Here is a 72,089-nt window from a genome sequence, read left to right as displayed (position 1 = left end):
TCTTTCATTCACTTTCATTACCACACATGCTCTCCATGATCCCATCCATATACCATATTTATCATGTATCTTCTCAACATACCTCACTTTTTATGTTAGGTACATAATTCTCCAACCTTTTCTCTATCTTCTGCATCTCAGGTATGTCTGTGTACATTCAAATAATTATTCTTCTTTATCTTGTCTTTTCTCCTGTAATAAAAAATATCCCCTTCAGTTCTTCTCTCACCTACTGCTGCACACATCTTCCAAAAATCCTCATAAACGTCTCGGCTCTGATATGAAATTTCCCAAGATTTCCAGTTAGGAAAGGTGACCAGGCTACTCAAGTGTTCCAATTTAACATTGAAAATTTCAAACACGATTTTTTTCCTATAAATTCGTATCTATTCAGTCTGACTTCTGTGTTCCCCTGTTACTACTGCTCTTATTCTCAAGCATAGATTACCTGCTGCTCTTTCTCACTTCCTTCCATCTATTTTCTCCTTTCAGGTCTGATTTATTCTTCCCACTAGTCTTACTCTTCCCTTCAATCACTGTTTCATTTCCTCATTTCTCCCTCATGACCTCCTCTCTTCCTCTCCTCCTGTTTTTCCTGCTGACTGGACTCTTCCCTCCTTGCTTTCTTCAGTAAAGCCTCCTCCAACACTGCTGATCCCACCACAGCTTTCTTTCCTACCTTCTGTCATCCCTTCATCCCTGCCTTTGTCCCAGACTTTGGATGTTTAGGGATCTACACATTGTCACAACCCAAGGGTGTGATTTTTGTTTGTGAGAGCTTTGGCACTGCTAAATTATTTCCCGCCACTCGTAGCTTTCTTTGCAGGGTGCATTTCTTCGTTGCAACAGAGAAATGCACGTTGCAAGGAGTTCCCGCCATTTGTATTCAGATTCGTGCCCCACTATTGGCCAGTTCTAAATTATTCCTACGTGGCGGCTAGCGATTGGCTTGCTAGCCGTATAAGAGGCTTGAGCGGTTTCCACCCAAGTTGGAGGACTCCACGACTATCAGGAGGAGGAGACTTCACGTCTCGTGAAGAACTCTAAGCGCTGCGGAGCCTATCGGACCCAGCGTGTATTTCAAGAAGGCTATAGGGGTCTGATCAGCCTCTCACCTCTCCCCGTTGCCGCCTGATCCCTCGACGTACCCTTCCCTGCGCGCAAGTTCCACGGAGCCTAGCAAACTTCGTGTGAGTGAATCCAGAGCTCTACCCGGGGTTCGAGTCCTGCGGTTTTTTTCTTCCCGTCGCTGAAACCTCATTGCGACGTACTCTAGAGGTTTTTGTTCATCTCCCGTTGCCGAAACCCCGTTGCGACGTACCCTTATGTTCTGCAGGTTCGAGTTTTTTGTTTTGTTTTGTAACCGCAACTCAAGCAAGTTTTCCTGCCTGCACCGCGACCAACTTCGGTGTAAGTAAAATAATCTTAAATCAACCACTAAGTGTCCATGCCTAATTCTAGTGTGCCTGTCTTCCCCGACCCAGCGTGTCCGGGCTGCTGGCCACAGCCCGCTGCGTGAAAAACTCCCTGAGGGCCTTGGACCGCTCCCGGCCCGCACACACGTGTTTCTGAATGGAGGGGGGAGGGAGGGGGGTACGCTTTAATTAAAGTGACTCTGAGATCTGCTCTAATTAAAGCACCCACAGTGTCACATATATTCAGCATCCTGAACTTCAACATGGTGGTGGAGGCACTTTATCTAAAGCTCATTCAATAAGCTTTAGTTAAAGTGCCCCCTCTGCCATTTCAAAATGTGGGGACACTGAATACTGATGTGGACACTATTGGAGTGCGCTAATTAGCATGCTCCAGCAGACTCACAGCAGACTCCAAGTGATCGAGTCTGCTCCAACGCATGTTAATTAGCACATGTCAGAGCAGAGGTCCATTAGATGTATAGGTACCCTTTGCTTCTGCTCTCTGATTCACTTTTCACCTCTTAGTCTGCTTTCCCTTCTATAACTATCACTCTCCTCCCTAAGACCACTACCAATGCTGTTCCAAGCTCTGAAAACTCCTCCTGCCCCTTCCTCCCAGTGCTCTGTCAGTATTCCCTTAGTGCTTCTGGCATCAATCAAGGCAGTATACCAGGCCTCCAAAAATACCACTACACTTGAGCTTAGCCAAAGGCAGCCAAGAACCTATGCTGCTGATTGGAACCTATCCCAAAGATAGGTTAGTGCAGCCCATCTGAATAAGACATATAGTGCCCATTAAGTGCAGTTCCCCTCACTGCCAACTCTTTTTCAAGAGTTTCATGGTGAGCCACTGCACTGAGTATGTTTTGACTTCCTCTTTACTCCCACAGCTTCACTGTGCCTCTTTTCCCTCTTTCCCATTTCCAGTGAGTCCTCTTTCTTCACCAGCCTTAAGTGCCTGGCAAAGATCATGAAACGGGACCCTAAATGGTTCACCCAGGACCCCTCTGTCACCCCCTCTCTCAGTTGGACACATATGATTAGTGTGACCCTGCCCTCCATGAGGTGAAGCTGGACCAGGTTGCCCCACACCACATCTGCACATACATTTCTGGAGGATCCCAGGACACATGACACAAACACCCAGTTCCAATCATGAGTGCAGGGGTAAGGGGGCGCTAATTAGTACCTGGATACTTTGTGGTGGGTACTTGGAGTACACACACATACTGAGCAGTGCTGAGCTGTGGGGTCACTATGGCTTGCAATGCTGTTGTCTCTGGTGGGGCCCAGCCCAACAAATTATGAAGTAAATCACAAGCTTTTGTCTTTGGATTAATATCATACATGGTTTTTGCTACATATACATATGTACCAAACTGCTCAAAAGTGTGTTTATGGAGTACCCATGATACAACTTGCAGCAATTTCCAAAAAAAGGTAACATGCACCAATTCTGAATGAGCTAAATGTATGGGTACTATATGCAAGTTGCTACAGCCATGTTTAATTTCAAGGTTTTTGTTTTCAAATTTGTTCCTCACTTCCATGTGCTTAGGAACAGCAGGGTCTGACAGTAAGGAGAGGGAAAGTGGCTGCCAAGGGAAAAAGTTAGGGGGAAGTATAAAGCAAAGGGGCTAGTTGACCCACAGTTTTATTTTCCTTGCTGTAGTAATGGGAAAGGGGTAGGGGGCCATCTTATAATCAGGATTGTCTTCTATTTGAGTAAATATGGTATTTTAGCTGAAGTGCTTTGCCTGTCTCTGGTGAGATTGAGTAGTAAAAAGGAAAATGCAGTGCACTAGAAATTAATAATAAAAGTGCTTTGAAACAAGCTGAGCTTTTACTCCAAAGTATAACCACCTTTAAAGTGTATTAGGGAACAGTAAGTCTTGTAAAAACAATGTTACAGACTTTCCCCTCTCATAAAAGTAGCTTAGGTCACTGAAATAAGAGTAAGTTAACCAAAGAGAAACTAATTTGAAAAATAACAAAAATTAGTATGAAGTCTCCATATTACTTTCTGTTTTTAAAGGTATGCTTTCAGTTGCATTGTAACATCAGAATAGCTATTTCTACCTATGACAAATATAACCATGATATAGTGATAAGTATGACCAGAGTTGATTTCAGGGGGCATCTCTAATGGGTATTAATCTGCTTTACCCATATGCTCTAATTTACATACTAACTCAGAAGTTGTACAAGGGCATTAAAAAACCTACTACCAGCAACTTACCAGAAACTGGTTGTAGCTACTCCTTTTTCTAATTTGGCATTCAAAATAGAACCAACTAGGACTCTGTTATAACAAATAAGTGGAGTACGGGTATGAAGAACTACGAGGAGTCTAACATCACATGCATCAGTTCTAAATTTCCCCAGAGCCCTACATGTAGACAGCTGTGCTACAATTATATAATGGATAGAGTGAGAGAGAAGCGTTCATGTCATTTCAGGAGTGTACTCATTTCAGGATACAAGGGATCACCTGAGGTGGCACTTATTAACAGCATGGAATATGTAATGAAATGAAACAGTTGATCAATTATCAGTATATCTATGTATACTTTTATTTCATATAAGGAAACGTTATAGCTATAGGATGTTGTATGTAGAGATGAGTCCAGCTATTTTGGAACAGCTTCAAGGAATAGTCACATGGCTGATACACCTGGGCACCTATTCATATCAGAATATTTTCTGGTATAACAATCTCACACACTCATGCTGACAACCAAAATATGTGAGTGAGTGGATGGCATTCAAATTCATAATTCAAAACTTATGGCTCAGGGCCAGGCCAGTTCAGGCAGGTCTCATCACCATTCAGCATAAAGGATAAACAAACCACAAACACCTGAAAGTTCGAAGAACTAAAATGAGCACAACACTGCTTTCTTGTTCTGGTTCTGCTGGGTAAGTTCCCAAGCCATTCTAAATCAGACAACTAGCATATGGCATGTCTAGCAGATCTGTGGTAATTTACACAGAGCTAAACATACCTGATTGTTACGCACACCGATTGGTATTTGTTGGGTAGACAGATTCTAGCCACAGTTGTAGAGTTCTCAGCTAGAGTGATATAATGGAGAGCAAAAGAGGACTGATCATGTCAGCTAGCACCAAGGTACAGGAACCATGATCTCTACCCTGAGGATTTTACTAAGGGAAAACCACACCGAATTCAACCAACTGCTTGTATGGATAAAACCCAATTTAGGCCCTTGGATATGTCGTTCAGTAAGAATATTTTAGGGAGTGATGAAGAAGAAAAGAATGACAGCAAAAAGGGAATTTAAAAAAATACAAAGATGCTGCAGTGAATTTAAAGAAAATGCAATACTAAGGTATTCTACCTGCATGATTTGCTAATATAATTTATAGGAATGAACTTGCTTTTTGGATATTGAACCTGAGCCTTCTCTCACTGAAAAAAAAAGTAGATGCTTGCCAAAGACATCAATAAAAGCAAGCCTTTTACAAATAGGACAGTTAACTACCTACAGAAGCTGATGTCTATTTTTAACCCAGTTATTTTTCCCAATAGATCATCATCCTTATTTGTCATCATTTCATCCCATTTGACTTTGTGCCCTAGGCTAGGTACAGATGTTATACTTAATGTGCTTTAAGAATGCTGAAAACAGTTTACAGCCATAAAAGTAAAGATGTTCATGGCAGATCCCATTTTAACTTAACCCTGGATGGACATGTACTAACCTAAAACACTTTCTGTTAGAGCACTTTATTGAATGCCTGTGCCAGATCCCATTGAGGATTAATTTAGAGTGTGATTGCTGTCATCCCAGGTGGTGTTGCATAGGGCTGCTGTAGCCTCAGGCAGGACAATCTGCCCGAGTGCCAGGTTGGCCCCACTCCCTCAGGTCAGTGACAGCCTCTGTTCCCAGCCCCCTGAATAACCTGGCAGGAAAGGTGGGAGAAGTGGGGTTTCTGCCCTCCATCTTGGGAGGGGGAAAGACATCTGCTGGTCGCTAAATCAAGCTGAGCACCTCCAGAATCCTCTGGATGTTGCTGTGAGTAATTTATCTGAAAGGTAGCCAGTAACTTCAACCTAAGTGTTCTGGGCATGTACCGAAAGGGCCAAGAAGCCCCTTATACTGTTTTGCTCAAGGCAAAACTTTCAAACTTGCTTTTGGTTTGTATTCCTTCCCTATGCCCTCCCTCTCTCAATCAACAAAGCTATCTATCATAGCAAGCCTGGCAGTAAATGTTTGAGAGGGACTGGGCAAGCCTTTTTACTCCCTTTGCTTGGCTGACTAAGACAGGCTACTTTCTATGCTTCAGGCTAAAGGAAGCACGCCAAGATCTCACGGTTGGTTAAGTACCCGCAAGGTCTACAAGGCCTGTGTACCCCAGGGATCACAGAGCCCAGATAAAGACCAGACCCTGGGTGATGGCAGTGGTCACCCCAGGCTTGTGGGTGTGCTCCAGGAAGGGGGTTGGCCAGATGTAGGTGCCCCAGGGGAGGCACTCAAGGCTTGGTTTTTTGATCAGGTGCAGTGAAGCAGGTGGCTCAGAGCAGGAGAGCCCCCTACTGGCCTGCCACAGAGCCCCCCCCCCACATTGTGATGACCCACCCTGCCCCCACAAAGACCCCAGCTAGAAAACTGAGGGGGGGGCTTATAGTGGGGGGATCCCTTTCCCCCTACCCCAGCCTCTTGAAAGCAGCAGCCAGTAGCTGCAGGAGGGGCAGCCCAGCCTGGCATTTCCCTGCACCAAGGGAGCCCCCTTGCCTCAGGGGCCCAGACTGGCCCCCTCAATGACCCCATTTAGAAAGCTGTGGGGGCCCCTTGCAGTTGCCAGCTGGAAGAGAGTGGGGTTGGAAGATCTGCTCTGGCAGCCTCCTGGGAGGTATGTGGGAGTGCCTCCCTGATGGGCACCAAGAAACAAGCCCCATCCCACCAAACAGTGCACATTGTTTGATTAGAATGCACTCTAACTTATAGCACTTTAAGTTGAGTGCAACAGTTAGAGCATTTTCCTCCAGGGGCTTTGTGAACATCTGTACTTAGTCCTAGTACCTAAATTTAAGAGATGGAGGTAGTTAGCCATGTTAGTCTGAAGCCAGTCAGAAGGCAAGGTGCATATTTATGTTGCCTTCTAAATTGTATAGGTTATTTGAAAATTTAAGTTTTCCCTCTGGTCTTGGTGACTGTAGCTAATTTTGTGTTATATACAAATTTCAACTTACAGCTGTTCTCCATCATTTCCAGAATCTATTAAATAACTGATCCTATTATGGACACTCTGCAGTTATATCTTTTCATGTTGGAAATTTCCAATTTTTTAGCCTTCTTTTCTAAAGCAATTTCTAATTTATGACAGATTATTACTGCTCATCCTTTACCTATATAGTTTTCTTACTCAACTCTTTGGAGATAGCTTAAAAAGCATTTAAAAATCCAAATAAATTAAATCTATCAATTCTTTAATTCTTTACTGTGTTGATTGAAACAATAAATTCTAGTAAATTCAAGAAACAAATATTTCCATTATGGCAGCTGTTCTGGTGTGTCCCTTTTACATCATATTTCTCAAGGTATTTTTTAAATGTATCTCTAATTGTTTCTGCCGATTTGCCTGCCACTGAAGTAAAGCTCATTGATCTTCAATTCCTAAAACAAACTCTTGTGGCTTTTTCAGCAAAAATGTGTAATGTACATTAGCTAAATTGGGATAAATTCAGATGACAGAGCAGTTTATTTAACAACAGAAAACAATCTGTGTTAAACTAGTCCTAATGTAAATCAGATGCAACTATGAATATTGATTGCATAATGCAGGGACAACAGATTGGGGAGGGGACAGGCAGCACAAATAACCAAGACCTGTGATTAAAGCAGCAGAACAAAGCAGCAAGCAAAGAGGAGGAAGCAGAAACCAGAACAACAGATTGGGCAGAAAATAGGATTGGAGTGGCGACAGGGGCAAGCATGGCACTAATCTGTGACACACTTACCAAAAAGACTGACTCTCACTGGTACAATGGTAGGGCAGATGCTAGACTAAAACAGTTATAATGTTGGCATGTAAGAACGATAATGATAACTTTATACTAATCTAGATTTATTTTTAAGATTAAAACAAAGGAGCACAAACTACTCTGAATTATGTCCCCCATGGACTAATGTACTTGATAATCAAAGGATTTGTCATTTATATTAAGACCTGTTTAGACCAGTCTGCATGTATTTCAATATAATTTTTAATTGGGATTTATGAAATAGATACATAATTTACAAGTGCTTAAAGGAATATCACAGACTGAGACATTTTATCTCAGGGTGTAGCAAAATGCTGGTTCCTACTGGATGGAGCACTGGACCAGGATTCACAAAACCCAGGTTGTCTTCTTGACTCTGCAGATAACCTACTGGATGATCTACTGCAAGACACTTTATCTGCTTATGCCCAAACTTACCCACATCTAAAATGGGAATAATGGTTAATAATTAAGAAGTTTCATCTGAGTATTATTGGCCTATGTAAACAATGATCTATTAAGGAACAGCAGCCTTTGATAGAAAATATGCATCTGAAGGATACTTTCAAAGCATCTAAAATGCATGAAAAAAATCTATTGACATAATTCAACATAGAAGACATTTATGTCTGTGTCAAGTGAGATTTTTCTCTGACATATATTAAACTAAATCATTACTCTAGTCAGGGGGACTTAGGTCTATGGCACAAATCCCAAAATGAATGTAGAGGCCTGCCATACAGATTCCTATGATTATGGTAGAATTAAAAACACAAGACAGTAAGAACAATGTATAGACTGAAAGTTACTGTAAATGTCAGAAATACAAATCAATAGAGGTCATTGTCAGATTTGAGTCTAGACTCTGATTAACACTACTGTATTTATTTGAATCCAAGATGAGGTTTTTCCCCTCAGTCTTGTCTTGGATTTGAGTATAAACTTGAGGCAGTTGGCTGCTCAGGTTGGAAGGTGGAAGCTGGAACTGAACCACTGCCTGCCCTCGGCTGGAATAGCTTGTTTGGCAGGGGAGGGGGCATACAGCTGTGCAGAATGCAAGGGAGCCTCTGGCAGGGTGGGGTGGAAAAACCTGCAGTCTGTCCCCCTACCTCCCATCCCCTCTCCTGTGCCTGTGCCAGTGCCAGCTCTCCCCCCAGCTATCGCCCCCTCCTTATTTTCTGCTCCAGCCCTGGTCCCTCAAGTCCTGAACCTGCTCTGCCAGGACCTGCAGCTGCTTCTCCTTGGCTGGGCGAGGCTGGAGCCATGCTGTTGTTGAGTGTCCCAGAGAAGCAGAGCTGCAGCAGGAGGCAAAAGCAGGGAGTGGTGTGGCAGAATGCAGTGAGGAGGAGGGGTTGGAGATACCAGGCCAGGTTGGGTTGGTGCTGGGTTGGGGCCACACTGCTGCTGACTGCCCTGGAGGAGCAGAGTGGCAGCAGAAGGTAAAGGGAGGTGGGCAGAGAGTGGTGGGGCAAGCATAGGCATACAGTGCAAGAACTGGGGGGCAAAATGCAGGGGGGAGTAGGGAGTGGAGGAGAATGGGAATGGGGTGGAGGCATAGGTACAAGGAGCAAGAGGCAGGTGCTGGCACCAAGAAGCAGGTCCCAGGGTAATATATGAGGGGACAGGCAGAAGAGGGGCAGGCATGGGGGTTGGGACAAGAGGCAAGGGAGGGAGGTCTGGCTCCTCATCCCCTGCTGCTGCTTTCCCCACTACAGTAGTGGAGGGGACACATTTAAAGATGACCTTCCACTAATTAGATTATCTACATGGAAAATTATTTTAAAAACTATAATTTTCCATGTATAGAATCTAATTATTGGGGGTGTCATCTTAAAATTTGAAGTTGTTTTGGATTTGGATAAATACAAGTTTGCAAAATCAGAAAACAGGGCTGTCATAATGGATGCATCTATGAACTTAAAGAAGTAGGCATCTACTTTTTATTTAAAAGAAAAAAAAAAGAAAAAGAAAACCCAATTACTGTTACCACTCCAGTAGATAACAAAAATACTCTTGTGATACTTAAGGATGAAAGCAAGAGCCCATGTAGGTTGGCAATATAACAACAAAAAAAAAAAAATGTAGTACATTTAGCAAACGGAAATTGTACCTTCTATTGTGCCTAATGTGTCTTTTGACACATGGCCAAGTTTATTGTATCTGAATGGGGAAAAAATTAAAGAATTTGCTCAAGAAGCTGAAATATACATTAAAAGAAATAGAAAGGCTGCAGTGTCACCCTAACATATATTATGCTTCTTCCAGAATAAGACCAACAACTTTTTCCAGCATAACTGTCAGCAAGGAAGAAATAGGAATAGTACTAGATTAAATACAGAGTGCAAAAGAGCAAATTGGAGTATGTGCAAAAAGAAATATGAAACCCTAAATGATGAACACACTGAATTGCAATCCATTCCACATAGTGAAGTTATAAGTTCTCACATGGAAGAGAACTTTTGTGAGGAAGTTCCATGAGTTGTGTTGGCATCAGCATGATTCAGAGTTGACAAAGAATAGTTTACTGAATTATTTGAACATGACATCAGCACACTTTTTTTTTTTCTTCAAATAATGTAGAAAATAGCAGCATCTGTTTTTGCTGGAAGCTTCAACACACTTAGGTTTGTTTCCTTTTGTGTGTGCTCTTCTCACAGACTAACTTAATTCAGACTTTTTAGAACTCCTCTCAGGTCTGGTCTGGCACTAGTATCAGTGCAGAAGTCACAGTGCTAGAACTGCAGTATAGCTGTTTAGGTGAATCCTGAGGAGGAGGAGTGGGAACAGTTCGGCTTATGGGCCCTGTAACCATGATCTAATTTGAAGTTCAATAGTTGAGTCTCCTATTTGTTACTTTGGAAAGGAGCTTTGTAAAAAAACCAGAAGTTTGCTGAAAATGAATGGTGGCTTCAGAACAGATTCTTGAGATGGTCTTTCAGGATAAAGGAAGATACAATGACCAGGACCAGCCTTCCAAAACCCAAGACAGAAAGCCCAATTCTTGCACTGTGGATATGAGAAATAATAAATTTTGTAAGTATATTGTATACACATAAAAGTAGCATAGCAAATCTTGGAGCCAGGAAGACAGGATCATGAATTTAGAAGGCTGCCTTTCCTGGGCTAGTTAACCCATTCTCTGTGCTCCAGCACCCCTATGCTCAAGTAAAGAGGCATAACTGGCCAATACTTCACCCTGGGTGGCAGTGACATGTAGTGCAGGGGCAGTGGCTAGAGGTTCAATGCTGCCATAGAAGATGTCACTATCTCCTGTACTGTGCACTACCACCTCTGTCCTCTCCCCACTGCTGGAGCTGGAGCTGGAACCAGACCAGGGAAGGTGCAAGGGGAGTAAGAACAGGAGATAAGAGAGATCCTGTTCTTGATGTGTTCCCCTATCAGGGCTTTTATCCTGTTTGCTCACTTGTTATTATGCTAGTGCTCAAGTATTCCATTTCCCATCTGGGCATACCACAAAAGAGGGGGGTTAAGGGCTGTTTCCTTGGCATCCTTCAGATACAGCATACTAGTTCCCACTGAACATTTAGGGGTTCCAAAGATGCTTTGATTAGATGTTGCAGTCTATTTCTAAGGATGCAAGAGAGCAAGACCTGAAAGCCAGCCAGCTAGTGTGGTGGGTGCCAATGAACAATGTGGCAGGGCATTTAGTACCTCTGGGAGGAAGCCTTTGAAGCATCCCAGCACCTTTGGGTTCTGACTGCTTATAGACTCTTGCTCCTTATGAATATGTTGAAACCTCATACATAGTTGGTGCAAGCAGTCACATTTGGATTATCTATGACTACTGCAAAATGCTTCCAAATATGGCAGTGGCAGATGTGCTTTTAGTAGCAAAGGGCTGCCTCCTCCAATATGTTCTTCTTTCCCTTTAATGATCTTTTGTCTTTCTCAATCCTTCCCTCCCCTGCCTATGCTCTCACCCCACATCCCTGGGAAGTTTATTTTTAAATCAGTCTGTGGTCAGTCAGTCCAACTTTTCTCCTACATCCTTTCCAACTCTCCCCTTCTCTTTCCCTGTCCTTTCTTAATAGTGCATTAAAAAGTGCCCAAGAAATGGCCATCTGTTAACTTCCTGTTCTTGGTTGAAAAACAATTTTTTTTAATGATACAGAAGATTCCAAAATTAGAGAATGGAATTGTTTCATCAAATCCATGATGATTTTCCCTTAAATTTTTGTTTCAAAGAAAATTTTGAAATGTTGTTTTAATTTCAAGTCACATTGAAAACAAATGTCAGAATATCAAGAACCTCTGCAGAATGGAATTACTGAATAGAATTATTAATCCCACAAAGTACGATTTACTAGCCTGGGCAGATGCTTCTGACAGAGTGGACCTGGGCAGAGAGGGGTCTCCAGTCTACTCTTTCTTATTCAAAATGAGGGTAATTAAATCCCTACAACTTGTCTCCTCCCTTGTAACACCTGAATGGAATTCAAGAACATCAGAGAATGGGAATGGTGCATAAGAAATGCCACCCTCTTTAGGTTCATTACCTCATTGTTACATGAAAGCCTGATCAGCATTACATTTCTTTACTGCTGTATGTTTATCCTATTTACGGAGTGTTTATCTTACTGTACCAACACTAGCAGGGCCAGGAGCTATCCCTCCAGAGAAGCTCCTTTCTATAGTCATTCTGGTTTTCTAGGATCTGCAGAGCTTAGAGTCCTGCCCCACTAAAGAAGAGAGCTAAATAAAAATCTCTGAAAATGCATCTGAACTTTCTGCCCAAGGTTTTCTGTAAAAGAGGATGACGTGGACTGTGGTAAAATGTCAGCCCATTTCTTTCTGTACAATATATAGAACAACAATTTTCTTATCAGCCTATAGCTGAGAAACAGTGAAGAGCTCAGGGCACAGCCTGAAATCAGAGCACATGACACAGATAAACTTTGCACAACACAGTGCCAAGGTAAGTGCAGAAATAAGTGCCTTAAGTGAGAAAATGTTAATGCAGTATATTACTCCATTATTTGAATAAGGAAAAAGTAATCATTACATTATTTTAGATGCTATACTTTGAAATAAATGATTAAAGTTTTCTTATTCAGAAAGGGTGTGGAAAATTATGCATTTGAATATCAAAATAAGCCACTTTTTAAAATAAGCGGTTTAAATATTTAGAAATAGGAAATACTGAGTTATACTCAGAAACATAAATATGTTTTTAAATAAATGGTAATTGCAAATATTAAAAGTTCAACCAATTATAAGTAAAATCATTTGACATCAGAAAGTCATATTGCACCACTATGACAGCAGAACAATGAAAAAATTGTTTTTAGGACATTCAGAAGTTTAATTATAGAGTTGCTGCAACTGTAATATAGTCTGACCATCTCCACATATGAAAGTAATAGAGAAGACAAAAAGTACAAGAAAGGAGCCCAAAGACAATTTGATAACAGTATGAAAATAAACAACAAAAACCATATAAATGCTTCCACCTTAGGTTATCAAGGTATCTTCTTGTGGCTTGTTACATCACTAGGAATCCTGGGTAGAAACTCTCTTAAATATATAATATACCCTCAGCATACACATTTATTTAGATCTATGCAATAAACAGTCAGAAATTCATTCTCGTTTCTGTATTTCAAACTCATCTACTTCTGTAAAGGGTCCTGGGAGCAGAAGGATTATTCACTTGACAGAAGAATAAAGAGGCTATACTAGAAATGAGAATCAGGCCTTCACACTACACTGGAATTTTTTTTTTACTCTTCCAGATGCAAAAGTCAGTAGGAGTGGGAAACTGCAAACCAAGAGGCAACCAGTGTGCCACTACTACTCCTCAGAGTATTAGGGATGTTTTGAATAAAGATCATTACAGTATGAGCTATTGTTTTCCCTGAAATCCATGAATGCTATTTAGCATGGTGTGGGAGGAGAAGCATATTGAAATGAGGAGGGGAAATGAAGGGCATGAGAAAAGGATAAGATCTTTATGTGTGTGGATTTTTTTTAAACTGTGAGGAACTATATATCCCTGAGCTTCTAAATAACACACTAAGGCTGGGATTTTCCAAAAAGCCCACTGAATTTAGTTGTCCTGCCCTTATTGCATTTTCAATTCCCTTCAATGACTTAAAATATCAGTTTACATCTACCTTTACATTCAGAGTAAGTTGTAGGAGCAAGACTTTAAAAATAATATTGCAAATAATCCTAATATATTTATGTCATTTCCTTTTGGGTAAGGGTCTTAGTTTTAAAATCATGCTTCATTTTCAAATCATACTAGGCTTGCTTAATATTCACCCCAGTCCAATGCTTTATGGTATCCAATGTAGCTAAACTTCTATTGTGTTACACCACATGGTTATGAGGTTTATGACCTGATATACTTTATATATCTTCTCTCCAAATGGCACTTGTTTTCAGGTTGAAAAAGAAAATAGAATAACATGAAAAGGAAGTTTTAGTAGGGTCACGCATAATTTTGTTTCTGAAAGCAGATTCTCGCATTCAGTCTAGAATCTGGTTTCCTCTGGCTGTCTGGCTACGGGTTTTAAACTATATTTTAAATGTTATTTAACTGAATGATATTTGAAGGCTGTGATATGCCAGCTGTTGGACTCTGTTCTAAAAACAGCCATGTAAATCCCCAGGTCAACCCTTTACGTGAAAACAGTAAGGCAATACATCTCATGGACAGTTTTCACAGACATTTAGCTGAAAACATTGAAGAAAAAAAGAGGGGCATGAACATATTAGGATCTATCCCTGGGCCTGGAATGTAAAGTATTTATGCAGGTATTTAATTTAAGCTTAATATAATTTAATTCAGAATGAAATAAAAAAATATTCAGAGCATACAGTTAGGTATCTGTATAACACTTTGCTGGATGGGGCCCTTAGTTTGGACCTAATTACATCTCAAAGATGTACAAACCTACAAAATTCTATCATTCTTAAACAACTGGCTAGACATTACACATAAACTGGTTCAAGTGATCAGAAACTAATTTAAACCTGCAACAGAACAGATGTTCAATGCACATAAACCAGTTTGAAAGTGGCTGAAACTACTTTGAGAAAAACCTGGTTGAATGTACTATCAGACTTAAATGATTTTGGTTAAACTGGTTTATGCAATGTCTGTCCCAGACCAATGAGGGTAGCTCTACACTGTACGATACAAAAGAAGTTAGCTTTAAATAAGCCAGCTCAGGTAACCAGCAGCAGTTAAGCCATGGCAGCACTAAGTTCTGCTTAGGCTAATTTACAAGTTTGCCAATTCTGCAGGCCCAGAACCTGGCACAAGAAGTAAGGGAGAGTTTTCACTTTATATGGAAAACCATTGGGGTTAAGGCCAATGTGGTGCCTATCTTCAAGAAAGGGAGGAAAGTGGATCAAGCAAACTATAGGCCCATCAGCCTGACTTCTATCCTGGGGAAGATCTTAGAAAAGTTTATTACAGAGGCCATCCTTAATGGACTGGCTGATGCCAGCATCCTGAGGGATAGCCAGCACGGGTTTGTTGCGAGTAGGTCTTGCTTGACCAATCTCATTTCCTTTTATGACCAGGTGACCTATCACCTGGACAAGGGAGAAGAGATTGATGTCATATATCTTGACTTCAAAAAAGCCTTCGATCTGTTATCCCATGATCACCTCTTGGCAAAACTGGCCAATTGTGGCCTTGGGTCCACCACGATCCACTGGCTGGGAAATTGGCTCCGTGGTCGGACCCAGAGGGTGGTAATTGACGGAAGTCAATCATCGTGGTGTCCTGTGACCAGTGGGGTCCCCCAAGTCTCTGTCCATGGACCCATATTGTTCAACATCTTCATTAACAATGTGGACATTGGAGTCAGAAGTGGACTGGCCAAGTTCGCCGATGCCATCAAACTTTGGGGCAAAGCATCCACACCTGAAGACAGGAGGGAGAGCCACGCTGACCTGGAGAGGCTCAGTAAATGGGCAGATGAGAACATGATGGTGTTAACACTGAAAAATGCAAGGTTCTCTACCTTGGGAGGAAAACCCTGCAGCATCTTTATAGGCTTGGCAGTGCTACGCTGACTAGTACTAAGGCAGAAAGAGACTTGGGGGTCATCATTGACTACAAGATGAACATGAGCCTTCAATGCAATGCTGCAGCTAGTAAAATGACCAAAACACTGGCTTGCATTCATAGATGCTTCTCAAGCAAATCCCGGGACGTCATTCTCCCCTAGTACTCGGCCTTGGTGAGGCCGCAGCTGGAGTACTGCATCCAGTTTTGGGCCCCACAATTCAAAAAGGATGTGGAGAAGCTTGAAAGAGTCCAGAGAAAAGCCACGCACATGATCAAGGGTCAGGAAAACAGACCTGACGATGACAGGCTGAGAGCTATGGGGCTCTTCAGCCTGGAAAGGTGCAGGCTCAGGGGTGATCTGATGGCCACCTATAAGTTTATCAGGGGTGACCACCAGTATCTGGGGGAACGTTTGTTCACCAGAGCACCCCAAAGGATGACGAGGTCGAATGGTTGTAAACTACTGCATGACCGTTTCAAGCTGGACATAAGGAAGAATTTTTTTACTGTCTGAGCCCCCAAGGTCTGGAATAGCCTGCCATCGGAGGTGGTTCAAGCATCTACATTGAACACCTTCAAGAAAAAACTGGATGCTTATCTTGCCGGGATACTGTGACCCTAGCTGACTTTCTGCCCTTCGGGCGGGGGGCTGGACTCAATGATTTTCTGAGGTCCCTTCCAGCCCTAATGTCTATGAAATCTATTAAATCTATGAAGGTGACAAGTCAACAGGCCACAGGGAGGGAACAGATAAAAGGTAAAGAAACTTCAACAGTGTGGTAACATACAGTGTGGTAACATACAACTTAATTCTCCCCCCCCCCCAGTCCTCTGGAGGTGTCTCCAAACAAGCCTTTAGTCCCTAAAGCACTCAAACAGCAGCCTGCAGCTGCCTTGAAGCCTGAGTCCAGCTTGTTCAGTCCACACTCCTGGCTGACCGAGACAGTGAGATCTCTAGCTCCACTGCGCACTCCTCTTCTCAGTGCCAGATTTAAGCTTAAGATACTTAAGCTACAGTTTAGGGCCTCACAATATGAGGGGCCTCTAAATAAGAAAAAAAAACCTGACTCAATATCAAGCTTTATGATAATCATTTGGTAAATAAAGGAGATGTGGGAAAATGACTCTCTAAATATAGTTTTCGTTCTACTATGACAAAAATATATAAATTGAATTATGAGTATGGGGCCTCTTAAAATGGATATTGCTTAGGGCCTCAGCATGTCATAATCCGGCACTGCCTCTGCTTAGGGCTGACCAAGTTCCATGTGCATGCTGCTCTCTCTTCCCCTTACTCCAGTCTCCAGCTTCCTCTTCCTTTTCCCCTTACCCCCAGTGTCTGGAGGTCTCTCAGAGATGAGAGCTCTGCAGACTGCCGTCTGGTTCCTCCTGCTGTTACACATATTGCATTCACATTACACATTGTACGTCGAACTCCATGGTGCTGTGACTAGACTGCTTCCAGTATTCAAACTAGCTCAAGCACCTCTACATTACACTGAAACCTGCAGTGCAGAGCACCCTGAGTACTACTTTTCTCCAGGAGTGAATATAGATCCACATGAAAATCTGAACACATTAATACTTCTTTAGGGAATAAGATAGGGAAAAATAAAGAACCCCTGGTCATAAAATCAGAAACGACAACCTCCCCTTCCCCCCCCCCGCCCCGCAAACTGTAAAGAAGCCTTTTTTAACAAAATGAAGTGTTTGGATTATAGGCACTTAAGCCACATCAACCCATCAGATACAGATTTAAGGAGCCTCAAAGTTAGAAAACTTTGACCTTTGCCTCTAAATTTTTATGGAAATCCACTGAGTTTACAAACCTGTATGGATTTTATACCCTCCCATCTATTTTGAAGGCATTACAACGATTTGCTTTAAGATTATAGTCCTGCAGAACACCAAGAGACATTATACCCCATCATAATATAACGCAGGAATAAAGTTACAGGAAAATAGAATAAGTTTCAATGTTTCACTCCCGCATTGCATTGAAAGCTTTCTATAAAGATATGAATTCAATTATTAGCTTTTAGTACATTTAAACAGAGGTCTGAGACCTTGGAAAAGCTTGTCTAGAAAACAAGGTCTCTTTAGTAGACAAGCATTGTTCAGTCTCTCAGTGTCTGCAAGCCTATGAAAAGAATTATTAAAATAAAAATCAATGGTACATTTAAGAGAAGCAAAGGAAGTAGCTAAACTGTGGCATTTGCTCACAGAGTTCACTGGTAGGAAGGGAAGGGAGAAGATATAGAACTGCACTGACTAAAGGAAAACAACATGACAAACTATCTCTCTGCATACTTTTCTACTCCCTTGCAATTCTAGGGCCAGGGACAATCTGGTCCTTTGGTATCAGGAACAGAGAAATGTAACAGACCTTGATGCAGGGGCTCTCTTTTTCAAATAAATATTGCATACTTTGCTCTTTTTTGCTTGCTTCTCAGCTGTTTGCATTTTCACTTGCATACCAGAAATCTCTCTATTTATTATTACTTTAAATATTTCCCTCCTTATACTTTAAGCCACAGGTCTATGCCTTGGTTTTCATTCATATTTTCTCATTTTACTCCTTAATCATCCAGTTTGGTCAGCTGGTTTTTCAATTCTCATTTAGGGTCTGACTTGCCCAGCCTCTACAAAGCAAATTCTTGTTGGCTTGAATAAGAGTCTGTATGCAGGAACTTTTAAAGAAATGGTCCTGAGTAGTACTTCAAAACCTATCCATTCTGTTGACCCTATAAAATATAGATCAATGGGTTACGTCGTATCATGCTTTCTTCTTTGGAAGAACTAATAGTATGTGGCTCATGGAAGGGTACTTTTAATTATACATTTTAGCCCTGGAGATGATTTTACCTATTGGGTAATAGAGCCTTACTCTGATAGAATTTGAGCATGTTAAAGGGCTTATCTCTAAGTGGGTGACTACTTGAGGGTATGTTGAATGGAAGCCTTATGTTCTCTAAATTGATAACAGTTTTCAAATACCTGAAGGGTGATGATGAAAAGGATGGAGATAGCATTTTTGTGGCTGGAGAGGACAAAAGAAGGAGCAAATCAGCTTAAATTTCAGGAAAGCAAATTTAGGTTAGATATTAGGAATAACTTTCTCACTTTGGAGGTGGTTAAGCATTAGAACAGGCTACCTAGAGAGGTTGTAGAATCTCCGTCCTTCAAAGTTTCGAAGACCAGGTTAGACACATTTGACTGAGATGGTTTGGTAAGGAATGATCCTGTCCTGAGCAGAAGTTGGATTACATGTTCTCATGGGGACTATTCCAGACTTAGTTTTCTACAGTTCTATTATTCTATGTACCCTACAACTTTCTTTGGAAGTCACTCTCCTCATCTGTCTTAGAGAAGCTGACTCTTTATTTTTAACAATTAGATCTCATACCTACATAGTATAGATTACCTTAACAATGTGGTACAAACATTACATCCTCTCACTTTCAGGTACTAAGTGACTTCCCTAAGACCATAAAGCAACTGAGTGATACAGCAATAATTAGAACTCAAGAGTTTCTTTTTCTCAGATATATTCACTGTCAAGCCTGCTGGTTATGTTGTCTATTTCCAAGAATGCCAATGAAGTTTCAGCATTACATTTCCCCTTCAAGTTTTCAGTGACTGCTGTCTGAATTCTCTTGTAATTTATGTATAGCACCATTTCCCATCTGTTTTATTTGGGGGTTTTATTTTTGTTCTTTGCCAGCATTTCAAAATAATCTATTATCCTTACCCAGTTAATTTTGTCACAAAAGTGATAGTTTCATTTGATTTTATCCCCAGCTCTGCAGGATGCTGCTCCATGTACTCCTCCTTAAGCATATGCCTATAGACCAGGCTTGTCCAACATGCGGCCCGCGGACCACCATGTGGCCCTCCAAGCTGTTTTCTGAGGCCTGAGGTGCTGCAACAGGAAACAAAAGTAAACACTGTACTTTCATTTCGGGGGGGTGATGTGATACTGCTTCCTGTGAGGTCTTTGAATATGGCTCGCCGGCCCACTGGGTGATAAAAAGTTCATGATCAGGCCCCACATTCAAAAAGGTTGGACACCCCCGCTATAAACTAAAGTGGACATTCACTTGAGACCAAAGTGGTCAACATTTGGTAAGACTAGTTTTTCTCAGCTCTTGCTCTTCTCCCAGTTTGACCAATTCACTGAATTTCCTGCCTCATAGTACTATAGATAGTTATTCCCTCCAAATAAAATGCACTTAATCCAAAGGAACAAAACCTGCTACTATACATTTTAGAGAGTTTTCTTTTACTACTTAATCAACAATTTAATTGTTACTGTGCCTGTGTGTCAAATAAGTTGAAGTCTGGACTACCTTATGGTGCTATAATTCCAGAGAATTTATTTATACAGTAATTCCCATCATGCTGACTTAATCTCTATTTTTTAAAGAGGTTCCTTCTCTCATCACTAATTCACACTTTGTATTGCAAGCTACATCAACATTTGCATCTTCTGGGTGGAAAATTTCCATATCCCCTTTAAGAATATCTGTCATTCAATAGTCAGCTCTTAACAAGTTTCCCAGCTGTACTGAAAATGCATTTTCAATAAACATCGGAAGGAAGAAAGTTGGAGTATCTGACAGCATTTATAGTAAAGGCAAGATATTACATACTGTGCATTTCAGGAGAACATACAAGGCTATCTTTCAGTGAAGTAGTACAAGGAAGTTTACAACCTTTTTGTTATCCAAATAAGTTTAAAATAAGGAAGAGAACCATTAATAACTGGAAGTGAGAAAAAGTCAGATTTTTTATTGGTATAATCTTTGGCTTTTTGGGTTTTTTTCATTTTGACTGTTACTGCATATTTCATATGACCAAATTTTTGCTACTGTGGAATTCTGAGATTTTCCAAAATGGACATATGAATGCAAATTATACAGTGAGATGAGTGATTACCTCCACTTGAATTAGCAAATGCTTATCCCAAAGCACCTTATTTTAACTGAATTATTTATATGAATTTTAACTGAGTTTTATTATTCAGCATATGGTGGAGTTTTACTATTATGATACAGTAATTAGGAACTGTATAAGGGGAAGTAGCCAAAGAAAGAGTTGGTTCTTGTTTCTTCAATAATACTCATTAGAACCATAGTCATGTTTATATGTAACTCTGCATAGAAACTTCAGATAGGCATCAATAGAACATGAAGCCAGATGTAACCTAAAAATATGATGGGAAGGGTGTTTTAGGAATTTTGTATGCTTCTCAGTCCATTAAAAACAACAGCTACCATTTTCTCAGAAATGGCAACTTTTTTCTTTCTAACATCCTTTTAAAGTTTGTAGTCCTTCTCAGAAGGCTGACTAATTAGAATTGTTTGACTTCTACCAACTTAATTTATATTAACTTCAAGTGTGGTCTTTCCAACTTATTAAACTAACAGTATACTCATGATTAATTCATCTGGTATTTATTGTATTAACATTGCCAGAATAAACTATTTTGCAAACCTATTTTACATATAATATGCATATTATAAATTTCCTTTTATGGTTTCTTTTAGAAGGTAGCAGTATTTAACTGGTATTTTATTATAAAAACTGTCATTGAGCACCTCCTGAAACATGCAAAGTCTAATATGAGTACTCTGTATTTTGCACTGTTTAAAATACTGGATCCCTATTTTTGGACCACCCTTGATTCAAATTCACCCTAGGGTCACAGACCAGCAGTGAGCTTTTTATAGAAGAAATCAATCTATAAAATTACTTCTATTCTTGCCAGGAATTAGAACATAAGCAGCGAAACTATCTAGGTGAAAGTATCCTTTGGCAAAATCAAAGTTCATTGCAAGTTCACTTGAGACAAGGTCACATGGTGTTACCTACCAAAGGCACTAATCCCTTAGGCTGTGGACACTGTGCTGAACAACAGCTGCCATTGCATTGCTGGGTATCTACAACTAACAAACATGAACAGTCTGTAGACATGCTTGGTGGAATCATTCCACTAGACTTCAGAAGAGCAGTCACAAGCAAAAAGGAGAAATCAAAGACACCGGATATCCACTACCTGGTCAAATTACCTGGTTTAAAGCTTTTTCAAACAAGAAATGGCAAATCCAAAACCAAAATGCTAACTTGGGGTTACTCTCACAATCCAGATAGACGTGACTGTAGTGAAACACAGACAATGGAACAGTTGATGGTCTGCTGACTTCCAGAGGAATTGAGAGGCATGAGACACTTGCCAGGGCTACAGATCAGGCCATATTATGTGCCCAATACTGGAAAAAAGCTTTAATTGTCTTGGAAGAACATCAAGAGGAGGAGGAGTTCTGGACTGGGTTCTCTGGTTTGGTTGAACTTGGCTTGATGCAGGATAGGAGCAGGGGAAAGTTAAAAATGGTAAACCAGACATCATTCCACTCCCTCTTCCTCAACCTAAGGCATGGGCAACTGGTGACCCCTGAGTCAGGGGGGCACTTGTGCCCCCAGTGGCCAATCAGTGACCGGGGGGGCAGTCCCCCTGCAGCCGATTGTGCTGCACGGAAGTGCCAGCATGATTGGCCATGGGCGAACTGTGGGGATCACTTCTTCTGGCGCCCCCCACTTCCTGGCTAGGCCTCTCAGGGGGGGCACCAGCACTCTTGCCTGCCCCCCCTGCCTGTTGCCTAAGCAGGGAACGCTGCTGTCAAGGGGTGCACCAGTGTTCTCAGGGGGTGCGCATGCACCCCCTATGCATCACCATTGACCTAAGGTCAGCTAGGGTTTCTTTAATCCAGGGATGTCAAACATATGGCTTGTATGATGGCAGGCAGCTAGTGTATACAGTGATCATTAGCAGGAGGTCAAGAAAAGGTGGATACAGCCCCAATTACTGTATGGCTGCTTGGTCTATTGCTGTTACCAGTGCCACTGATATGGCAAGTAGCCACCTGGCCTACCTGATCTCCTACTATCTCTGTGACAATCAGAAACTGTGATATATATATATATTCCAATATAATAAAGAGCTTAGTCTGTCTGTGTGTCTGTCTGTCCATAGCAGTTTTGGACAACTGCGCATGCACCACCAAGAGGGCCGGTAGCAATTAGTTGCAAGGGCTTCACTTCCTCAGGCAGGGAGAGAGTTGTCGCCACCTCAGGCAGGGAAATGAGAGCCCTGCTGCTCTGTAGGAGGAGGCAGAGGTGGGCAGGCAGGCTTGGGGGAGGGAGGAGCTGCCACTGTCACAGCCACCACCTCCTCAGGCAGAGGGAAGTCCCGCAGCTCCATAGGAGGAGGTGGAGGTGAGTGAGCAGATGGGGGGAGGAAGCTGCCGCTGCCGCCACCTTCTCAGGTGGAAGGAAGCCCTGCTGTAATCTATTTTGCTGTGCAATACTGTAATCACACTTTTTTTACCTGATGCTTTAATACGCAGTAAAATAGGCTACTGCACATTAAAGTACACATATAGACATGCCCAATGGGCGCATCTACACATGCAATTAATGTGAAGCAATAAACTCTGGAGCAGTTTGAGCCAGAGTAAACTACTCCCAGGTGCAGCATCTATATATGCACCCAGGACAGCAGTAATTTGAGCCAGGGTAGAGTAGGTCTTGGTGGCAGGGAGTACAGGAGGTCTACCCTGGGCTCTGGGTGGCAGTGTCAGGAGTGCCTGGGGCACGAGGGTACTGAAAGTGTGTATCTGTGTGGCTAGGCAACAGGCAGGAGTCTGCCCCACGACTGGCTGGGCTGACCAGACATAACTTATGCCCATGGTCAGCCTCTACAGCCTCTACTTTCTACTGCTCCTGAAAATACTATCTTGCATCAGCATAAATTTCTTTACTGAGGCCTAACATCTTTTGGCACTAGCATTTAAATTCAAACTCTTGACATTTTGTGAGACAAAATACAATATGAACCACCTCTTGGAAAATAGCTTATCTAGCTTGGGGAAAAAGAGTTAAATCAGTGCAAACAATGACAGATATGATTTATGGTACATCAGTATTGAATAAATGCAACTATTGTACAGTCAGCCAAATTCTGTGTTAATTTACCTTGTGTTCAAGCCTACAAAATGGCTTTACAAGCAGTGCTCATCAGTACAAAATTTAACTAACCATGTTAAAAATAAAAGAATAGATTGTAGGTTTTGGAAATTGGTTTCAAACTTCTTAGGCATTTTTAAATGTTTGCAGATGAAACGGTGCATCTCACCTTAAACAAATGTTTTTTAACTTGCAATTAGTCTTAAGTTTCTAGAAAATAGGTACATTTTTAATCCTTTTTAGCCTGAAATTTTTATAAGCATTTTGATCCATTTCATCTTAATCTTTTGAAAGCAGTACTGAAACAAGATCGCACATGTCATATAAATACAGCATCTTCATTTCAATGAGCTAACAAGTACAGTGAAGTAAATTGCATTTTCCTGCTTGGAAACTAAGAACATTATTTTCTCTAATCCTCTATTTTATAATTTATACCAAATCCTTTTCTGAGAGACTTTAACAATTCAGAGCAGAGAGGGACATAATTTCATACTTTCAGATAGGTTTCAAATGGGGGTATATAAACTGAGTACACCTTTTACTCTCAAATACTGGATAGGGGCAGCTAATGTAGACACAGCCATTAATAACACAGAATACACTTGACATGTCTCTAGTCCTCCTTGCATGTCACATGAGTCATTATGACCAAATTATTAATATATCTGAATCATATATCCAGATATATCCAAACAGACATGTAAAAGCAATATACTTGGGGATGATCTTGACTGGAGGAAATCCTGGCCCCACTGAAGTTATAAGCCATTTTGCCATTGACTTCATTCTGGCCAGGATTCTACTTGTAAAATATTGGCTATAAGCTGTAATAAACATACTGTGCCAAAAGGCGGTGCTTCCTTCTCCTGGCCAGTTGTAGAGGGTACTGCATATTACACCTTCTAAACCAAGGACGGCCATGTTCCTCTTCTGCTCAAATAAAGGCTATGTCTAACTCCATGCTGCAACTGGGAGTTCTGACTGTAGTACAGGCAGTCCTCGACTTACAATGTTTCGAGTTACAACATTTCACACTTACAACGTATATAAATTGACACCCTGTTTCAAATTTATGATGTCAGTTTTGACTTTACAACACTTGATCTGATGCGATGCCATGCCAGTGAACGAGTTCGCTGCATCGCTCATCTCTCTGGAGAACATCTGTTCAAACTTCCTTGGACACTTTCTTTAGGAAAGCAGACAAGACTCCAGAAAAAAACTGCAGCCAAGACTCCTGAGAAGACTCCAGACAAGAACCCTTCAAAAAGTCCAACCAAGAGCCTTTCAAAAAGTCCAGCAAAGTCACCTCAAACAAGTCCATCCAAATCAATATGAGTGCTATTTACAATATAAATATATTAATGTAGCTATATTACTCATCTATGATTGATCAAGTACAAAATTCTGGGGTATTTTTGGTGAAAATAGAGTATCGGGTCTTGGTTTAGGAACCAATCCCCCATTTATAACATTGTTTCATATGAGAAAATTGGTTCTGAGTTACAATGTTTCGACTTAAGACGCGGTTTTCAGGAACCAATTGTGTCATAAGTCTGAGGACTGCCTGTACTCTTAAGCATAGTTTGATTGAGGTAATTTAGGTAACAATGCAGTAAAGCTGTGATGGTGTGGGTTTGCTTATATGTGCTGCAATCACATCTCCTGACTATAGCCCAAGAGACACATCTGTATATGGCATACGAACTTGCTTCTACAGACCCAAATGGTAAAAAACATATTCTTTGATATTAATTAATGGTGAGACTCATAATTCCTGTTAAAAATAATGGATGCAATATGGACATAACTTTTTGACAATGTTCACAGAAATATTAGAGAACTCACAAAGGCTCTTAGTTCTGGGCTCTAATATTTTGTTTAGCATTTGCCACTGTGCACTGTATAATTCCCAGGGCTAATAATAAGCAATGTTGGATTGTTGCCACTAGGTGGGGCATTGTAATACAGTAGAAGCTTCTGTTGGCACTGGCAAGATTTCTTTGTTTTAAAGTCTCATCTGCAACGTTTTCATTTTCAGAAAAAGTACCCAGAGGAAATGTTTTAAAGAACCTAAAGCATTTTCAAAATATATTTTTAATTTGAAGTAAACAGAATAACACTAAGTCAATCCAAAAAAATTCATATTTTTTCTTACTCAAAAGTCCATGCTAATTATAGTTTAGAAAACACACACCCACAAACAAACAGTGTTTATGATGTATTGCAAACTAAAGCTGGGAAAGACTAAACAGAAGTTGTTAAGTGACCTCTGGATGTTGATTTGTTGGGTCATTATTCCACAGTGAAACATCTGTCTGAAGGAAAATGTGTAGGGTTTTCCAAATTTGCTTTATATAAGGCATGTTATAAAATGGATGGATGCTTCCATTCAAAGAAGCTTTCTATTAAATATTTCAGAAAGAATCAGAGAAAGCTACACTAGAAACCAAAATCAGAAAATAAGATCTGTTGGTCCTTAAATTTGTAAGCAAAGAAGTAGACAGGGTGGACTTTTAAGGCAAATAAATTCTAAGAAAACAAACTGCTTCTGAGATGGTTATACCTTAGTCCCTTCTCCACACAAATGATAAACTTAGCTGATGACTTTGGATAGGTGTGGTTAAGAGTTATGCTCTTCGTACACAGAGAGGAGAAATTAGATTTAAGCTGGCCAGCTTTTTATTTTAGGCTAATAGAAAACACTGAGAAAAAAGAAGAAGTGCTACCTTGTGAGAAAGAACATTGTCTTTCACTCTGTAAAATATAAAACAATTCCTGCAGAAGACAGGGGAAAACTAATAAAGACTAAAAGATGCCTTACACAGAAAATAGAATCACATTTAACATTTATAGCTTGATAAACAGCTTTATACATTGTAACATTGATCTCATCTCTGTTTAGTCTTTTGGGAAGTCTATTGCTCCATAGCATTTGGAAAGAAGGGGAGCAATTTCTTCACTTGCCTCAACTATTGAGATTTACTTTTTTGGTAACTTTTCTGTTTACTTCTGTAGGATATTGAAATGCATCCCTTTTTCTCTCTTTAGTAAGGAATGTACAGCTTCAGTTTCTTTTAACCCCGTCTCAATTTTTAACTTTTAATAGCCTATCATCATCCCTCCTGTTTTATCACTGTCATGTACATTGCTTGTCCAAATACACTTTCTGCTCTCTGTCTTTTCCCTTGATAATTTGCTATCAACATTTCTTATTGTAGACATAGAACAAGTGATGCATATGTTGTATATTCTTTACCCTGGGCTGTTTTTCATTCTTTCCATTTGTTAAATCAGATCTCCTTAAATCACATTTCCTGATCATTAAGACATAGCTCTGCTAGAATCTGAGTAGTGGTATAGATCTATGTAACAGAAAACAAAAATGTTATACAAATGTTTCATGTTTGTGCCTTTTCCCCCCAGCGCACTTGATGTGCATGAGCAACATGTCTGCCAATTAATTGGATATTGAATAGGCTACAGTTTTATCTGAATTTCTCCCAATGAATATTTACAAGCACTCACCACATTTAATTGTCACCAGACCATGCTTCCCCCCTGCCCGTCTCCATTTAATGGTTTGGTATCAGTTTAGAGAAAGAATACAACTTACCTTAGCTGGTTCTTAGTCTTTGATTACTTGTATCACCCCACTGCTTCCCAGAGGGTCATCAAACCCTAAAAGCCCAGAGAATTTTGGATTACAATGCTTCAGTACATTGTGACTACTGAGTTTTGCTTCTTCAGAATGGCATTTTCCTCTCTGGTCTAAACCCATTTCACATTCCTTCTAAAAAATGCAAGCAGATGGCTTATTAATGTTGATGCATTTGAAATTAATCTTCCAAAATAACTTAAAATATTGAAAGATTTCAAGCTCAGAAACATTTGGGACTATAGCTCGAACCTCATTGGTGCATGTTTTCATTCCTTTGTATGACTTTGAACAATGTGGGTGTCTGAAATAAGTAGCTTGATTCTGAAAGAAGTCCGATTTTAAACTCTAAGTTATATTTTTGCAATTTGTTCTTAAACTGATCTCTGTTTTTCAAATATTCTTCTGTATCTTCCCCCAGTTATTGATACAACAGATGGTATTTATCTTTTAGAGCACCTGAACCATCATTCTCTGAAACACTGTAAGTGTGCTGGCTGTGTGATATGGTAACCCTTCATATTCTTGGTCTGTGTTCATACAGCAAGGAAAATTTTTTTTGTTCATTTGTTTGTTTTTCAATACAGCTCTAAAGCTACCTGCTCAAATATCGGTATACGGTAAGTTTTGTTGCAAACATAATCCCATTTATTCCAACAGTTCGGAAATTAAGGCCTGCATTCTCTGCTGCACGCATTCTCTCCTGAGTATGATGTGGGGTAGGTGCTTGGGGGGGGAGCAAAGTGGAGGAAAAAAGAGCCATTTTACACTCTGACAATGCAAAGGTACATTTAAACTGGGTACAGAATGCAATCAAATGTTAGTATTTATCCATAGTTCTCCTCTGCTATCCACAGCGCCACACAGAGTGCATCTACATAAGCTATTAGCATGGAGCAATAAACTCAGGTGCATATCATGTTGGACTTTATTGCTCCCAGGTGCTGTGTTTGCATGTGCACCCAGGACTACAGCATGTGGAGCTGGGTTGGAGCAGCTCCAGCTGGCAGAAAGCCCAGGGGAACAGCCTGCCAACTCAGGGATCATCCTGCCTGGCTCAATGTGCTATGGAGGGGTTGCCTAAGGCATGAGGGTGCTCCATAGTGGGGCTAACTAGCAGGCAGTCCCCACATTGAAGCACCTTTGTGCCCCAGACAGCCCCATCAGGGTCTACACATGCATTGCTGTGGAATAAATAACTCTGCCATGGGATAGTACTTGTGTTGACAAGTACTAACCTACAGCAGAGTTAATGAGTTTACTCCATCCTAATAGTTCTGCACATGTAGATGCTGAAACTTTACTGTGGAGCAAATTAATCAGGTCCTCAGTAAACATCTCACTTCCCATCTTTAAAAAAGGGAGGAGGGAGGACCCGGGCAACTATAGGCCCATCAGTCCTACCTCAATCCTGGGGAAACTCTTTGAGAAGATCATCAAGGAGCACATCTGTGATGGGCCGGCATCAGGGATGATGCTCAAGGGCAACCAGCACGGTTTCATTAGGGGCAGGTCATGTCAGAACAACCTGATTGCCTTTTATGATCAGGTCACAAAAGCATTGGATGCAGGTGTCGCTGTGGATGGAGTCTTTCTGGACTTCAGCAAGGCCTTTGACACTGTCGACCACCCCATCCTCATTAAAAAACTAGGCGACTGTGGCATCAATGCCTACACAGTCAGATGGACTGCAAACTGGCTGAAGGGTCGCACTCAGAGGGTGGTCGTGGATGGGTCATATTTGACCTGGGGGGAAGTGGGCAGCGGAGTCCCCCAGGGCTCGGTGCTTGGATCCACACTGTTCAATTTTTTTATCAGCGATTTGGACAACAGGGTGAAAAGCAACCTGTTCAAATTTGCTGATGATACCAAAATTTGGGGTGAGGTGGGCACACTAGCAGGGAGGGAAAGACTGCAGAAAGACCTGGATAGGTTTCAAGGGTGGACTAACAAAAACAGGATGCGTTTCAATATGGACAAGTGCAGGGTGCTGCACTTGGGCTGTAGTAACCAGCAGCACACTTATAAGATGGGAAACTCCCTTCTTGAGAGCACAGAGGCAGAAAGGGATCTTGTAGTCATCATTGACTCCAAGATGAACATGGGCCAACAATGTGAGGTCACGGTCGGCAGGGCTAACCGGACCCTATCGTGTATTCACAGGTGCATCTCAAGTAGGGCCAAGGAGGTGATCCTCCCCCTCTACGTAACACTGGTCAGGCCACAGCTGGAGTACTGTGTCCAGTTCTGGGCACCCCACTTCAAGAGGGATGTGGACAACATTGAGAGGTCCAGAGGAGGGCCACCCACATGATCCGGGGACAGCAGGGCAGACCCTACAATGAGAGGCTACGGGACCTGAACCTGTTCAGCCTTCACAAGAGAAGGCTGAGGGGGGACCTGGTGACTGTCTATAAACTCACTAGGGGGGACCAGAAGGGTTTGGGGGAGACCTTGTTTTCCCCAGCACCCCCCGGGATAACAAGGAATAACGGCCACAAGTTGTTGGAGAGTAGGTTCAGATTAGACATCCGTAGGAACTACTTCACAGTTAGGGCAGCTAGGATCTGGAACCAATTTCCAAGGGAAGTGGTGCTGGCTCCTACCCTGGGGGTCTTTAAGAAGCGGCTTGATGCCTATCTGAAGCCCAATTTTCTTCCTGCCCAGGCAAGGGGTCGGACCTGAAGATCTACAAGGTCCCTTTTGACCCTACTTCTATGATTCTATGATCTCATGTAGATGCACCTACTATATCTTAAATCAAAGTTCCTTGTTACCTAGGCCTTTCCTCACCCTCCCAAATTGCTCTAAGGAAGTTTGATAAAGAACTGAGGAAACACAGAGCCTGGAGAAATCATGCTAATGGTCTAATTTATCAGAGATTAGGAATATTCCTTGGTCTGAGGTTTAGGTCAGTCACCCATCAGGCAGTTGTCTGAACAGCAAAGAGTTACAAAAATGTAAAAGCACTGAAATGGATTGAATAAGGATTTACAGTTTTGGATTGCTTATTCACACTCTACTTTTAAACCCTATAAAATTTCCCTGTGACTGATTTTCATAACTCCTTGATTTGACTACTGTTCTGTAGAAGGCAGCATGAGCAAAAGAAAACTTAAAAAGCACTTATAGCCCCAAGCAGCCAAAAATAGCATTCAGACACATATATGCATAGAGAAAGGAATGGGTGGGGGAAACTAGACCTTTCCATGCTTACTACATATTAAGACAGTTCTAAGAGTGTTTATGTAAAGGGGTATTCTTGTTCATTTTTTTTTCTAGAAAAGCTTTAATTTTTCATAGGTAGCACAAAAGGAAGTTCTCAGGGGAAATATTTTTTTGTTCAGTTGTTTTTTATTTGTTTGTTTATTTTAAAATCTGTCCAGCTAAAGGGGTAAAAAAACGGAAATAGCTGTTTCACAAGAGATAATCCCTATGTCCAAAGCACTTTGTGATGTTCTTCAGCTTTAACCGTTCGTATCTGGAAGATGTAATAAAATACACACTAAGACAAAAGAGGCCAGAAGAAAGGTATATTACCCGTTGACACATGGGTGCTGTAACCGGGACACTGCGATTTTACACATTCTGAAAAACCTCTTTTCACAAACTCACAAATATAAACAAATTAGAAAAGCTCTTCTATCCTGACAATTGAATTTTCAAACCAAGGGGCAGATCCTGGCTCATATTAGATTTTTAACTTTACAAGGCTGTAAGTTAGCCTAACACCAGATGGTGTTAGAGTCAGGTTGACAGGGACTTGGCCAGTGGGAAAGGGTACAATTATGCTGCCTTGCTGGTGTAATACTTCTGGTAACCCTACCTAAATAAATAAAAATGGCTGTGCATAAATGAAAATGGGTCTGAGACCAAACTAGGTCAGGGCATGCAAAGAGGGCACATCATCACTTTTCTTGTTACCATACCTCATGCTGCAAAGATTTTGGAAACAGAAAAACAAGACCAAAAGTTCTGGATACTCTTATCTGAAGGTGCTTTTAGCATGTCTTCTCATTCCATTCATGTGCAAAATATTTGTTTCAAAGGTAAATGAAAATCTCATCCTATAGATGCCTGCAGTGTAGTGACATACAGAAAGGATATGGTGTAGTCCTTAGCAGTATAGGCCTGAAATTCAGATCTGAATTTAATTCTTGGTTGTCCTATATTATATGGCCCCAAGCAAATAACTCACTAAGAGTTTTGTTTTGCACTCCTACATGAACCCATTGCCAAATTAAAAGATAATTCTTCAAAATTAATGGGCGGGGGTGTAGCTCTAGGGCGGGGGTGTAGCTCTCTATGTTAAGGAAAGCTATGCGTCCCTGCAAGCCGATATTGGCGACCGGGGTGGACGGCTGGAGACCCTCTGGGTTAAAATCCGTGGGGAACACGGCACAGGGGACACAATGGTGGGAGTCTATTACAGACCTCCCACCCAAAGTCCTGAGCTTGACCAGGAGTTTGCCCAGGAACTGGCTGAGGCAGCTTGCTCCAGGACCATGGTTGTCATGGGTGACTTCAATTACCCAGACATCTCGTGGGAGGATCGCTCAGCAAAATCTGAGCGGTCGCAGAGCTTCCTCTCGTGCGTGGATGACCTCTACCTGACTCAAGAAGTCTATGGGCCAACGAGAGGCAAAGCACTGCTTGACCTGGAACTGGCTACTGGGGATGACCTAGTCAGCGACCTAGTGATTGATGGGAAGCTGGGTGACAGCGACCACGAGCTGATCACCTTCACCATCCGCCGAAAAGCTGGCAAGTCAGTCAGCAACACGCAAGTCCTTGACTTCAGGAAAGCCGACTTTGACAAGCTCAGGAGGCTTGTCAGTGAGGCCCTAAGGGACTGCGACCACAGGGAGAGGGGAGTTCAAGAAGAGTGGTTGCTCCTCAAGGGAGCGATCCTCAATGCACAAACTAAGTTTATTCCATCTCGGAGGAAAGGCAGCAAGAGGGCACAGCAGCCCCCCTGGTTCTCCAGGGACCTAGCAGACCTCCTGAGGCTAAAAAGAAAGGCCTACAAAGGATGGAGGATGGGAGTCACCTCCAAGGAGGATTATTCTGCACTGGTCCGGTCCTGTAGGGAGCTGACCAGGAAAGCCAAGGCTGCAACTGAACTCCAGCTAGCTTTGAGCATCAAGGACAATAAAAAGTCCTTTTTCAGATACGTGGGGAGCCGGAGGAAAAGCAGGGACAACGTTGGACCCCTGCTGAACCAGATGGGGCAACTGACAACTGACGCCCAGGAAAAAGCCAACCTATTAAATAGGTACTTTGCGTCGGTCTTTCATCAGCTCCATGGGACGCCCATGCCCGCTACAGGGCCAGGAAGTCTGGGTGAGGGTGATCCCCTGCCCTCCATTAATGCTGACTTCGTGAAGGAACATCTTGAGAAGCTGGATACCTTCAAGTCAGCCGGCCCTGACAATCTTCACCCCAGGGTACTCAAGGAGCTGGCGAGCATCATAGCCCAGCCTCTAGCGCGGATCTTTGAAAACTCTTGGCGCTCTGGTGTAGTGCTCAAAGACTGGAAGAAGGCCAATGTGGTGCCTATCTTCAAGAAAGGGAGGAAAGTGGATCTGGCTAACTATAGGCCCATCAGCCTGACTTCTATCCTGGGGAAGATCTTAGAAAAGTTTATTAAAGAGGCCATCCTTAATGGACTGGCCGACGCCAACATCTTAAGGGATAGCCAGCACGGGTTTGTTGCGGGTAGGTCTTGCTTGACCAATCTCATTTCCTTCTACGACCAGGTGACATATCACCTGGACAAGGGAGATGAGATTGATGTCATATATCTTGACTTCAAAAAAGCCTTCGATCTAGTGTCCCATGATCGTCTCTTGGAGAAACTGGCCAATTGTCGCCTTGGGTCCTCCACGATCCACTGGCTGGAAAATTGGCTCCGGGGTTGGACCCAGAGGGTAGTAATTGATGGAAGTCACTCATCGTGGTGTCCGGTGACCAGTGGGGTCCCCCAGGGCTCTGTCCTTGGACCCATACTGTTCAACATCTTCATTAATGATGTGGACACTGGAGTCAGAAGCGGACTGGCCAAGTTCGCAGATGACACCAAACTTTGGGGCAAAGCATCCACACCAGAAGACAGGCAGATGATCCAGGCTGACCTGGACAGGCTCAGCAAGTGGGCGGATGAGAATCTGATGGTGTTCAACGCCGATAAATGCAAGGTTCTCCACCTTGGGAAAAAAAACCTGCAGCATCCTTATAGGCTCGGCAGTGCTGTGTTGGCTAGCACTATGGAAGAAAGAGACTTGGGGGTCATCATTGACCACAAGATGAACATGAGCCTGCAATGCGATGCTGCGGCTAGTAAAGCGACCAAAACGCTGGCTTGCATCCATAGATGCTTCTCAAGCAAATCCCGGGATGTCATTCTCCCCCTGTACTCGGCCTTAGTGAGGCCGCAGCTGGAGTACTGTGTCCAGTTTTGGGCTCCACAATTCAAAAAGGATGTGGAGAAGCTTGAGAGAGTCCAGAGAAGAGCCACGCGCATGATCAGAGGTCAGGAAGCAGACCCTACGATGACAGGCTGAGAGCCCTGGGGCTCTTTAGCCTGGAAAAGCGCAGGCTCAGGGGTGATCTGATGGCCACCTACAAGTTTATCAGGGGTGACCACCAGTATCTGGGGGAACGTTTGTTCACCAGAGCGCCCCAAGGGATGACGAGGTCGAATGGTCACAAACTACTACAAGATCGTTTCAGGCTGGACATAAGGAAGAATTTCTTTACTGTCCGAGCCCCCAAGGTCTGGAACAGCCTGCCACCGGAGGTCGTTCGAGCACCTTCATTGAACACCTTCAAGATGAAACTGGTTGCTTATCTTGCTGGGATCCTATGACCCCAGCTGACTTCCTGCCCTTTGGGCGGGGGGCTGGACTCGATGATCTTCCGAGGTCCCTTCCAGCCCTAATGTCTATGAAATCTATGAAATCTATGAAAATGAAAAGGGTCAATCATTTATGTCTTGTTGAGCCAAGAAAAGCTGAAGAGTATCAGGGCTGTATCCACATGACAAGAGGCAACGGCATACCTTGTGCCACTGCTAGCTGTCCCCAGGGAACTCCTGTGCCATGTACCCCCTGGCACACAGCAGGTTTCCCTGGGTGAGGTAGGGGAGCCTGGGGCTAGCACTGGGCTGGTCCCAACAGTCTTACCTAGAGTCTTGGGGGCCTCCTAGGGCTGAACCAGTGGCGATCCTGCCACTTGGAGCCTGGCTGGCAGCTGGAGTATGGCTCCTGCTGGCCAGGCTCCAGTTCGGGGTGGCAAGCACTGCCCCTGCATGCACTGTTCCACTTCACTTTAGTGTGGGTGTACATTTTGGAATAACCATACTTTAACAGATGATTAATTAACCAGAGTGTTTTGTGTATAAATTAATGAGACTGGTGGGGATTAAGATCGCTGACAAATGAAACCATAGTGATGAGTTATCTTAGTGACTAATTAACCAGATTTCATTGCATTACAATTTTATCATTTTTTCTAAGCTTCTCGCAGTGTTTCTGTGTTATAACATGAGCAACCAATGTTAATGAAAATAAGGGTTGTGTAGACAGCTCTTTTAAAATTCTTGGCTTAAAGTTTTGTACTAAATAAGTTAAAGATCTATATAAACGTATAACAAATGCTGTTTAATGTCCTCCTGAATTACTGTTGGAATTAAAATTATTTTATTCTATTACGGTATGAAGAGATCATCTGCCTTTGTGCCTCTCTCCCCACCATCGAGAACAAATATTTATTGAATACTTCTGTAGTAATATTATCAAATCTACCCTTCTACCCATGTACTGGTGGTCAAATGTATTGATGTGGAATCTTTTGTCTTGAGATACTTTTAAAACTTCTTCTTAGTTTCCCTTATATATGCTGGCCATGGATCTTTTCTTTGTGTCTTTTTGTCCATCATATCAATTTCCCACAATTTCCAGCTTCAAATTTATAGTCACAGGTATAAACTACTACCTTTCCCCATTTTTTCAATGTATTTTTTTTCAGTTACTACTTTTGCCCCCCAGCCCTGGTTGTTTTATTTAATTAGTGCAGCTTTTTTCTTTCTTGACTGTGGTTTTTTTGGTCATCCATTGGTATGCCATTAAATAGTCCCAATTATTTTTCACCTTTTTTGTTTATTCTTTTCTTTAAACATTTTCCTGTTTAAATTCTCTCTCCCAACAGATCTGCTTATAATTGTTTTCAGGTTTATGAGATAACATAAAATCCAAATTATATCTGCACATAATTATTATAATTAAATCACGAATGCTTGCACCTATGCACCCACTAACTCATAGTTGGATGAAACACTCACTCTGTTCAGAAATTGTCATGTATACAGTTGTAATCATTCCAAGAACATGCTAATACTGGCAGAATAATACCCATAGCATATATCATAATGCATAGGGGGTTTTATCATTAGTTTTAGGTGCCTGAGGTCTTCCTGTTTTCTTGGTTCATTTGGTGTTCTGTGGCAGACTGTTTCAGGGCTAATACTCCTACATAGTGTTTAGTTCATTAGACTATCGATCCATGAGTATTCAAAAATATTTCCTCCACAGCTGGCAGTGACTTGGATGAACTTGATTGCATGAGGGGTCAGATGAAAATGTTTCAAAACAGTGTCTTCTGTAACTTCTGTTTCTGCTGTCTCCCAGCCTTGGGCTGTTTTCAGAATGGGAAAGGGAAAAGGGAATGGAGGGAGTGCAGTCTTGGTTTTTTCCAACCCCTGCTGGAGGGTGGGGTGAGTGTATTGGAGTTTCCCCCCCAAGTTGTGTGGCGGGGTCCAGTTCACCCACCCCACCCTCCAGCACTTGCAGGAGAACCCCTAGAAAGAGCTCCCTCCCCTCCCTTTCCCCACTCCCATTCTGAAACAGGGACAGGATGGGAGAAAGGAGGGGCCATTACTAGGGAAAATCAACTGCAGTCTTATAGCCAGCAGCTAGATTCCCATCCCCCCTGGAACCAACAGTGAACTTCTGTCTGTTCCAGGGGATTGTTGTAACTCAAAAAACTTCCTGCAAAGTGTTTTCAGTTATGGTGGGAGCTACACTTCTGTCTGCACCCAGAGGAAAGTCCATAAAAGGAGATCAGGTTGATCAGGCATGACTTGCTCTTGATGAATCCATGCTGGATGTTCATGAGCATCTTGTAGTTCTCTAGTACTTAAAAATAGATTCCTTGAGGACCTGCTCCATAATCTTTCCAGATATGAAAGGTGACTTATCTGTCATTTCCTGCACTGTCCTTCTTCCTTTCTTAAAGATGGGCAATATATTTGCCCTTTTCCAGTATCTGGAACCTCACCTGACCTCCATGAGTTCTCAAAGAGGTTAGCTGATGATTCTGACTTACCTCAGCCAATCCCTTCGGTACCCTAAGGTAATGTTTTTTCTTTGTAAATTGGTTTCATATCTGCAAACCAATAAGTTCTATATAATAAATTATTTTATTCCCAACTTTAACAAAGATTAGAAGTATTGTATTATATGCTTCAAGGAAGGTTTCCTCTCTCAGTGTTTCCACCTTGACCACGAATTGAAAATGTCAGAAACATGCAGAGAAAAAATAATTCTCTTCTCCTAAGGCTTCCACTTTCATTTCCTGAGTACAAAGATTTCTTATATGCATTTATACTTTAAGGGAAGGGTACTTATCCAAACTGAATCTCTAAACATTGAGTAATCCTCAGTTGTAACTGAAACTGGCATAAAGTAGACAGCTGGTATCAAAGGGCAGTCTATTTTGTAGTGATATTTTGTCATCGAAGCATGCCACCAAGCTATACCTATTTTATTACCACTGTCTGCATCCTTCCAGCAATCTACATGAAGCTTTTTTCTGGATGGAACATAACAATTCCAAATTTCATCAAATAACTGAACACATCACTTCTACCCTAGAAACTCTTATTCACATTTGAATATTTCACAGAGAGATGCACTCTAAACCTTGTCTGCAGGCTACTGCTCCTCTGTGTAAGCCATCTATTTTTGAACTAAATGTACAATTATGCGGCTCAAGCCAAGCAGAAGATCCATGGAATTTGTGCACAATGTTTATGAAAGGGCTTTTTTCCACAATATAGCGTAATATATCTGAAACCCAGATAAATAACTATGTTAGAATAATAATGGCAATTAAGTTTATGGCAAAGGGTTTTTTCTGTTTAGGTGAAAGTATTTTAAGTAACATATTGAGCCATGGAAGGTTTTAATTCATCACACTAAATTGCAGTATTTCTTTAACTACTCTCTGACTTGGCAAACTTATTTCTTATATTAAGCAATTAAAAAACAAATAGCACTGTCATGTGGCAATTTTGAATGCACGTAACTTTAACATAAAAAAAATTAAATGGAATAAATTAATTTTCTGTCACTGTGTTTTATTTTTGTATTCATGAGCTGTGTCCAGATGATCTCAAAGAAGTTTGAGTTGCCACAAGAAGCATGCTAGGAATGAAAAAATGTTTCCTGTGCTGCATATTTGCAGTGTGGACTCTAATATTGATACTGAGAAATTCTGGAAAATCTCTATGCCTACCGCATGGCCCTGCTGCTCCAATACGCTGCCTCAGTCTTTGGCTTTCTTAGTTTAAGTCTACTCTGGCATCAGCTTTTCTGGAGCCTAATATGGAGCCTGGATAAGGTAGATGTAGAAAGACAACATGGAGAAAAGGCTGCACTCTGTGGAGGCTGATTCCTGTAAGGGACTATGAAGGGCCACAGGCCACAAATTGAAAATTTTGGAGTTGAAGGCCTGGGAATCCCATGACCTGAGGGCACTTTGGGGGATGAGAGGAGGAAGCACTGGGAACCTCATGACCCAAGAAACGTTTTTTTTGTGGGGAAAGGCTGGGAACCCCACAACCTCAGGACTGTTTGGAAGGGAGGTTATGGGGACCCCTTTGCATTCTTTCTGGGGAGAGCTGGCCAGATGATGAGGGAAAGTAAGGCAACCAAGCGTCTGCCTTCCAAACTGGATTGGGGTCTATATTTAATATAACACCAAAGTCATAGCAGGAAAGATGCTCCAATTTCAAGGTAGTTGGAAGGATGGACAGGCAAGTGAGTGGTGGTTGTCCCTAGGGGCCAGCCAACTTAAGCTTACTGACCAAGCCACCCCATTGGGTGGGGAGAATTGCCAGGACAGCTGCTCTTGTGGCCATTATTGTTTAAGCCTCAGCTCAGTTTGAAAATATGAACTAAAAGATTTGACTCTAGATTGGGGAAAAGATTCAAGTCTGCTATTTTATCCCATTTACTGCGTTCTGTGGTGCTGTTAGTTGGAAATGTCTGGAGTAGATTATAGCTTATGACTGATTGCAGTGATACCTGGCAAAGAGGTACTATGACTTTGACTAGATCAGATGCATTACCACTTGAACTTTACCATTTTGCATCAATGAATCCTTTTCATGGAGGTCTGGGGTTAGGATCTGCAGTGAGAGTGGAGTAGAAAAGCCATGCTGTGTAGCAAATTGGGAAAAAATCAAGTGAAACACTTGGCTACCTATACACCCTCTATTATGGGAATAGATTTCTTTCATATCCAATATGTCTCTTCAGCAGCAGCAGAATTAGCTGAGAGATGTCTCTTTGGAGAATTCTTAGTTTTCACATCTCAGCTTTATTTTCCCTTCCCCTGCCATCTTTTTTTTGTTTCCTTGCATATGGAGTTTAATGCTCTTGATTTCCCTTATGCCCTACCTGCTCTTAATCCCTCTCTCTGAGGGCCTGCTGTAGAAGCCTCTCTGATAGGCGGGGTGGGGAAGGGGGTTCTCTGTTTTCTGGCTCAACTGAAGGCCCCACTCTCAAAGTGATTCTTCCATACTACCCCTCATCCCCGATCCCAACTTAGGTCTAAAAGGTAAACGTGGGACAGGAGCCGAGCTGTATTTTAAGAGATCATCAAGGGGCTTATTGGCTAGAGTTCAATTCTCTGCTGAACAGTTCACTGTAGTTCTAAGACACGTCTGTATTTCTGCTTATAGGAATAGAGTAATACATAGTAAGAGTATGCATTTGCTTTTGAAACATGGGCATGGGCCAAACACTGTTTCGTCCATTGAAATGTAGATTATAAATTCACAGCAGGAATTCACAGACTTCATGTAGCATCCCCTTTTCTGTACTGTAAAGATGCCTAATTACAGAAATTATGCTGTTAAAGACTTCAAAAAAGAGCATGTTTCCTTTAGACCACGTTAGGACACTCAGCACATTTTGCACTTTTCATAAAGTTCAAGGCTTTGCAGTCATGTGATATAATAATAATGTTGATGATGATGATGATGATGATGATGAAAACATAACTTAGAAAAATAAATCAGTGGTGTCTACTGGGCTCCAGTATATGCATGCAAGTCCCAAAATCATTAATAGAGGTTTCATACTTGTATCCATTGGGAAATGAGATGACTGGACCCAATAATTCCTGAGCAACGTGGATTTGAGAGCTAGAAGCTCAGGCTTCATACATATATTTCTGCATATTGGTGTAAGTAAAACTCAAAATACCTTTGCAAGAGTTCTATATTTGTTTGAAGGATGTATTTGTTTGTATCACAGCTTCAAATCTCACTGCTTCTAGATGAAGAATAGAAAATACAGTCAAGAAACTTGATAGATTATCATTACTTTTCCCTCCCACACCCAATGCCACAAAATGAATTATTACTTAGTCCAGACAGCAAGATTATGGCTGAAAGCCAAGTTTGCTAACAGGAATCAAAAGGCACCTACCTAACATCAAAAGTACAATAAAATAAGGACATATGGCTAAAAGTAATATATGTATGCTATAGTTTTGGGGGGACTTTGCACCTTAGTCTCCTATTATGGGTGTTTTCTTCAAATCCCTCATGGATAGAGACAGAAGCACTGAAAAATTTTGAGGAGATACTGGATGCTCCTACGTGTGCACTTTAATGCACAAAACCTACTTTACATTCAATAAGCATCTGAAGTTCAGGATAGGGAGCATCCAAAGGCTTTGAGATTTAGCAGCTGCTAATCATAACCTTTCTCTTGTACATGTCTGAGATGGCAGAAATGGATTGTATGCTTTTTCATAAGCTTCCTTCTCTTAGATTCTGGGAAAATGGAATTTTTGGAGTGCTCGTCTAAATGGAAACTTAGCTCTCTCCCCCCCCCCCCCATTATATTTATGTCATGATTAAAATGCTAATCAACGCATAACTAGGAAGGCTGCTAGATATGCACCCAATTTAAGGCACCATAAATTGGGGAACTAGCCAGAAAAAATGTTCCACATATAACACGGAACATTTTTATGGCTTGTTTCCATGGAGCAATGTGTGGCTGACAATCAGGTGATTGTCAGCTCAGCTGGAGGTGGGATGTAGGGAGGCCAAAAGACTTCAACTCCAGGGACTTTAAAACCTTCCCTGGCTGCCCTGGATGGGCTATCCAGCTCCGGGAAACAGAGGTTCCTGGCAAAGGGAAGCTTTTGGCTTCCCACACCAGGGGGTTTAAATCCTGTGCCAAACAGCACTAGGCAGGCAACCCAGTGTAGGAAAGCAGAGACTCCCAGCAGGGGCTTGCCCCCACTAAGGCCTTTAAACCTTGTAGAGCAGTTCTGGTTGGCTGGGTCTGGGACTGCAATGGGGTCTAAAACCAGCACTTATGCGATCACTGGACTCTGCTGATTGTTGGCTTGGCTGCAACTGCACTGTGGCTGGTCCCAGACCCTGGTGCAGTCCCCACCCTGAGCTAACAATTTTCTGATTGTCAGGCACCTGGCTATTAACTTGCCAGGTGCACGGGGTGCCCAGGATCATGAACCCAGGCTGCTCCTGTACTGGCAAGTACAGTGCAATTGGGATTTTATCACCAATCTCAGAATCACACATTTTGCCATACATTTGTGGCACAGCAGGGGGTGCAATTGTTGGAATCGGGGATTAGATCTCATTGCCCCTTAAATGAACATCTTTAGGGGTCTTAGTAATGGGGGTGTTTCACTAGAAGGTATTTTTACTTGAACAAAATTAGGACCAGGCCATTGTTAAGAGTTTATACTCTATGTATCTCCTGCTACTTAGACATGAGGTAATTCCTGAATCAGACTCTGACTCAGTCTCCATAGGTGCCTCCTCCTTGCCATTAATAGAAGTGCATCATCTCATTATGGATTCGCAAGAATATTGTTCTCTGCCAGAAACCTATAGCTAAGAAAAATCAGTTTCTAAGGCAGAGTCTAATCCCATTATAAGGTCTGATGCAGCTGCAGCAGAGATAAACTAGAGAGTCATTAAAAAAATTAGGTTGGTTATAATAGCCTAAGCTAATCTATTTCTTACTTACTGTATTTTCTAATTTCTATCCTAATACACTGCCTACAGAATTTCATGGCAAATTATTTATTTTTTAAACTACATTGTATGTTACAGATGGGCTGAGGGTGCAGTTCTGAGCTTTCCAAATATTCAAGGCTGTGTTTGAATATATAGTTTATAGTTGAATGTGTTAGAGATAGAGGGGAGCCAGGTGCAAAAGTTTATATTGAGACTTAAGTATGTTAGTATAGATACTTTCCCAGTAATTTAATACATAAGCTAATTTTCTTTGTAGTCTCTAAAATTTATTTTTTTAAAGACACACAAAACACAAATTCTCTCCCTCTCTTCAAAACCACACTGAGATGGTTTCAGCCAGTAGTCTGATCTCTAGTGTTCTACTTTCATGCTGAGGGATATATCAAATTGAAGTGAAGATTTTTATCACTTCCTGCTATATGTAATAGCACAAAAGCAACCACTTTGACTGGTATGGGACTAGACAAAAGAGGTTTCTAAGAAGTCACAGCAACTGAAAATGAAGTGGAGTACTTTCTAGGCCATAAACATTGTAATGGGGTGGGACACGACACATTTCAGGTATGGGGAAAGAGCACGCAGCAAGCTTGATTTTTCATCACTTTAGCCCTGTGTAGTCACATATACCAAAGTCAAGAGTTTATAAATACTGCCATTCTGATCCAGTAATGTCTAAATTGTGTAAGCTATAAATCGTTGACTACTAGGTACAGAGTAATGGAAAATCAAGCCTATTGTTACCCATGTGATAATAAAAGGGTTGCAGTAAAACGAACTATTCCTTATAAAGCACAGAAAAGAACAGTCTCTTATCTTTGCTTCTTCTAGTCTCATCCTTCCTACATTGACTTTGCATTTCTAAATGGATATTTAAAGATCTGGCCAAAATAGTGGGTTTTCTCCCCTCAAAAATTTTATAGCAATTTGTCTTGTTTATTTAACAAAAACAATGTTTCAATTAGAAGTAAATTTTTGGTTTTTGTTACCGAAAATTGAAACTAATGAAAACCATGCAATTTGTACCAAAACAAAATTTACCATCTAAAATAGATTAATTGAAAATCATTTTATTTTTACGTTCCAACCATCTGGGTGCTGCACTTCAAGAGGGATGTGGCTAGCAGTGAGAGGTTCCAGAGGAGGGCTACTCACATGGTCCAGGGGCAGTGGGGCAGGCCCTACAAAGAGAGGCTGAAGGGCCTGAACCTACTCAGCCTTCACAAGAGAAGGCTGAGAGGGGATCTGGTGGGCATTTACTAACTCAACAGGGGGGACCAGCAGGAATTGGGGGAGGCTCTCTTCCCCCAGGCACCACCCGGGGTTACTAGGAATAATGGCCACAAATTGTTAGAGAGAAGGTTCAGGCTGGACATCAGGAGACATTACTTTACAGTTAGGGCTGCCAGGCTCTGGAATGGGCTCCCAAGTGAGGTGGTACTCTCTCCTACCTTGGGGGTCTTCAAGAGGAGGCTGGACAGATATTTGGCTGGGGTGATATGACCCCAGCACTTGTTCCTGCCTGGGGCAGGGGTTCGGACCTGATGATCTGTTTAGGTCCCTTCCAACCCTAAACACTATGATACTATGATCTCTAGTATTGTGATATTTTTGGAGGAGACGATAGCAGTGTAACAATTTAGATATTTTACAAAAAGAAATAATGTTGAAGAACCTTTCCTAAGCTTTTGAAAGACGACCTTCAGAAAAATGAAACTAAGCATGCTTAGACCATTCTTCAACCCTAACATATACTGCAGAAGTTTTTTGTAAATTTATGGATCTTCTAATTTACAGATCTTCAATCTTCCAGCTAATTTTCTATATCACTCAAAAGGTGTGTGCTTCCCATGTAGAGAAACTGTTGTCCAATCATGTAGCCACAAAATAATTAGATTATTTATGTCAAAATACTAACCCTTTGGGCAGTGTTAACACTATAGGCCTTCATTTCATGTTGTATTGTTGCTGAATGAGAAATAAATAAGTGAGCTACCATTTGGAGAAAGCAGATAAATCAAGGATTTCTATGGCTAGAACTGGTGGCAGTAGTGAATCTCTTACCACATGTTAGGGAGCCAATATTGTTGCTGTATATGGGGATGGTAGCAATACTTCTGTGAAGATAAAATATCTTAACCTTAAATTTGGAAGAGCTGTTGTACCATTGCAGAGAGACAATTGATAGCCAGCTGGTTCATTCAATGGCCAGTTAGGCTAGTTTGTACTCTTCACATCAAAATCCAGCTCATACCTTCAACACTACACAAATTACTGCAGGCCAATCCAACCTTCTCTAAATATTCCAGCAACCTTTTCCTGCCACTTCCAGTCTTACACTTTTAATCCAATTTCATTTCTATTACATGTATGTCACTGAAGAATCTGACTGACAGGCAAGTTACTTAACATTGTAAGTCTTCCGTTTTATTATGTAGGGTACCATGTCTGGATATCTATGGCAAATAATTGCCAATTTTTGTGTTGGTGGCCCAAGCACTAGGTGGACTGTGGTGTAATATGTGGCACTTAATTGTTCTGCCATAACACATTTCAATGCTTGCCTTCCCCCCCTGGGGTATATTTTTCAGTTTATAAAGCTTGCCTTACCAACAGGCTCCAAGAACATGCAGTAAAAATTCAGAACAATACATAACACTTACTGACAATGTCAAAAACAATAGACTCTGATTACAGAACAGACTTGATTTCTCTCAGTCTCCCCTCCTCGGGCAAAGGTTTGAGTGAATAGATGAGCCCTACTTTGTACCTTGAAGGTCATATAGCTGGCTCTGACAGACCAACAAGGGAAGCAAATTCCAGAGCTGATACTCTTCCACCAAAGATCCTCTGCTTCCAGCACTCAGATATACAAATATAGGACAAATATTAGGACAAGCAAACTATTTATTGTTGATTGTCATGACACTGCACTCCACAAAGGCATAGTCTCCCAGGAAACCAAGTCCAAAGCACACAGAGACCTATAGGTTATAACCAACATCTTAAATTATGTTAGTCCCAGTTTCAGCATCCCTAGGCTATGACATTTAACCCTTCCAATATAGTTAGATGTGTAAGTCAAAATGAACAGGAGTAGTAATCCACATCAAGCTATATTTCATAATACGGTATGTATTCTTGCTTTACCCTTAAAGGTTTGATCTTTTATCAGCTTCAAACCATACATCATATTTTTTATTTACTAGTATTCAGGGTGAAATACAGCATTTCCTCTACTTGCTTATATGCAAAATTTGAGTAAATGGACTTCATACACAAGACTACTTGGGGTCCTTTGTGCAGTTCTTTACTTCAGCTATTACTAGAGAAGATGAAATCCATTCCCCAGCTCTGGGATAGGGAACACAGCATCTTGATACCACTGTTCAGTGGGTTGGATGATAAAATGCAATATCAGTGCACACACTGTTCAAGGTTTTTATGGCCACTAGAATCAGACAGTCACAGACCTGAAGACATTGCCTTTTGTCCAATGTCCACTATTCATACCTCACATTGGCCTACACGGATATGGTAAGGTGCTAAGGTCTGCTGTACAAAGGATTGCTAGACGTTTCCCTATATAGTAGTTCTGTGTTCCATTGGGCTATCTTCTACAGACTACATCTGGGGTAAAGTTCTACCCTTGCGAAAAGAAAGAAAAGGCCAAAACAATGCTTTTTGGGGATAATGGAAAAGGAAAGTTTTTCTTCTAAGTTATTTAAACTATATTGCTGTGGCTATTTTTTCACAACGTTATTTAAAACCTTTTAAAAGGCAACCATCTGTGCTCTCTTGGCTGATGAGCATGAGCAGTCAGGGAGTCTTTCACAAAAACTTTTAAATGATCTTGCTGAAAAATAGTAATGCTGAAAAGTCTTTTGGGGAAAAAATATCTCTCTACCTCCAAAATTCTCTGTCCCTCCTCATTTGCACTCTAACACCATCATACTCTTTTATTTCATGTTGCCATCTGTAAGGTGACAGTGACCTAGCTTTCATGTCATTCATGACAAGATTGCACGAGTAGAGAATACATTCCATGGCTTAGTGCTGGCATCAGTACCTTTCCCCTCTATTGGGGTCTCCCTACTGTGCCTGTGCAACAGCTTAGAAAAAAAGAGGTATGGAACTCCTAGGATCCTACTCAACTGGCAATACACACACACACACACACACTTTTAATATACAGTAGGGGGTTTTGTTACATGTATTTTAATATATCTTGTGTCTTTCACTGCATCTTTTAGTTAAGGAAGGTTTAGAAAATACTAGTTCCTTATAACATGTGTTAGAAGCAATTATCGTATGGGTTAGATGTGCACAGAAATGTTCAAAAGCTTTTTCAAGACATAGTATTTGCAAAATTCAGCTGGGATTCCCCTAAAAATAGATCTTCTTTTGGGATAAGAAAAATCCATAAGATCTGTTTCATCTGCTTTTTAGCATTATTGTTCTTAATCCTGGAGAGAAATAGAAGCAAATAAGAAAACCATGGTACAACAGGTATCTATAAAATAGGACCAACGTTATAGCTGGGAAAGACATAGACAAGCCTTCAAGTACCACTCTACCCTTTCCTCTGCAAAGATCTGAGGAGAGGGATAATGTTACCCCAAAGCTTGTCTATGCAAACCTCATAAAGCTATTAAGACTTAATGGTTAATTTAGGTCAGAGGCTGTAATTTATTATGTTTGCATGGTGGCTAGAGCTGCGGGGTCCAACCTAGGTGAAGGTTTTAAATACTCCTGCTATATAAATGTTGACTATTGGGCAGTGTCCAATAGTTTAAGTGTCCAATAGTAAGAGTCCAGTAGTATTGTAATATTTGGACCTTCCTGACTGAGTTCAATTTTTAACCTTTGTTCTCAGGATTTGTCCTGCTTCCAGTGAACAGGTGATTTTGGTATAAAAATGTCTGACCATAAAATTATTTTATTTTCTCCTTCACAGGCTGTCAGGATAATACTGTATTTAGCTAGAACTATTTGCTGCAAATTTACTTGAGTTTGGTATTGTTTTCTTCCAAATGGGCAGGTATAGAAAATTAGCAGTAGTGACTGTTTTCACTCCTGAAGCATCTTCCTAACTATATTCAGAAGCCTTGTGCCGGGTGCTTGCTTTTTAAAAATAAGATTAAATGAAGAAATGTAACTGTATTCTGTTACACACTGACATTAGTATTCTGTTATGTACTTCTGTGTTTCACAGGAACATATTTATGGGTGAGGCCTCCAAGGCCATTGAGTCCTACTGGAACAAGCAAGTATTAACACAAGGAATCCCTAAAATCACCACTTCAAGCACTCACTCACAAACAGAATACTAGAAACATTAAGAACTTCCTAAAAAATGTCATACATAAAAGCAGGGAAGGTCAGTGTCCTGCCAATGCCTTGCCATGACAAGGAGGTAATTAGCTAATATATGCTCAGAAGATCCTAGGAAGAGGACCATACCCCATGCTAAGAGGAAAACAGCCCTCTTCCCCCCAGTCTGTGCCAATCTAACCTTGGGAGGAAATTACTTGATCCCAAATTGTCAATTGGAAGAACACTGTGTGGAACAGCAAGACCCTTTAGTATCTGCAGGAACATCAGCACACCCAGGCAAGAGCTGCTAGCCTTCCACGCCATCCCATGCCAGCTGAATTTGAACTCTTCATTGCAAACGAGATTTTGGCAGTAAAAATCCACATATTTTTGGTTCTTTCTCCCCCACCTCCCAGCTTTTGCAAATAAAGGGTACTAAATTTCAGCTGGAAATGCTGCTAGTAGTATAGATAGTCTTTTCTAAGATTAAGATGGAGCCATGTCCTTGTCCCAATAACTGTCAAACCACTGTACAGCAGATTTATGTTTACTTGGGAATTGCAAACCTATATTCCTTCATTTTGATGAATTCTTCTTCTTTCTTTTTTACTGAGGAAATCTTTTTTTAGCTTTACATCAGTGGAACATTTACTTCCCCCCCCTCCTCCCACCCCGACAACCCTATTAAGAAAAAAATGGTAATACCACATTGGTAAACTTTTTCTTAGTTTGAAAAACAACATCGTTAAAAAACATTACAGCTGAGTTTTGAAAGCAGGCTAGCAGGGTTTAAACACAAGATATATGTCCGAATTCTCTGGGTTTCTTTGAATATCTCAACCTATATACCTTGTTAAATCCCAGGGCACCTGGCTATCATAACTAAAACAGTGCAAACAATGGTTATAGTAAAGCCAAACAAGCCATTTCAGGTGGGATTCCCTATGGTTTGATGGTAGTTTCATGCTCATTCATTTTTGTCCCCCACAGTTTAACAGGCCTACTAGCTACCTCCTAAAGATGTCTAGTGTTGAGGCTGTCCTTAGAAAATCTGTCCTCAGAAAACACCAGGATGGATAGTTTTGGCCAGACAGATGTTTCTGAAGAAACTGGAGAGAGAGAAAGAGAGAGAGAGAGAGAGAATACGCCAAATTTGTAAGGTCCATGCTGAAAGAAATATTTGCCTAACTTTTTGTACTAGCTCATACCCTAATAACCTTAATGGGATGCCTTAATTTGCCTTTTTCTCATAAAATGAGTCTCTGATCAAAAATATCTTTCCCAATCTCTCTCTACGTAACAACATGTCAGGGGATGACCAGAATGTGGGCAGTCTCGTCTCCTTGGGGTTTGACAATAAAGGTTCATAAGACAGGGAGTTAGGAGTATGCAAAGTCAATGAGCATGGGTCCTAGAAAAGTCACAAAGAAAGGGATCAGGAGCAGAAGTAAGGGTCCAGACTGAGTCAGAAGCTAGGAAGTCAGGATGTAGATACCCAGTCCAGAGTTCAGAGCTAGATAGAGGCATCAATGAAAGGACTGTTCTTTATAAGCAGATAGCCATGTCCATGCAAGTAATCAGGGCTAGCTGGGAGCTAATTAGCTTGCCTGATGCCCCAGCTTCTGCAAAGCAGTTACTCAGCACAAGGTACAAGACAAGCTAGTTTTTTCTTCTGAATTTTCCTTTAATGATTAAAAAAATGACATCTGCTGCACAGCAAGCATTCTGCCTTATATTGCTCTTTTCAGTTATTTATAGATGAACACACAAAATGCTGTTGTGTCTTATATGTGATGTACTATAAGGCACATTCATTATTTTTAGGTTTTTTTTCTGTTATTTTCAGTAAACAACTTTTCTACCACAGAACATTAATAACACAACAAAGCAGAAAATTTCAGTCTTAGGGCACATGCAAACATTCAACACACCCAGTCTATAATCACCTAGTCTAATTTAAGCCACGTGATCATAGACCAGAAGTGGCATGTGCAGACATTTTCCAATGCCTGGAGTTGCTCCAGCAAATGAGTGTAAGTAACATAGGGTGGGAGGAGGAGTGATGTAAACAACTCAGATTTGGGGAAGGCAGGGCAGGATCAAGGGCAGCCATCAGGTCCATGGGAGGGGTTTGGCAGGTCCAAGGGGTGGCAAGTGTGGGGGCTAAAAGTACCCTGGTCAGGATGAGGAAGGTAGGAAGAGCACAGCCCTAGGGCTGGGACAAACAGCTGGGCTTCCCCAGCCCCAGGGCTGTGCTCTGAATGTGAGCAGACATTCACTGGATTGAGTTAACCCATTCCTAATCTAAATTAGTTCACCTGCTCAGGTGAACTAATTTAGATTGGGTCTACCATTTCTGACCCAATTTAAACCTCCCAAACATCTGCACAGATTGGCATTTAGGTTGATCTAACATCTGCATTTACCCTTACTGTCAGACATAGTTTCTATCAGAGATCGGAACAGACACTGTAGAATAAATTCCAGTACTGTATCCTGTTGTTGTAATAGGCATGGGCAAGACCTATGAATTGTGATGCAGCAAGCCAAAGGTATAGGATTCTGGAGCCAGCCTTCTTTTGAGTGGGGGGTTTTATTGGGCAGTGATCATCACAAGTACTTCTGGAATAGGCTTTTGTTGGCAAGCAGATGCTAGTTGATAGAGACAGCACCACTTTATAACAACAAACATCATTCTCAGTCATCATCTTCATGCTCAAATGTTGCCACTGGCCCATCCCTACTTTTCCCATATTGGAATGAACAAGGTGGGTTATAGTCATAAACCCATGGCCTTCACACACCAGCACTTTCACCAGCTTCAGTTTGCACTGAAGGTAAGCATGCTGTTTCAGACACTGCCTGTGACAAGGATACAGGTTTCTCTATGTTATAGGCACTAAAAGTGAGACTAGGAATTACATTAAGTTTACTAAATATCTGTCACTAAAACTTCCTGTCCCCCCCGCCCTCCCACATGGGCAGGATTGGGGGAGCTATCAAGTCCATGGGAGGGGCTGGTGGGTCCAGGGGGTTAAAGTCATTTGAAGAAAGCTCAGCATAACTGTTCCTTAGTAAAGCTGGTTTCAGACAGTTTCACCAATTTATCTTGATGGGGGAAGGAAGGAGAGTAATGGAATGCAGTCCTTTCACCCCTGCAGGAGACCAATGGTTCACACTTGCCCCTAACCACTACATCACAGATTATTAGTTTCACTCCCCTGTGTTATACAATTTCAAGAGAGTGGTACTCCAGCTCACCTCCCTAAGAACTTCTTCACCTCCCTTAACCTCCACAATTGTTTAGTCCTACAAATTGACAAAGTCATCTTTATTCCTTACTTTTAAAATTTGAGGGGTAGGATGGGAGCACATGCAAAATTTTTATTTTTTTTTAAGTATCATTGCTTAAACATAGACCAATTCAAATGACAACCATGCAATTAAAAGCATATTTGTGAAACTGATATTAAGTGACATTTAACATTTTGATTGAAGAATTCAAAGAAACTTGCATAAACGTATTCTAATGTAAAGTGCTGTAATGTGGGAAAAGAACCTATTTAAGGCTTAAATTCACTGTCTACTGTGGTATATGTTATTTATCTAACTTCATAACTTTATCTGACACTTAAGGAAATGTTGCCTAAATCTTTTATCTAGCTATCTTAGCATCTATCAGCACAGCATTTAACTGACTTATCTTTTATTATGACACTCCCAAAATGATGATAAATACCTGAACTTTTTAATTAACCTTCATGTTAATGCATCAGATATTTAAAAGTTAGTCATATTAGAAAAAAAATAATCAAATTGTAGAATATTAACACCAGGAATCCGTGTTTTCCATCTGCCACAGAAAAAGGCAGTTTTGAGGAGAAAAACCTGAATTTACTTCCTTCAAGGAGAAAAACGCAGGAACCAGTGAGTTTCCCCTTGCAGGCTGGAAGAGTACCAGCCTACAAGGGGCTGAGGGGAGTGGGAGGAGGGTGGTCAGGCATGGGGTGCTATGTGCATGTGTGTGCTCACACTTCCACATGGCTGCCAGGCAGCCTGGAGAGCAGATCTCTGTAGGTAAGTCTGGTGGCGGGTGGAGATTAAGACCCTCCATCCCTCTTTCTGGAGGGAGAGAGGGATGGAGGGAGCTGGGTAGGGCTGGGGCAGCTCGTCCAGAGGGTGGCAGGGGCAGATGGGAGGTGCTGGCTCTTTGCCTCTACACACACTCCTGGTGAGTGCATGGGCTTGTGCCCCCCAGATTTGTGTGTGGGGTGGGAGTGGGCCATGCATCAGAGCAGACTCACAGATTCACAGAAGTTTAGGGCTGGAAGGGACCTCGTGAGAGTATTGGGTCCAGCCCCCCTGCTCTGGGTAGGAAAGACTGCTGGTGCTAAATAACCCCAGCAAGGTGTGCATGTAGTCTGCAACTAATCAATTAATTGAGTCTAGTGGAGCATGGTAATTACTGTGTTAGCCTCTGTGTCTCGTGTATTAGTGTAAAACAACAGTGGGAGTGCTTTAATTAAAGCTAATTTGATGAGCTTTTAGAAAAAGCACCCCCGCTGCTATTTTGAAGTGCAGGGATGCTCATACATGAGATGCTCTTGGAGCTGTTCTAATTAAAGTGCCCCCCCTCCCCAACCAACCCCAGAGCATGTGTAAAAACACGCATTATCTGACAAAGGAGAGCAGGAGATAGAAAAATAGGCCCATGGAATGAAGTCTTCTTTCCAACCAGTACACCAATTACTGGAATGGATCCAACTCAAAGGAAGGTAGCTATATGTTATTGGTAACCATGAGGTACAACAGAGAGAGAATTATGCCACGAAGATCATGTACTAGCCCTTGATCAGAGTTTCTAGGAAAGCAAATCTAGCCTTTTATTTCCAAAGTCATGTTTTCCTACTAGAAAGAATGCCAGATGTAAAAGTACTTCCATTCTGACTTTTATCAATATGGAAATTATGTAATGGTATAGACACTGAACTACTTTAGAGATGAGTGAAAGATGACAATAATGGATGGCTAAGAAAAAATAAAATGAACCTCCACAATCACACCCCTCAATGACCCCATCAGAATCAACACATCTTACATATGTCTATCACAAAATGTGACACATATCATCCAATCTACCAAATGCCTTCATGGAAACTGTGTGGGTAAAATTAAACCACCAAATGCTTCAGACGAAGCACAGACATTTGGGAGATTAAATTGGGTTCAAAATGGCTGACCGATTTAAAATTAGCTTGTCCCAGTGCTGACATTACACATGCAGACCTGTCTTAGTGACTGGCAATCAGTCTAAAGCTGTAACTGTACAGAAGTTCCATGCACACAAACTAATCTAAAATTGCAGAACCTGGTTTAAGATGAACCTAGATGTATGTAGTATCAAACTTATTTGATTTAGGTCAAAACAGTGAATGGAACCTCTGTACACTTTCCCTGCACAGCCCCAGGTCTGGGAAAAGCCAGCCACTGGCCCCAGCCCTGGGCCTGCTTTTATCAATCCCTTTAGCATTGGACTATTTGTTGTCCCCTGGCCATTTTCTTCCTGTCATCCCACCCTCCCCTAACCAGCCAGCCTTCTCAACCCCCATCCCACTAGCCGCTCCAGATGTATCCACTTTTAACAGCGCTTGCTCCTGGCAGAGCTGAGCAAGTAAGTCCTGGTGTGGGGAGAAGCAGAAGGGATGAGGGTGCAGGTTCATTGCCACCACCTCCATGGGTCACAACTGGCCCATCCACCCCACCTATAGGCCATGCCTGCCCCCTCACTTCTCATGGGTTATAGATTCATAGATTGTAAGGCTGGAAAGGTCCTTGGAAGATCATTGGGTCCAGCCCCCTGCACCAAGCAGGAAAGATAACGGGGGGGTCAGGTGACCCCAGCAAGTTGACTGTCTAGTCTCCTCTTGAAGATTTCCAGGGTAGGTGATTGCACCACCTCTGGAGGGAGCTTATTCCACAGTCTGGGCACCCTGACTGTCAAGAAGTTTTTCCTAACATTGAGCCTCAACTGATCAGCCAGGAGTTTGAAGCCATTACTCCTGGTTTTCCCCTTCAGTGCCCTGGTGAACAGTTGCTCACTGAGCCCTTGATGTACTCCCCTAGTGTAGCGGTAAGCTCCCCTCTCAGCCTTCTTCGCCTCAGGCTGAAGAGTCCCAGATCCTTCAGCCTTTCCTTGTATGGCTTGACTTTTAAGATTCTGATCATACGGGTGGCTCTTCTTTGGACTCTCTCAAGCTTGTCCACGTCCTTGTTGAAGTGTAGTGCCCAGAACTGGATGCAATACTCCCGCTATGGTCTCACCAGTGCTGAGTAGAGCGGAAGAATCACCTCCTTGGTTTTGCTGGAGATGCATCAATTGATGCATGCCAGAGTATTATTGGCCTACTGGCTACAGCATCGCACTGCTGACTAATATTCATATTATTGTCTATTATCACCCCCAGGTCTCTTTCATTCATGGTGTTAGTCAGTCTTGTGCCACCAAGCCTGTAGGTGTATTGGGGGTTGCTCGTCCCGGGGTGGAGCACTTTACATTTCTCAACGTTGAACTTCATGACGTTCCAATCCGCCCAACTTGCCAGCCTGTCTAGGTCCTCCTGTAACTGTCTAGGTCATGCCTTCCCCCCATTCCACTTCAGACCCCCAGCCCCCACTCCCATCCTGACTTACTTGATATTGAGCAGCCATTTTGAATTGATTTAACCTTCCCCTAATGCCTCCAAAACTGTGTACTTAGCCCCACAGAAAAATGATAAAGGACAGAAACACTCAGGGCACATACAGAAGTGCAGCTCCCAGGTCTAACTCATGATGATTCATAGAACTTCCATGAGTTAGACCAATTCTTCTGACCCAACAGACATTAGCTTTTGTATCAGGACAGTGGAGGATGGGCTCCAATTTGGAGCCGATCCAGGGAGAGAGGTTGCATCTTCCCCTGCGTCTCTTCCCCTGGCTCCATCCCCACTCTTGCAACTCTGTTGCTGTCTTTGGATAGGAGGGGGAGAAGGCAGGGGAGTGAGGTCCTTCTGGGGCTCTCTCAGCCCTGTTGGAGTGGGGGAGTGGACTCCAATTCACTGAATCCCCCTTAGTCCAGTGTGGCCGAGAAAACCCTGGAAGGGACCTCCCTCCCCTGTCTTCTCCCTCTCCTATCCAAAGACACCAGGTAGGGTCAGACTGCTCTTGCAGCCAGAGCAGACAGAAATTAATGAAGTTGCTCTGCTTGGTTGTGTCTTTATTTGAACCCTCATACAATAAGGGTTGATTTGTCACATGATCAGAGGCTCTGCAGCCATGCTCATCTGTTTGGGCACAGCTTTAGAGCACTTTCAAAGGGCCTATCACGTAACAAATGTCATTTCTGTCTGCACCCACAATACACAGTAGGAGAACACTTTTCAGAGAACCACCATTCCATCTCTGACCTCAAAGAAAACAAATCTTATTCATTTAGAAGACAGGTCAGGGAACAAAAATTCCTAACATTACTGGATGCTAGAAAACATGGACTAAACACAGTGTTTTTTTTACTCATTTACCTGCTTCCTCTGCAGGTAAATTCCACAAGTTACAACCCCTCCTCCCTTTAGAATAGTGTAATTCTTTTACATAATTAGGTTTATCTTTTTCAATTACCCTTTACTTGTTTTGATGCTACTTCTGAAAACTAGTTTATGCTACAGATTTAGTGCCTTCTTCACCCTTCTTTCAATTACTTATTTTCATTGACATAGGAGTATTAAATAAAGCCAGTGTTTTACTTGGTATTTAGTTCAATCTTTCCTGGATCTGAGGAAGGACATTTTATACCCAAAAGCTTGTCTAACATCTCTTCCAGCTATATAGATGGTCCAATAAAAATAGGTTTCAAAGCAAACCTGTCTTATAAAATAACTATAATATTAAAAAGAGAAAGCAGCAGTGTCATGCATGCCAACAGAAAAGCAATTTACTTTTCCTAAGTGTCAATGATAGCTACGTACTGGAAAGATATATTCTGACAAAAGGAAACGATAAATACTGTAACTTGAATGAAATTCCTCCATCAGCTTTGAAAGCATTAACTCATTTTGATTAATATTATTCTTAGTGGATATAGCCCTCTGCTTTTAAGTAATGATCTAGGAGACCCTATATCCTTTGAACATTCAGTAAACTCACATAATGCAAAATCCTGCAGTTTTTACCAGGAAAAACAATGAATGTCAATGGAATTTTATAGGAGTAAAAGAACCCAATTCTAAAATAATGTCTGGTAAAGAACTCATGGTTAAACTGCAGCTGACAAAGGAAACCTGTTAAAAATCAAATCTACTTCTTCATATGCTTTTGTTAGATTATGATCATTAGCACCAGAGTAAAGAGTTGCAAGCATTATGTTATCCAAGTATTATTTTGTCTACCAAGGTTAAAAAAACAGTCTGTCTAAGTGTAGTTTCACCTCTTTTGACCTGCTAGAGTGAAACCACTGAGCATGAATTGAGCTTTGGGAAGCAGTAAAATGACTTTTGTATCTGTAGCTTTTCTAGAGGCAGAGAAAGACACAGGCAAAATACTGAGGGTCATGCATGACAAGCAACTGCAAACAACTGTGAAAAGGAATCTGTGGTATCTGAGATGATGGAATTAGATAAAGACAAAAGGATGCAGACGGTAAGGGAGAGAGCTTTTTTCAATAAGATAGTCCCTCTTATTCACCACTGAAGTAAATGTTCTTGCGAGAATGTGAAGCAAATCAATATTTTTATGTTCAATATTGCTCTCAAGGTCAGAAAAAAGGGCTCTTGGAGCATTAGTCACAGATGTTATTAGTCTATGTATCTATGTTGAGTACTTGCATGACCCCTGTTCTCTGTAGTATTCGAGTGTCTTGCAGTCTTTTAATCTCTTTACTCTCACAACTCTCCTCTAAGGTAGAGAAGTGTTATTATTTCAGTTTTACTGATGGAGAACTGCAACACAGAGAGGTTAAGCTACATGCCCAAAGTAACACAAGGGGTGTTTACAGAGGTGCTCTAGGAGACAGGGGAGGGCCATGCTTTAATAAGCAAGCTGCGTTAATTAAAAGAGCCCAAGCGCCATGTGTATCAGCGTCCTCGTGCTGAAAAAATGGTGGCAGGGCACTTTGAACTATAGTTCATTTGACGAACTTTAGTTCAAAGTGCCCTGCTGCCATTTTTCAGCATGGGGATGCTGAAACATGATGTTGGAGGCTGCTGGACTTTGTTCATTTCTGCACTCCAGCAGACTCGATTAATTGAATCTGCTCCAACATGCTGGATTTACAGCACTTTGGAGCAGCCTCCCTGCATGTGTGTAAGTGTCCAGGATGTCTGTGTGCAACAGACAATTGAATCCAGGTCTCCCATGACTAAAATAAACACCCTAAACCAGTGGCCAGCAACATGTCAGAGCCAGGGGCTGGAACAACCCAGCTTGGGTCCAAGACAGGTTGGTGTTCTGACCTGGTCAACCCTGTTTCTCCCCACTCCCTGACTGCAGCACAGGTGCAGCTCCCTGCCACTTGGTCCCCGTGTGGGCAAAGCCTCCACTGTTGCACCACTATTAAAGACTCCTGCTGTTAATATGCACCTGAAGCTCCTGGTCCACAGGCCATACGCTGCCAACCCCTACCCTAATCCTCTCTACCATCACCATTCCTTCTTGACAGATAGGTTGTCTTTTTAATGAAAATAATATTGCACTAAGTAATTTTAGTATAAATTGTTTTAGCATTTATATATGAGAAAATATACACATACAACGCCTTTTATTTAAAAGTTGGGAAGGATTTTCTGTTAGAAGAGAAAAGGAAGTGTGTGTGTGTGTGTGTGTGTGTGCGTGCGCGCGCATGCGCCCGTGGGCACGTGTGTGTGTGCGCGTGCGTGTGTGCGTGTGAGAGAGTGAGTGAGTGAGTGAATATGCACGTGCATAGGCACGCACACAGATAGCTGATGTCTTTTAAAATTATTTTGACCTTAGTGACCTAATCCCCAAAATAAAAAATTAGGATGGAAAACAAAATTTTAGAATGGAAAACAAAATTGACAAAATGTCAATACGCACAGGCAACAATGTCTCTCCTAATACTTAAAAAGGCGTTTGCCATAATAGTTTGGCTAGCAGTTTTGAAAAGGGTGGTTTTTCTAGTCTACCCAGAATTTTTAATAAAACAGTGAAAATGTGCTGAACTACAATACTACATTTATACCTTTGTAACACCAATCAAACGCTGTGGTTAACTAAAGAACAGATCTGCACCACATTGTTAAAACTACTACATCTTAACAAATTCATTATTTTTGTAAAGCCTTGACTGAGATAATGCTTTAAACCCTATTTAAAAAGTATCATCACAGAAATGTCACTCAGAGGATGAGAAGTGTTCATAATCTAGTCAACAAATAAGTGAACAAAACACATCAAAAAGCATGAGCATCTGAGCATACAGCTAGTAAAAATCTCTCCATACCATACATACATTTTCAGTATCTCAAGGATTTGTATGACATAAAGGGATTGTAGCCAAGTGAAGAAGAACAAATGCATAATTCATGAGGAAAGGTTTTCTAACATACACTGGTGCTTTTGGTTGTCTAAAAATAGAATGGTTAAAGGCAAAATGCAATAATGCAGCTTCTAAAGTGGCGCACACATTTTATTTTTTTAACATTGTCTTAAGTTGTAAAATCTATGGTTTGCAGGTCATAGGTACTATTTTATACTCCATTGTAGTATGCTCATGCCATCATTTTCTCCTATTGATCTACCTAAGTGGCTTGAAGGCATAGCTCACTTTTTGCCTTTAGTTCGTTCTATGCAAATTAGAAAAGAGCACATTCACAAATAAGTTTAAAACATTATTTTGGAGTTACTGTATGTTTTTTCTTGAACACAGCACATTGTACATGAGACCATAAAATGCAGAAAAAATAATACTATATAGTCAGCTCTCCTACTTAGTGGCATATCATACACTATTAGCAGCAGGCTGAGAATCAAAGCAACATAAAACTTTCCTAAACTATTCAGCTTTTTTTCCCCCCTTTTCTTTCTCTCCTACATTTTCCTTTCAGTTCAGTATATATTATATAGGTGAAGTATGTTACTAAGGAAAGGAAATCTCTTTCTCTCTCTCTCTCTTTTTTTTTTTTTTTGAAGATTTCTGGATATTTGTAAAGCTTACAGCATTTTATACTGAAATTTAACGCACAACAATGTTATATATAATATATTGTTATATATAATATACATCAAAAATATTATTGTTATATTCCCTATATATGAGGGTTCAGCATTTAATTGTTTGTCTCACAAAATAGATCTTAAAGAATCCTCTTAAACTGATACCACACAAGAATCGTTCCTTGTTAACATTAGCTTACAAGAACATGCCCAACATGCAGTTTTTCTGAAGTAATTGGAAAGGAAGAGAAATCATGCAATGTTGAATAATATAAATGAATATAGAAAAGTGTTAGTCTAGCCCTCAAATATAATAATATTAATATGAAAGTATGATGAATTCAATTAAAACTTAATTCCCTTTACTAGATTTGGTAGATTATATTTTTAAATAAGAATATAAATCTCAATTTGAAAAGAAACAATTTCTATTAAAGATTAAAGTTATCCATACATTTGTGCATAATACCATAGACTGTCATCTAATACACAAGTTTCAGCACTATAGCCCTATGGACATCCAGTAGCTAAAGCCCAGAACTGTCAACCTATATTATTTTCAGTACAGCAATTATTTCAGTGACCTACTTTTTCAGTGACCACTATCCTACTCTAGGCAAGAATCAAAGCAGAAAGAATCAAAGTTTATTATTATACTTGTAAGTTCCTCCCCCCAGTTTTAAAATAATTTGTGTTTTAATAGTAGCAAACTGAAAGGAAAAGTACTGTGATATAAATTATTTCTTAAAGTTCTATTTTCAGTGAAAGCTGGTAACAAAAAGAAAGCTGATCAGATTTTTTTTTCTGTAAGAAATATGCTTATATGGAGATTCTCCCCACAGTTTCTTTCTGTACAGTCAATGTAGCAGTCAGATTGTCAAGCGGCATAAATCAGCATAGTTCCCTTGATTTTAGTAGAGCTCCAATACTGTTTTACCTGCTGAGGATCTGGCCATTTTTCTCTGAATGTACTGTAACATAAGAAAAACCTGCTTTATGAGCATATGTATCTCATTGCTTCCATTTTAAACTGCGCATTTACTTTGCAAAGGAAGACAATAAAGTTAATAATGGTCTTATCACCAACCTTTTATCTTTTGAAGGTCCAAAAAATGTTTCAAATCATTCTTAATACAGTGTTACAGACATTGCCTTCTGGTTCCTTCCTGGTTTCAGGGACATAAATCTGTTACTGGTCCATAGCAGTAGCAGATTACTTCCTTTCTATCCTGGCTCAGTTTCTGCACTGGGAGTTGGGGAGGAGGGAGAGGAGAGGGAGGGTGTCAAAACTCTGCTAGCTTGCACAGTGTAGGGGAGAAACAGAGGTCCCTCTCCCCATTCAGACTAACTTGCCCAAGGAAATAAAGAAGCATCGTTCTTCTTCTCCATTTCCCTTAAAAATAGAAATTTTAAGTACTAATTTTTGCCAACAGTTAAGCATTTTGTGGGGTCTATCATCATGAGGAAGGTCGGTGTAACCTCTTCCCCATCACTGAAGGAGAGAGGGGGCCAGAGAGCAGCTGGCTGGCTCCAGGCCCCTGGAGGGCCTTTTAATAAAACAGCTGCCCACTCCAAGTGGACCCTGTGACTGATAGACCTGGGGTGGAAGTAGCAAGTATTGGGTAGGGGGGTCTGACTGGCCAAGGGGGAGGGAATCCAGGCTGTGGGGAGCTGCAAGGAAGCCTCTGCACACCAGGCAGCTGAGCTAAGTACTGTGGCCTTATGTTGTAGCTTGTTACCATGATGTGAAATTGAGCCAGAGCTAGGGCAGGAACTTTTTGTTTGGGAGTGGAGGCTCATGTTTTTTGTTGTTTTGAAGTTTGAACTGGAGGACCAGGTTGTGGTTGTAGTGGAGGAGGCCACCCAGAAGGGTGCCAGGGGCATCCCAGGTCTTACACCCTTCAAAAATGGGGGCAAACAGCATGAGGAGGCTAAAGCTGAGAGGGCCAAGGCCCAGTCATAAGCCCCCAAAAGCTTGGAGGTCACAAGCAGTGCTGGGTGGGGGGAGGAGTGCAGTTATCACCTGAAGGACTATAGCATATGGCAGAAAAGACTGAGGGCACAAGCCCAGAACCCATGAAGAGCGAAACAAGGGCTGAAGGACTCAGGGTCCATGAAGGGCGAGACTGGGGCCAGGGGGCCCAGGAACCTAGGGTCCTGGGACAGTGGACCTTGGGCAGAGGGGTGCAGCCAGAGTAAAGTGGGCCAAGGCCAGGTGGGCCTCAGCCCAGACAAGGATCTAGGACCCAAAGCAAAGCCCCTGGCTTCTAGGGCCAGCCTTCCAGTCCAATTATAACATCAAGATGTGACTGGCAAGAAAACAGGGTGGGATCCTGAGAGGCCAGACGAGGTGAACAAGGTGAGATCCAAGTGGCCACTATAGGGAGATTTGGCTGCTCCAGGGTGTGGCCTGCTATGATCAATTTATCATAGTTTTCTTTTTTGTTCAGTGAAGACTTCTTAACAGTTGCCAAAAAACATTTCCCCATCAAAGATATCACTAATTTAGAACCCACCAGATGCTATTTCTCAAAAATTGTCTGTCATGGATAGGCTAAACATGAGATGATGTCTCTATGGATCAACTGTCTTAGTGTTCTTATACCATCAATGACTGCTAGTCACAACTTACATAAAAATAATGCTTTTATTAGTCATAAAACAAAAGGTGAAGGCAAGTAGACATTGTCACATAAACCAAAGGAATGGTTAGTCCTACAAAAGGGCAAATGTGCTTGTCACAGGATACCATCTCCAGGTTTGGCTGTAGACCCCTGGTGACCAAAAACAATTTTTTTTGTATATCCTGTGTAACAGGGAACCCTAACCCTGTTACTAAGAGACAGGGTGGTCCCTTTAACTCCAGAACCTTCCAGTCACAGCCGGTCAGTCAAGTAGGAGTTAAGGCTCAAGCCCTACCACCCGGTCAGGTGACAGGAAGAGAAAGGCCAGGACCCTACAAATGGCAAGTGGAGAAGGCCAGAGGGGCAGCAGGGAGGCGGACTCCCAATGACCATGGTGCCGTGGCTGCAGTCTTGTCGGAAGACTACACCATGCTCTGAGCCATCCTCATGATCATCTAAAGTAAGCAGGCATGTTTCCTCTCTTGTTTCTGTATTATCATTTTTATGTTTTGTGTTGAATGTTAAGACTGGTGGCTTGGGTGAGGCTATTTGGGGAAGGAGTAGGCCTCATTGGGGGCCCACTGCAGTGTGGGGGCCCCAGCGCCAGACAGAGTGCAATATTTGGGGGTGAGCTGACCCTAGTGCCAGAGAGGGCATAGCATTTTGGGGGGTGAACTGACCCTAGCACCAGAGAGGGCTCAGTATTTGGGGGTGAGCTGAACCCAGCACCAGAGAGGGGCAGGAGCCTGAGTAATTTTTTTTTTTTTTTAAGAGCTGGAGCCTGGGAGTCAAACCCTGATTGGTGGGGGGGTTTTTTGACTGACAGACCTAGCTAGAGAGAAAAGGGGTAGGCCCACAGTGGCTGAGACCCCAACATAAAGAGGAATTTACAAATACCATCTGCGAGGCTTGGGCTGCTATGTAGGGGAGGAACAGAGACGCAGATAGTGCCCCCCTGGCATTGGGGCATACAATGGGCAGCTTCCCACTTAATTATCAACAATTAACTAACAACAAGGCATGGCAGGAAAGAAGGCAGGCGGTTGGCACATAACAGGTGGGCGGGGCCACCAGTAGATGGACTTCAAGCAGGCCCTCCCTCTTACAATGATGCATTGTTTGGGAACTTTTCATATGGCAGTATGCATCATAGGATGCTGGTTCACCTGTACAAGGGAAAAAACCCTTAGGTCCATAAAGAAATCAGAGAAATGAGAGCCAACGCTAGCCCCAAACCCAAAGGCACAGCAGCAAGTTTTGGATTGGCTATGCCAAATAATACAAGGCCTACAGGATCAAGCTGCAAGACAACAGGCACTGTAAGCCAACATGACCGGGAGCATCCACTCGCGATCAATGACCCAGGTAGGGATGTGTGGCTATGGAGCCAGAGTTGACTCTGAGGTGGGAGATGAGCTACCCGCATTGATGGTGGAAGTGACAATGGAGGGAAAAATGGTATGGGCTATCCTGGACTCAGGCTTATTGCAGACCATGGTGCGGAGCGACGTGTTACTGGCAAGAGAGAGGGAAGAAGCAGACTGCGTAATTGTGCAATGCTGGTGCAGAGATTCCATTGAAGTTGACACAGTGGGGGTCATCCTACAAGTAGGCGATAGGACCCACCAGATGCTAGTTGGGGTCACTGAGTGCTTACTCTACCCAGTAGTACTGGGCTGTGACTGGCCAGAGTTGTTGACAGAGATAGACAGTGTGAGGCAAAAGGAGGAGACTGAGATGAGAGAAAGTTGCTGTTGGAGGCCCTGGGAGACTAGAAAGCCTGAGGCTAGATGGGAAGCTGATCCGAGGGCTGAGGGATTCATGGGTGAAATAGAACAACCTCCTCCTGAAGAAGAGGCCGAACAAGAAGTGGATGTCGCACATTTGTGGGAGGATGAACATTTCCAGTTGGAGCAGAGTTGGGAGGCAGATTTTCAGTATGCTTTGCAGGAACACCTGGCTCAATGAAATGGTGAGGTATTATGATCAGAGCTGATGAAGACAATACCGAGGTTCAAGGTAAGAAATGACCTCCTGTACTGAATTGAGCAAGGGAAGCCTGAAAGAGGGGAGGTCGTACAGTTGCTGATACCTCGGCGATATTGATATGCTCTATTGAAGGTGGCTCATGAGCTCCCTATGGGCAGACATTTGGGCAGGGACAAAACAGAAGCCCACATTCAGGCAAGAATTTTTTGGCTAGGACAGTTGTAGGAAGTGGCGAGGTATTGCGCTTCATGTCCCATGTGCCAAAAAGTGAACCCAAGGCACCCTCCAAAAGCTCCTTTAATTCTGATGCCCTTGGTAGAGGTTCCCTTTGAGTGGGTGTTGGTGGACATCATGGGGCCACTTCCCAGAAGTAGCACTGGAACCCAGTATATTTTAGTTTTACTGGATTATGCAACAAGGTACCTAGAGGCTGTGCCGATGCAGACAGTGTCCGCTTCAAAGGTAGCAAATGAGCTATTGAAAATATACTCATGAGTAGGACTCCCTAGAGAACTGCTGACAGACCAGGGAATGAATTTTACATAATGCATGTTCGAGGGAGTGAGTAAAGCTTTGGGGATTAAACACTTAAAGATGACAGTGCATCATCCCCAAATGGATGGCCTCATGGAGCATTTTAACTGACCGTTGAAGCAGATGTTAAAGAAATTTGTGGTCGAGAATCCTCAGAATTGGGATAAAATGATACCATCTTTGCTGTTTGCTGTCAGAGAAGCACCCCAGGCCTCAACCGGGTTTTCACCCTTTGAACTATTGTATGGTTGGCAACCAAGGGGAATCCTGGATTTGATTAAAGAGAGTTGGGAAGATTAGCATAGTAAAGATCAGAACTTGATACAATATGTAATACAACTGTGGGAATGCCCTGAAGCAGCTGATGAAGCCATGCTCACTTTTGTTCAGAATCCTATTTTCTGCAAGCCTATTGCACAAAGACTCCTTGATGAATTTTTCCAGGATTTTCCCTGGGATAGAAGTTAGGTTAATTGGCCTGTAGTTGCACAGGTCCTCTCTCCTCCCATTCTTGAAGGTGGGCATAATATTGGTCCTCTTCCAGTCTTCAGGAACTTCTCCCAAGTGCCATGAGTTTTGGAAGAGTTTAGTCAGAGGTCCTGGAATGACTTTGGCCAGCTTCTTCAGCACCTTAGTTGAAGTTCATTTGGTCCTGCTGACTTATAAATGTCTAACTTTTCTAACTGATCATGCACCAGCTCAACATCTACTGTAGGACAGTGGTCATTCCCACCATGCCCATTCTGTACCTTATCTAGCATGATTTTTCCCTTAGTCCAGTGACATACTGAAGCAAAGTAGTCATTCAGGAGTTCAGTTTTCTCCTGAGTGTCAGTAACCAGCTGTCCTGAGTTGTTAAGCAATGGCCCCATGCTTCCATTTGTTTTCCTCCTGTTCCCTACATACCTAAAGAATGACTTCTTATTGTCCTTGATTTCTGTTGTTAGTTTAAATTCAGTCGCTGCCTTAGCCTTTCTAATCTGCTCCCTACAATGGCAGACCATTGTTGTATAGTCCTCCTTGGAGACTGTCCCAAGCTTCCATTGTTTGCATGCCTCTTTCTTCTTTTTCAAGAGGACCGTGATATCTCTGTTAGGCCAAGAGGGCTTACCAGCCCTTCTGCTACATTTCCTCTGCATGGGAAGGGACTTCTTTTGTGCTTTGAGGATCGTGTCCTTGAGGAACGACTACTCTTCATACATTCTTTTCACCTTTGGTCCCTGGTCCTACAGTGCTTCCCTACTATTGTCCTGAGCCTGTTGAAATTTGCCTTTTTGTAGTTCCAAACTTCAACCCTGCTAGCTGATTTGCCTGCCTAGTGACTGACAGTGAATGTGATGGTTTTGTGGTCGCTGTTACCCAGGCTACCTTCTATATTCAAGTCACTCACCAGATCATCTTCTTTGGCCAAGACAAAGTCTAGGGGAGTGTTACCTCTGGTTGGCCCATGCACTACCTGAGTCAGGTAGAGCTCTTCAGTACAGGTCAGGAAGTAAAGTGATGGTTATGACTTAGCCAAGTGTTCCTCCAAGAGACATCTGGATAATTGAAGTCACCCATTATGACCTTGCCTTGTGCATGCATGGCCTCTGCCAGTTCTTGAGGGAATTCTAGATTGAGCTTCTCCCCCTGGTTTGGTGGTCTGTAGTATACACCTACAATTAGGTCTCTCTCTCTGTGCCCCACTCCCCACCTCATAGTTTGACCCAGAGGGTTTCAAGCCACTCATCTCTGGAACCAATGTTGCCTCCAAGGAAGTGTACTGCTCCCTCACATAGAGGGAGCAGTGCACCTGCACTGCTGTCTCACATACCTCTACCTTTCTTCCCCGTTCGGTCCCTTCTGTGAAGGGTGTATCCCTCTATGACTACATTCCAATCATGTGAGGAGTTCCACCAGGTCTCCATAATCCCTTCTAGATCACATTGCCCACTGGAGAGTAGGAGGGTTAGGTCCTCCTCCTTGTTCCCCACGCTCCTGGCATTAGTGTACAGGCACCTGAGTCTTCCAGTTGAGACTCTCAATTTCCTGTTACACTGAGGGAGGACCATTCCCTCAGCTCTTGCAAGAGTGGCTCTAATAGTGTCCACAGCTTCAGAGCTTTCTTGTATGCCAGTCCCCAGGCAGACTTTAGTCAGTGTTTCCCCATTTCCTGGCGATCTTAGTCTAAAGCCCTATCCAGAAGATTGGCCACCTTGGCCAAGACCAGGGACTTACCCCTCTGCATGAGGTGAATGCCATCCCTTTCCAGGAGTCCTCTCTCCCTTAACTGTGTGCTGTGGTTAAAGAAACTGAAGCCCTTTCCATAGCACCACTGCTGGAGCCATTGGTTCACTTATTCGATGCATCCTTCCCTCCTAGGTCCATGGCCTGCAACTGGGAGCACAGAGGAAAAGATTATCTGTGCCCCGACCCCTTGAACCCAGCTCCCAGAGTCCTATAGTCACTCATGACCCAGTCCAGACTACTCCTGGCTGTGTCATTCATGTCCATGTGGATGAGGAGCATGGGGTAGTGGTTGGGGGGACAGAAGAGTCTAGGGATCCTCTCCATAACATCCAGAGAGGCAGCAGATCTCATGGGCTAGGGGGTCTGGATGGCAGATGGGTCCCCCCACCACCACCCTGTGTTTTCTCTTGGGGGGTCACAGTTTGCTGTCTAGCCACCTCCTCCTCCAGTGACTCCATTGGAGTCTCCTCATGCATGGTGAGGAGCATACCTGTTGTGTAGTGCCAGAGGAAGAGAAGCCCTGGCCCCGAATATCCTGGAGCCTGAGATGACTGTCTTCCAGGCTCCACCTTCTCCTCTATCTTCTTCTCTTCTTTTTCCTTCTTCTGGAGTAGGGCCTGGCAGTAGCCACTGATGTAGTCTTCATGGGCCACGATACTGCATAGCTGATGTATCTTCTCCTCAAGCTCCCAGATCTGGCCCTCCAGAGACTCTACTAGGGAGCAAACACCACAAGTGGGGGTGCCTCCATGCCCAGAGCTAGGCAGCCCCCACAGCCCAGAGCCAGGGGCTTTGTCTGGGTGAAGACCTCGGTGGTGCTGGGAAACCTGTGGGCATGATGAGTGTCCAGCATGGCTGATAGCAAGTCCAAGCCTCTACCTGGACCCAGCAGCTTTACTTTGGGCTACAGGCCTCAGGCTCCTCACTCAGCCCAGCCCTCTGGGTGCTTTCCATGCACCCCTCCATGTGAACTCCCACACCAATTGCTGTGCCTGAGCAGAGCCATGCCTGTTTGCATGTTCTGTTTGTAGGGCTCTCTGGGGGCCTCTGCTAAGTAGGGACCTGTGGGGGATGTTCCCCTTCCTGTCCTGGTCAGCCAGTGCATCCCACCCAGTGCCGCTCCTGCATGTTCACATGCATGCATGCACACACACATGCTTACACACACACACACGCACCCTCTGAGCACCCCTGTGCTCACCCACCCTCTTCTTGGCCCTGGTTCCCTTACCTCCTGGCTCGGCATGGGGAGGTCACTGGCATCTGGATCTTTAGCTGCTGGGATGCTATGGGTGCTTACCTATGCATCTCCACTGAGGAGCTGGCCCAAACTAAAAGTAACTTTCAGTTGGGGCCTAGTTTCAAATAGGGGGACTTCCCATGGAGTCTCATGGGATCTCATGAGAGCTTGCAAGACCACGTGAGATGCTGTGGGGACTGGCTGCCCTGAAGGGGTCCAGTAAGTCCCCATCTCCTACACTGCCTCCAACCTTCCCTGGGGTCCTCAGCTAAATAGGGATCCTGGGGTGGGGGTGCTTCCCCTCCCTGGTCCCAGTCAGCCACGACATCCCACCTGGTGCAGTTCATGAATGTTCACATGCATGCATGCATGCACGCACACACATGTGCTAATATGCACACACCCGCACCCTCTGAGCACTCCTGCACTTGCCCACCTTCTTCTTGCCCCTGGTTCCCTTACCTCCTGGCTCTGTGCTGGGGGGGTCAATGGGGGTGGCATCTGGGTCTTCCGCTCTCAGGTGTTTGCCCGTGTGTCTCTACCAAGTAGCTGGCCCAATTAATCAAGTCTGCTCTGATGTGTTGTAATTACAGTGTGTCAGAGTGGTCTCCTCGTATAGGTACAGGCACCCTAAAGGTTTAAGCTTAAAAGGTTTAAAGCACGTATATTACTAAGGAGCCTTCTTAATGGCTCCTAAGGTTATACAGTCTTCTAAATGTATCCAACACAGGTTGCTTTAAACAGGGTTGTATTGCAAGTGAGTCTTTAAAAATAAAATAAATCAGAAATGTACACATCTATGTCATTACCACAGGTATTTAAATATGACCTCAATGTACAGCATAACAGAAAAGAGTTTGCTTCCACAACCTAAAGTTGGCTCATAATATTTAGCTCACGTGTTCACTTACTGGAAGATTCCCCCACTCTTTTCTCACACTAGCCCATTTTGGCTTTTGAAGTCCAACTTTCTGTTCATTTTTGGCTATTATCTCATCCTAACAAGCTTGTCTTAAAGTTCTATGTTCCCTCTAAACACTTGTTTCCAAAAATACTTTCAAATAAATAGCCTCTCAGTCATAGTATTGCTTCATATTTTACCTGGTCCAGTTATTGGGCTGATCATTTAACAGACAACTGAAATCTGGGTCAATATTATGATCCATGGAAATCAATGGGAGTCATTCAGGATTTCTGAAGCCTATTAGCTTAAACAGTGTGTACCTGTTGCATTGCTCTGCCTGACATCAGAAGAGCAGTGGCCAACAGAATAGAACAATCAAGACAAACTGAAGATTTGAGACACCTGCTGTATGACCATTCCACAGAACAAACATCTGAAGTCATGCAGGAGCTTCCTCACCACCACCCAATTTCTCAATGCCACACACAGGGGAGACATAACTATAGATGTGGAACAAGAGGCAGAAGAAAATACCTGACAGAGAAAAAATGGACATTGCAGCAGCCAAGTCCTTACGACCAGGGGCCAATGAACCATGGCAAAGATGGTGATGTCTCAACCACCTTCATACCAGAGTTGGATGCTCTTAGGAACTGATGAAGAAGTGCGGCTATACCATTAGCTCAACCACTTGTGACTGTCATACAGAGCCTCAGACTATGTACCACCTGCTGCAGTGCCCACTGCTTGAAGGCACATGTACAATGAAAGACCTCGCAAAGTACAATAAATGAGCATAAGCATATGTAACAAAGTGGTCAAATATGGTATAGAAACACAAGAGGAAGAAGAAGAATGGGAATCATGTAACTGAAGTAATAGATTTGTCAAGCTGAAGGCGGGCGGAACATTCTGAAACCATTAGTGAATGTAGAGCCAGAGATAGGCAGATAAGGGCCTCTCATATGCTGAGGAACATGTTGATGCTGGTGAAGATGTCTTCCTCAGCTGCAAGGGGCAGGGATGCTTAGCACAGCCACAGCTAGCCCTCTAGGCAGTGGCAGAGGTTGTGGTGCAGCCCTGGCTTTTCTCCCATACTATCGAATCTCGGGGTCCCATGTCAGGGGCACGTGTGCACAGGCCACCATGGTTATCAACAGCAGCAGTGTGTAGTGGGTTGGGCACCCCTCAGACCATGCAAATAGCTCCTTAGACACCACCCATGATGTATAGCAGAGGTAAGTTTGGGGTGCAGCACCAGGATGGGGGGAGGGGACTGGCCCCAAGGAGCCTCCCTGTGGGGAGGGCAGGGGCATGGGCAGATCCTCATCCCAATCATCCAGGAGCCCCACACCCCCAAAGCCTGGTTGTCACGGGATGGGTGGCACCACAGAAGAGCAGCTGGCCTGGAAAGGAGAGGGAGGGAGAGGGTTGTGGAGCTGTGGCAGCAGGTGCTGCAAGGAGCCTAATCTGTCCCACCCTGCGAATGGGGGAGGGGAGGCAGTCTGTCCACAGCCAGCAGCCTGCCAGCCCCAGAGAAGCAAGTGGGGATGGGGAGTTTAGCTGGTAGCCACCTGGGCCCATGCCTGCCCGGCCAACCTATCATGGTCCGTGAGTATCTGTGCATGCTCAATCCCTGATCTGAGGCTGGACAGCGCATGGCGCCTGGTACAGAGCATCTTATCTGAGAAATGTTGCAAACTCTCACAAACAGCTTCTTTCTCATGGTTCTGCAGGTCCTGCAGCTGCACATAGGGGAGAAGTCACACTTGGCAGCCAGGATATGGCCTCAGGGGTGCTGCTGCACACATCCAGGAGGCAGCAGGGATCAGACAGCTGTCGGCCAGCCAGCAATCAGTGCAGCAAGCCAGCAGGGCCAGGGCAATGGCCAGCAGGAGCTCAGGCTGTGGGTTATCACTGCCAGGGGCAGGGACTAGAGCAGCCATGGTGTAGGGAGGCAGAGTTGTTGGAGAGAGCTGCTGTATGCTGCCCCTGCCCTGGGCATGCCGTTTCTGGCCAAGCAAATGTCTGGCCAGGGAGCAGAGAGTAGGGCTGGCTTTTTAAGAGGGCTGCTGGCAGCTGCAGCTGGAACCTGGAACTCCCACCAGTGGCAGCAGGTACTCATTGCAGGGCTTCAGGAAGTTTGGTGCTAAGAGAGGCAAATCTGCTCCCTAGTCCCTGCATGTAGACATCTACCTGGGAATTTTTACTAAGAAGTAGTTGCTTGCAAGTAAACTGATCTCAGATCAAATGCATGTATAGACATAGCCACTTTGTACCAAGATCAGGCCCCGGGCCCCCCCTCCTTCTAGCCAGACATGCGTATTGGAATTGGGGCCCACAGCCTCACACTGCCTGTTCCTGGGCCTGGGTGCAAGAATTAGGCCCTGTACACAGTCATGGCCTGCAGGGCTCTCCACATGCCTACAGGGAGCCCTGTGGGCTGGATGATATGGCACCAGTGGTCTGATTTGGCCTTGTGCATTTGGGGTTGAGCACCCTTCCAATAATCTGTGTGTTTTTCATGGCCAGAGCCCTAACTTACAAATAATTATAAAAATGGAGGGGTTTTTGAGAAATAATTGGAGTGTTTTCCATAATTATTATAGGAAACTCCATAGTGATGCTAGACACTTTCATCCATAGATAATGCTATGGTGTCAACCATTTCTTTAGAAATAAAGAGGCCCAGCTCATAACAAAGGGAAAATAACTGTTTGCATTTTTAATAATTTAATTGCTCTTAGTTCAATAAAATTAATTTAAAAAAAGGATTAAATAAAAAGATAATTGTTTTTAATTAAATAGTCTCCACAGCAAAGCTCCTTTTTACTATGTGATAGCAAAAGACCTTCAGCCGTGAGCAATGCTAGATTTTGAAAAGTCCAGATCTTGATATAGATCCAAATTTGGGTTTTTTAAGTATAAAACAAAATAGAATAGACATTTTTTGTTCATGTGCTCTTTAATTTTAATTCAGAATTTATGCAATATAATATTAAGCATGTATATGAATGCTTGTTTGCACACATTATAATTATTCTGAAAGATTGATATTAAAATCCATATATTATAAATATATTGACTCATTGGGCTTGTTAAATACCATGTGAAATAATATATACCAACTCAAACATAACATTACATCATATTTTCTGAGCTTTAGAAGGAAATCCCTACAAGTGTACTAAAACAACTTTCAGATGAAGTGTTTAAAGAATTCCAGTATCATCCATTCATTTAATTCCTATTGAACTGTGCAAATTAAATAGCATTTACTTACAAGGTAAGTTTCTAGGGATAGTAATCATCCCTTCTATGTTCAAATATATTTGGTGCAATGACTTTCAAATTAGTTTCCAAATTCACTAAAGGATTCTTTCAGTATCATTTGGTAAGAGCACATGAGGAGCATCAACATTTTACAAGGATCTGTTGCTTACAAATGTCACAATATATTTCACTATGTAACATGAGGGATACTTACATTGTAGTAATTTTGTAAAAGCTGTTGTTTATAAACTTGACCATTAAGTGTATAAACAATTAACTTGTACCTGTTTTTCACATAGTTCTAGTATGTTGCCTATAGGAGCATAATGTACTGCTAAATGGTTATTTTTTTAAACATAAAACAATATTTTTTTGTTCAGTTACAACAATCATTTTCCAGTCACCACATGCAGAAAAACCATGGACTAAAGTAACATATGCAAGAGCTTGTTTGCATATATTCATATTGTCTGCTGCCTGAAAAGACTTAAATAGAGCATATAAATGCCTGATATACAGCATCTTGGGATACAAAAAAAAGTAAAATGGGTTAATTAGCAAAAAACATGCATCAGAGGATAAGGCTTAACTGTGAATTAAAAAAAAACAACCTATTATAATGAGCGACTGTATTCAGAGTTATGGATACATATTAAAGTAAAAGATAATTTCCAAGTTGAATTACATAAGTGGTTTTATTGTTGATGTAAAATATATTAATTATATATATACTAGTGGAAATGTATGAAGGGTTTTTGAACCTGAAAGTTTGCTTAATAAATATTCTCCAACTATTTGGGTTGGTCTAATAAAAGATATCAAATTCACCCAAGGAACCTTGTCTGCACAATAAATATACATTAGTGAATGCATTTCTTCTCTGTGATCATAAATTAGTATAATATCTGTGACCTAAAAACCACAGAGACTGGACTATAGTCAATGTCAAGAGAAAAAATCAATTCCATAACTTCTGGTCAAACACATTCCTTGGCAAACAGAAAAATGCCATCTTGGTTTTTTGTTTGTTTGTTTGGGTTTTTTTGAGTATTGCTGATGTTGAAATCCCCAAGCAATGCCATTGGAAGCCATCTGTGACAGGGTCATTGTCAGCATTAAGATGAGTGGGAAGATGCAGCTAACTAACAGAATCTCAGCACCAGCCTCCATGCGCAAGGGGAGAGTTGCATTCTTGTATGATAGTTTCAGCTGCAAGTTTCAAGGAAGAAACCTGTGCTTCCCTTTGTGC

The sequence above is a fragment of the Alligator mississippiensis genome, chromosome 5 (assembly GCF_030867095.1).
Source record: "Alligator mississippiensis isolate rAllMis1 chromosome 5, rAllMis1, whole genome shotgun sequence".
Classification (NCBI taxonomy): Eukaryota; Metazoa; Chordata; order Crocodylia; family Alligatoridae; genus Alligator; species Alligator mississippiensis.
Note: the sequence above shows the minus strand (reverse complement) of the source record.